The sequence below is a fragment of the Lynx canadensis genome, chromosome E1 (genome assembly GCF_007474595.2).
Source record: "Lynx canadensis isolate LIC74 chromosome E1, mLynCan4.pri.v2, whole genome shotgun sequence".
NCBI lineage: Eukaryota > Metazoa > Chordata > Mammalia > Carnivora > Felidae > Lynx > Lynx canadensis.
This window is the reverse complement of record NC_044316.2, coordinates 2343608-2403374: the sequence shown is the minus strand read 5'-3', so window position 1 is coordinate 2403374 and position 59767 is coordinate 2343608. Positions and strand designations below refer to the sequence as shown.

General features: G+C 56.2%; 8 protein-coding genes and 4 non-coding genes across 13 annotated transcripts; 2 read left to right on the top strand and 10 right to left on the bottom strand.

Moving 5' to 3' along the window:
• Positions 1–4716: 4716 nt before the first annotated feature.
• FXR2 (FMR1 autosomal homolog 2) lies at positions 4717–18709 on the top strand. Its single transcript, XM_030295802.1, has 17 exons — positions 4717–4835; positions 10598–10650; positions 10994–11087; positions 11496–11567; positions 11686–11834; positions 12069–12162; positions 12647–12763; positions 15187–15357; positions 15555–15633; positions 15969–16078; positions 16304–16390; positions 16701–16923; positions 17092–17289; positions 17382–17582; positions 17677–17772; positions 17924–18024; positions 18337–18709. Exons 1-17 carry the CDS (start codon positions 4755–4757, stop codon positions 18430–18432), a joined length of 2022 nt encoding a protein of 673 aa, XP_030151662.1. The 5' UTR covers positions 4717–4754; the 3' UTR covers positions 18433–18709.
• Positions 18710–20333: 1624 nt separating this feature from the next.
• Positions 20334–22040, top strand: SOX15 (SRY-box transcription factor 15). The gene is given in 3 exon segments (XM_030294686.1): positions 20334–20598; positions 20600–21090; positions 21703–22040. Coding segments are annotated over 3 exon segments (702 nt in total). The 5' UTR covers positions 20334–20556; the 3' UTR covers positions 21872–22040.
• MPDU1 (mannose-P-dolichol utilization defect 1) lies at positions 22031–25193 on the bottom strand. The gene is given in 8 exon segments (XM_030294689.1): positions 22031–22766; positions 22864–22974; positions 23065–23183; positions 23308–23393; positions 23718–23751; positions 23754–23849; positions 24036–24101; positions 25053–25193. Coding segments are annotated over 8 exon segments (738 nt in total). The 5' UTR covers positions 25156–25193; the 3' UTR covers positions 22031–22643.
• Positions 25194–26817: 1624 nt separating this feature from the next.
• CD68 (CD68 molecule) lies at positions 26818–29283 on the bottom strand. Of its 2 annotated transcripts, none has more exons than XM_030294682.1 (6): positions 28684–29283; positions 28221–28549; positions 27951–28070; positions 27751–27823; positions 27459–27629; positions 26818–27144 (listed from the first exon to the last, which is right to left on the bottom strand). In XM_030294682.1, the coding sequence occupies exons 1-6, from the start codon at positions 28757–28759 to the stop codon at positions 27014–27016; spliced, it is 900 nt and encodes a 299-aa protein (XP_030150542.1). In that variant the 5' UTR covers positions 28760–29283; the 3' UTR covers positions 26818–27013. The 2 variants fall into 2 exon arrangements, with proteins under 2 accessions (XP_030150542.1, XP_030150541.1); XM_030294681.1 differs by having other exon boundaries at positions 28221–28630; positions 28711–29283.
• Positions 29284–29727: 444 nt separating this feature from the next.
• On the bottom strand, positions 29728–35401 carry EIF4A1 (eukaryotic translation initiation factor 4A1). The gene is given in 20 exon segments (XM_030294688.1): positions 29728–29975; positions 29978–30051; positions 30165–30210; positions 30213–30234; positions 30516–30605; positions 30698–30760; positions 30762–30836; positions 30932–30969; positions 30972–31074; positions 31260–31286; positions 31288–31329; positions 31331–31371; positions 31700–31781; positions 31783–31842; positions 31844–31870; positions 32854–32888; positions 32891–32992; positions 33456–33588; positions 33972–34020; positions 35289–35401. Coding segments are annotated over 20 exon segments (1278 nt in total). The 5' UTR covers positions 35387–35401; the 3' UTR covers positions 29728–29904.
• On the bottom strand, positions 30328–30470 carry LOC115501894. Its single transcript, XR_003964946.1, has one exon. It is a non-coding gene; the product is annotated as a small nucleolar RNA SNORA67 (small nucleolar RNA).
• On the bottom strand, positions 31459–31606 carry LOC115501922. The gene has a single exon (XR_003964972.1). It is a non-coding gene; the product is annotated as a small nucleolar RNA SNORD10 (small nucleolar RNA).
• Positions 32411–32553, bottom strand: LOC115501913. The gene has a single exon (XR_003964964.1). It is a non-coding gene; the product is annotated as a small nucleolar RNA SNORA48 (small nucleolar RNA).
• Positions 33283–33416, bottom strand: LOC115501912. Its single transcript, XR_003964963.1, has one exon. It is a non-coding gene; the product is annotated as a small nucleolar RNA SNORA48 (small nucleolar RNA).
• Positions 35402–36182: 781 nt separating the features above from the next.
• On the bottom strand, positions 36183–43509 carry SENP3 (SUMO specific peptidase 3). The gene is given in 18 exon segments (XM_030294687.1): positions 36183–36727; positions 37171–37221; positions 37336–37419; positions 37601–37738; positions 39311–39388; positions 39787–39834; positions 39965–40107; positions 40485–40527; positions 40529–40560; positions 40563–40601; positions 40697–40936; positions 41739–41910; positions 41912–41932; positions 41934–41993; positions 41995–42186; positions 42188–42330; positions 42333–42467; positions 43295–43509. Coding segments are annotated over 17 exon segments (1719 nt in total). The 5' UTR covers positions 42457–42467; positions 43295–43509; the 3' UTR covers positions 36183–36616.
• A 1020-nt stretch (positions 43510–44529) lies between these two features.
• On the bottom strand, positions 44530–46594 carry TNFSF13 (TNF superfamily member 13). Its single transcript, XM_030294683.1, is given in 9 exon segments — positions 44530–44850; positions 45088–45105; positions 45108–45225; positions 45429–45448; positions 45451–45546; positions 45694–45741; positions 45892–45970; positions 46320–46561; positions 46564–46594. Coding segments are annotated over 9 exon segments (744 nt in total). The 5' UTR covers positions 46580–46594; the 3' UTR covers positions 44530–44743.
• Positions 46595–47983: 1389 nt separating this feature from the next.
• LOC115500360 (tumor necrosis factor ligand superfamily member 12-like) lies at positions 47984–55453 on the bottom strand. Its single transcript, XM_030294685.1, is given in 8 exon segments — positions 47984–48714; positions 48898–49014; positions 49016–49023; positions 53686–53721; positions 53807–53860; positions 54565–54640; positions 55025–55072; positions 55234–55453. Coding segments are annotated over 8 exon segments (750 nt in total). The 5' UTR covers positions 55393–55453; the 3' UTR covers positions 47984–48462.
• Between the last annotated feature and the right edge of the window lie 4314 nt (positions 55454–59767).

Genomic DNA, 59767 nt, shown 5'->3' with positions numbered 1-59767 from the left:
CTGGCTGGCTGGGTTGGAAGAGAATGCAACTCTTGATCTCAAGGTGTCAGGGTCGTGAGTTTGAACCTGACGTTGGGTGTAGAGATTGCTTAAATAAAAACTACAAAAAAAATTTGTTGGGACCTTGCAAGTCTGAAAATGTTTTTGTTCTACTCTTGTACTTGACAGCGTGGCTGGGTATCTAACACTAGGTTGGAAATAATTTGCCCTAAGAATTTTGAAGGCATTTCTCCATGGCCTTCAAGCTTCTGCTGTTGCCTCTTACCAAGAAGCCTGAAAAGTTTCTTATTCTGGAGGCTTTGTATGAAGCCTATTTTTATTCTCCTTCTCTTTTCCCCCAATCACAACTTTTAGGATCTTCAGTTTTTCCTAGCCTTCTGACATCTTATGTGGAAATGTTTTAGTGTGGACCCACTGGGTCTTTGCCATCTCGAAACTCATGTTCTTCAGTTACAGAAAAACATTTTTAAAATTACTATTGTTTTTGGGGCACCTGGGTGGCTCAGTCAGTTGAGCGTCCGACTTTGGCTCAGGTCATGATCTCACGGTTTGTGGGTTCGAGCCCCGCGTCGGGCTCTGTGCTGGCAGCTCGGAGCCTGGAGCCTGGAGCCTGCTTTGGTTTCTGTGTCCCTGCTTTGGTTTCTGTGTCTCCTTCTCTCTCTGCCCCTCCCCCACTTGTGCTCTGTCTCTATCAGAAATAAATAAATGTAAAAAAAAATTGAGGCACCCGGGTACCCCTCTGGGAGATTTTTAAAATTTTATTTCCTAACACTTCTATTGAATTTTCATTTCTGCTTTCATGTTTTTAATTTCTAGGAGATCTTTCTTTGTTTTTTGTTCTTTGCATTTTAAAAACATTCTGTTGCTTCATGGATATATGTTTTCATCTTTCTGAGGATATATTTTTTTTAAAAATGTTTTTCGTCTTGCATAATCTTTCATTTTAGAGACTTTCCTCAAGTGTCAGGCAGTCCTCAGTTGTCTGCTCATATTTAAGATTGGGATGCTAAGGTACAAGTGGAAACTCGTGTGTGTGTGTGTGTGTGTGTGTGTGTGTGTGTGTGGCAGATAAGGAGGTGTGTTGACTGTGGACTTCACTCTAGGGTGATCCGCTAGGCCATTTCCTTGAGGAACCCCTAATGCCAGTATCCTTCGTCTTTTTTCTCATCCGATCAGATTTACCAGAAGACTCTTCCAGACTCCCATTTGGAAGGTAGAAGCTTGGCTATATATATTCTTCTTCTTCTTTTAAATTTTACTTACTTCAGTAATCTCTACACCCGACAAGGAGCTTGAACTCACGACCGTAAGATCAAGAGTCTCGTGCTCCAAAAACTGAGCCAGCTGGGCGGCCCAGTCTGTACATATTCTTAGAGCTGGGTGAAGAAGAAATCTGAGGCAAGTCTCAACATTCAGTATGTAAACTTTCATTTAGTTCCCATTTTCAGTATCTATCCAACATTCATCTAGCAATCTATCCATCATTCTGTCTTCCTCCCAATCCCTACGTACTTAGAAGTCCAAAGACAAGCTGGGCCATTCTTTTGACACATCCTTCGTCATCCAGCTAGAGTAATCTTACTAAAAGGCAGTTTGGCTGAAAGTCCTGTAATGGTTCCTACTTCTCACAGTAGAAAGTCCAAACTTCTAAATATGTCCCTGCAAGCTTTGGCCCAACCCTTCCGGCCACGTGTTTCCCGTCCATGCTGGTTATAACCATGTTAGTTAGACTCTATACAGTCTAACCTCTGTACCTCAGAGGCACTGTACTCTCCCCTCTGGGCCTTGTGAATATGCCATTCCCCGTCGGAAATGCTGTTCTCCTTTTTCCCACTCCTGTCCTTTGCCTGAATGAACAATGACTACAGCCGGTGAACAAACGTTAAACCCGAAAGGACTGTTGGTGTCAGAGGCTCGGAAGTTGGTGACCGTGTCACTTCTAAAACAAAATTCAGCTACTGCTATTGCTTAAGAGCCCAAATTCAAATTCTTCAGTCTGATGGCCTGTACTCTTCTTTTTTAAAAATTTTATTTATTTTTGAGGGGGGGAGGGAGAGAGAGAGAGCGCGCAAGCGAGCACGCACAAGTGGGGGAGGAGTACAGAGAGGGAAACACAGAATCCGAAGCAGGCTCCAGGCTCCGAACCCGGCAGCACAGAGCCCTACCTGGGGCTTGAACTCCTGCACCGCCTAAACCCAACCCGGGGCTCTATCTCGTGAACCGTGAAGTCAAGAGTCAGATGCTTAACTGAGCCACCCAGGCGCCCCAAGGTTTATTTTTGTTTTATAGCTTGAACTACGACTCATATGCCGATGATTCCAACACCCATCTCTCCAGCCGAGACCTCTCCTGGAGCAAGAACATGTGTGTCGATTGACCTGCAGAGCATTGATCCCTTCATTTCGGTTAATATTTGCCAGGCCAGGAACCGTGCTAGGTACTGGGTATACAGTGGTGGGCACAGACAGACACGGAACCCAGTCTCTGGCCTCGCGGACCTCACAGATGGCAGAAGACAGACGCTGGACAAATTATTAATAGTACAACCACGATGAGCACCCCAAAGGAGTATAGGATGCTTAAGAACCAACCTAGTATAGGCACAGTGGAAGACTAAAAGAAATTATATATGTTGAACGAGACGTTTGTTGAAGACAAGAGATGTCCCCCTGAATGGTGGACCCTCAACCTCATCAACGTGTCTTCCAAAACTTTGCCTCCTGAGTTCTTTCTTCCACGTTTGGCATCACCATTCACTCAGTAACCCTGAGTACTTCTTCAGGGACTCCTGACCCCACCCCACTCCACCCTCATCACCAATTCTTGTTGATCCCGCTGCAAACGGAACAGGCTCAGACCAGCTTGTCCCTCTGTTGCTGGCAGCCCTCATCCAAATTAGGTCCTCAGCCTCTCTCTTACCTGCAATCAATAGCTCTTCACGGGGTCCCGCGCCTTAGGACCACCCTTACTCTTTATCCTCCATAGTTGTAGAATGAAAATCTTATCCGATTACACTGCATAAAATCTCTCAGTGGCTCTTCAGTATTGATAAGGGAAAAGCCACTCTCCTTCATCTGATTTACAAGTCCCTCACAGCCTACCTTCCCGTAGCTCCTCAAGCCAAATGCTCCTTGAACCGGTTGTGGTTCCCCAAAGGACATGCTTTCTGCTTCTCTGCATCACTGTAATTCCTGATATCTCAAGAATCCTTTTACTGCACTTTTCCTCTCTCAAACGCCTACTCAGCCCCCACCTCTCCATTCGCTTCCCCTCCTCAGTCTTTTTCCTGAAGACTTTCCTGAAGGTTACTCTGAAGAACAACTTTTCATTGTCTCATTGGGATTCCCTCTCTACCTAGTCCTTATCTCTATCAAAACGTCAGTGGAACCCGATGCACTTACTTGTTAATTTGTTTAAACTTGTCAGTCCCTTCCCCAACGTATTATAAAATCCTTATGGGGGAGGGGGGGGAACTACTACATCTCGTCTTTGTATCCCTGGCACTTATTATTAAGGCTGTTGGAACACAGTGAGGTCGATATAAACACTTGCTAACTGATCAAATGCACAACACGTGATCCTAATTTCTGTGCTACTTTATTTCTGCAACTAAATTCCCTATCTCAGTTCAAGAATCCGGAGTTTTCCCTCTACTACCCTTCCTCCGTAACATTTTTTTCCTATTTTGAACATCCTCAGCATTTGGATACCAAATCTTGTGCTAATCTAAGTTGCCTTTGCTTTTTGGTACTGCCTTGAAATTAATCTTTCATTATATGGATGATCGGAATCTTCTCCAGGCAAGAACGCGACTCTTCAATCTACAGCACAGAGTCACACATGCTCCCAGGAGTCGCTACGTGCTTGTGGACGATTAAGCACAGCGCACGCGCACCAGACCTTTTTTTTTTTTTTTCCTTTGACTCCTCTTTTTATTTTTTCCTTTGGAGCGTGCGCACCGAGAAAGACAAAGGTGGGGAAAGTGACCAAGCAGTCATTCAGGCGCATGCCCATCCCTCACTTGCCCCAGCCCCGGGAAGCTCACAGCGGCGAAGTGGGTGTGGCCTGCCCAGGAGCAGCAGAAATCCAATCCGACTGAGTGGGCTCGGCCCCTCCCTCCGCACGATTGGTTAGTTATCAGTGTTGTGGGGCGGGGAAAGGAAGAGATGTGGGCGGTGGAGTGGGGCGGGGGGGGGGGGGGGGGGGAAGAAAGAGAGCCGTGTGGCTCTGCGCAGGCGCAAGGAGGCGACCAGGAGAGGGCGTGAGAGAGCAAAAGGGAGTGTGGAAGCCCTGATGCGCTGGCGAGCGCGAGCTGGGTCGCCAGCCTTGACGCCTGCGCCGTGGCCCTCGGGGCCCCGCGCGCGGCGGGCGGGTGCCCGGTGCGCCTGCGCAGTAGGCGGCGGCGGCAGGGGGAGGTGGAGGCCGTGGAGCGGCAGCGGCAGCAGCGGGTCCCGGGACTGAGGCAGCAGCGGGGGCGGCGGCAGGCGGAAGCTGAGGTGACGAAGGCAGCGGCGGCGGCGGCCGTTTCCCTCACGGTGGCGGAGACCAAGGCGGCGGCGGCGGACGGGGAGCGGCCCGGCCCCGGCCCCCTGCTCGTTGGCTGTGGCAGGGCCGCCGTGGGGCCGGCCCGGCTCCCGCCCCCCGCGGCTCCCCCTCCGGCTCCTCCCCCGGGGAGACGCCGGGGGCCCGGCCCGGCCCGGACTCAGACCGCCGCTGCAGCCGCCGCCGGGGCAGTCGGAGGCGGCGGCGGCGCCATGGGCGGCCTGGCCTCCGGGGGGGACGTGGAGCCGGGACTGCCCGTCGAGGTGCGCGGCTCCAACGGGGCCTTCTACAAGGTGAGGCGGCGCGCCGGCCGGGGACACCGGTCTTCGGCGCCCTCCCCCCAGCCAGGGAGGGGGGAGAGTGGGGCGGGATCGCGCCTCTGGAGCGAAGTCCTGGCCCTTCGAACCTTAGACCCACGCTCCCACCCGCAGCCCTCCCGGGGAGACCTCTGGAAGTTCACCCCCTTCCTCCTATTTTTGGTCTATTAATTACACCTGCTCTTGACCCCGGTCTCGGAGAGAATGAACATCAGTGTTCATTATTGTGCTTGGATCAGCGTCCGCCCCCCCCCCCCCCCCGCAACGGAGACCCCATTTTCCCCGCTTCTCATCGACTTTTCTTGTTTCCTAGTAGGAGACCTACCTTAGACCTGAATCACATCCCACCCCCCGCCCCCCTCTTCCGCACGGTCCAAGCACATGGAGAATTCTCTTTCTTCTTCCCTATTACCCCCTTGGGAAGGCCGTCCCATATTAGAGCCTTTTATCTTCCTCACAGAGGCCTCTGCCTCCTGGCCCTGGAAGGCTCACCCCACTTTCGTGTTACGTTTCTGCTCCCAACCCAAGGAGAAACGGTCGGAATCCATTTGTGACATTTGCTATCTTTGACCTCGGCAACTCTGGGTTGTGCCGGTCAAGTTCCCTCCTAGCCGTAAGGTGGCATCTTTTCACGAGTCTCTTACCCCACCCCTTTATCCCAAGGCTAGCCGCTCTACGGTTCTACAGGGATGGGGTTCTTTTTGTCATCTCATTTTGACCTCAGATGTCTTTAGATCGTTCTTGTAGGTTCTTCGCATCTCGGCGGGTGCAGGCTTCGTGTTCACCATCTGTAACCTCTGAAGTGGGGAACGTGTGGGGATTTTCCTTAAAGATCTTAAGGGTTTCCACTTCTGGAAGACTTCTTGGCCGACTCTCTCAATTTGGGAATCCGATCCGCCTTCTTTTGGAGAAGGGGGTTGTAAAGGGTCCTTGTTTGGTTCCTTACAACTCCTTTTACTACCACCTTCTTTATTCCGAATCCATTTTCTAGGACTTTTTTTTTTTTTTCTTCTTCCCCTCATTTAGATTAAGCCAGAGGGAGACTCCTCTTGCCGCCCAGGAATTTTTCTTTGTGTGACTGTTGTTATTTTGAGCCTCTTTTGGACTTTTGTGCCTGGAGTCGCCGCAGAGACTTTTCTGATTTCCCCGCCTTCTTTCATTTTGCCCTGAGGAGCAACAGCAGAGATAGCTTCTTGTAACATCACAGGTCTGGAGAAGGGCCCCCTTTCTTTCACTTCTTTTCGTGCCTTCTCTCCGTTCGTAGATCGCTCCACCTTCGTGCCCTTGGAAATGACTTTCTCCAGCTCTTCTCCTGTGAAGGCGTGTAGGTGGAAAGGGTCTCGAATTTGCCCTTGTAGTGGAAGGTTTCTGCCCCAGCTTCAGGTGATCAGTTCAGTGCAGCCTTTGTTACCCACCCTAAATGCCTGTGCATTTCTGCCTGGCCTCCCTCCCCAGATTTCTTTATAGTCAGTGCCTCTGGCTACTCTTATCTGTCTTAACTTATCCTGTCAAGTTCAGTCTTTGGCGTTTTATCCACCACTTCTGTGTTCCAGTGTATTCCCCCAGGAACCACCTTATTCCAAGTCTGAAGGAAACTCCCAGAAGATCTCTTCTGTCATCTTTTTGTGCATACTTTTCTAACATGGGACTTTTTCTTCTAGCCTGCCTCCATAGCATTTCTGTTTTCTTTGGCAAAAGTCTCTAATTCCTTTCCGATTCCGATCGAGTACATTTGTCTCTTGTCTCCTGTTTCTTCAAACTTGCGTTACCTTTGTTGAAAGGCCCTTCCTGCTAAGATTTTAGCCCCGTGTTCCCCACTGTTTTGTCCTTCATCCTGGTCTGTCCCACTCCTAAACTCTGGGTTCCAAGAAAAGTGATGCTTAGTGTTTGAGATTGAGAGACGACGTTTGCTTTTGTTCTAGGAAGCATAGGAGCTAAGCATCGCTGGGAAAGATTGGTATCTAGTTCAGATTAACTGTGTGAGACGAATGGGAAGGGAGACGTTTCCCTCTCCCTCTCCACGTGTAAGCGTCAGACTGAAATCTCTCTCTGAGTTTTTCCTTTTTTCCACTGTGGGCCGTGGCAGTGATGGGCTTGGGAGAATCAGGGAGAGGATATTTTGAAATCAGAGAGTAGAGTTTGCAGTTGAGCTGAAAGCCAGGTGATGTGGGTTTTCTGTTCGGGCCACGTTAGCATTTTGTGCCCCATGGCACAGTTAAAAACAAACAAATCCGTAAATTCAGACTAATCTTTCTTCAACTTTTCAGTGCCATATAGATACTTAGCCATTCTGACCTTGCTACTGATTTAATATTCATGACTCAGCAAACTTTGGTGTGGGTCAAAGAGTGTTTACCATGTTTCTAGAATTATGAATTTGGGAAGGCCCCTTTCTCCTGTCTTAGAATTGGGTCCTGCTGTTGATCCTCCAAGTTAGGACAGAGGTCGGGTCTGGGCCCTCGCTTCTCCTGTAGCTATCCCGCCAAGTCTTCTCTTCCGGCTCTTAAGTGTATTTTATTCTCTGAGCTGTACTCTCAGATGAAATGTCTGTTCACCTTTCAGGGCACAGTTAGCAAGTTCTCAGGCGTTGCCTGGGTACCCAAATTTCCATTCCTTTCTCAAGAAATTTAGCATCCTCAGCCTCAACCTGTGGTTTTTACCCAGGCCCTGCCTGCTTTTCTCCCAGAAGTCCCTCCTCTAAGAGCCCAGGACTAGGATGGAGGTGAGGGCTAATTGCATACTTTGTCATCTGAGGAAACAAGCATCTAGAAACCTGGGTCACTCTTCTGTCTGGTCCTAGGCCCTATAAGCCAAAGCCACGATATGCCATGGCCACCGAATTGAGTCATCTTTGCATCTAGTTGGCCTTGTAGAGATTGACTCACCTGCTCCTGCCCTCACCTGCTTATCTTCTTAATGAGCATGGACTGAGCAGAACTGGGAGCTCACCTTCTTCCACTGGTATCTTTGGAGGAAAACAGACCAGTGATGCAGGTGAGAGTAAGGAGCAGAGACTGGGTTGGAATATGAAGTCGAGGAGCAAGCTTGTTTGGGAGAATATTTGAAGGAAAAAGGCCCTGGAAGTATAAGAGTGTGTGGCATTTGGTTGAACTGCTGAGTAATGTGTAGAGAAACTCCATTTCTGAGCTCTACGTTTCTGCCTTGGGGATGATGGTAGCTGAAAACACAGGGATTGCTACTTCTGCCTGAGGGCCAACCCTGACATATTGGGGGAGAACTGGATTAGGGCTGTAGGCATATCTTTTGCGGGCGAGTATATCTAGGAGTGAGAACCTCTTCCCAAGGGAGAAGACAAGTGGTTCTCTTCTTCTGTCTCTTCCACTGCCTTGTATCTCATCCCTAAATGTTTTGAGAATAGATCTCGCTCTCACACTATTTTTCAAGCTTGGAGATGGACGTTTTGGACAAAGAATTGGATAAAGTCAGCAGAAGAGGCTGGTTGAAATGTCTCTAGAAATCCAGACAGACCCTCATAAAGGGAGAAAAGAAGAGGGAAGCCAGAGATGCAGTGTGAGTGCTGATGGGAGGAGGACCCAAAAGGCAAGAAGGACTTGGGCAAATAACTGAGGGGCAAAACTGTGTCAGAAGACTTGGCATGGAGAATAGTAGGAGTGGGTATTGATGGAGCTGAATGAAGAGTGGAGAAAACCTGTCTGGGGAGGGGAATGACAGAGAAAAGTACAGGTGAGGAAGAGGCCGGGCAGCCCCGGGAGTACTAAGTTCCCTGGACAGTAGGAAGGTGTCATAAGATCTATGCCGAAAGAAGGGAAGGGTGGTCAGCCGGTATCGAGAGTGAAATCTGGATTTCGCTTTTCCCGCTGTAAGGAAACAGCAGTACAGTAAAATGTGATTGACCAGTTGAGGGAGACGAGTCTGCATTTTTGGTATTTTCTCTCCTGAGCTCAGCTTTTGTGCCTAGCCACAAAGCTCGGGAATAGTTCTTGTGCATTAGCCTTTTGAAACCCCTAATTTTTAAGTTTTTATTAAAAAAAATTTTTTGTTAATGTTTTATTTTATTTTTGAGAGACAGAGAGACAGCATGAGTGGGGGAGGAGCAGAGAGAGAGGGAGACACAGAATCCAAAGCAGGCTCCAGGCTCTGAGCTGTCAGCACAGAGCCCGATGCGGGGCTCGAACTTACAGCCTGTGAGATCATGACCTGAGCCGAAGTTGGACGCCTAACCGACTGAGCCACCCGGGTGCCCCTGAAACCCCTAATTTTTAAAAACAGCTTTATTGAGGTATAAACAGTGAAGTACCTGTATTCAAAATATAGTTGTTCAAGTTTTGACATACACATATCTGTCTAAATATCCGTATAGATCTATGTCAGACCGTGACCACAATCAAGATATTTCCTTCACTGCCAAAAGTTCCCTGTCAATCATGGATCTGCTTTCTGTCATTAATAAATTAATTTGCACTTCCTGATTTTTGAACTAAAGTGAAAAGGCAATTCAGTAGCGAAAGGGTAGTCTTTTCAACAAATGGTGTTCAAATAACTGGCTATTCATGGATAAAAAATGGCTTTTGATCATATCTTGCACCATATGCAGAATTCAGCTCAAAGTGGATCACAAACCTAAACGTAAAATAAAAACTATGAAACTTCAGAGGAAGAAATATAAGAAAACTTTGTCACCTTAGATTAGGCAAAGGTTTCTTAGGAAACTAAAAGCTCAATTCTAAAAGAACAGATTGATCAGTTAGACTTTCAGAGTTAGTCCCTCATTTTGAGTATGTGAAAAATCGAGAGAGAAGGTAGAAAAATGGGGGAACACACAGCCTTGGCCTCTTCAGTGAGGACACAGGCAGTAGGAAGTGGACCAGCTAGTCCGTCATCCCTGTTCCTCTCCCATGTCATGATCTCAAGATTGGGGTTTTCTACGAATTTTATCCTTTTCATATTCATAGCAGTGTATCACAGTCTAGGATTCCAGAATCTCACATCACTTAAGTCGCGATTTTTCCTTCTGTAAATTGTGTTCATCGTTTTGAACACCAGTGTTCTGATTATCCACTTAGGACCCAGCCGCGAAGGCACCAAGTTTGCTCAGGTCTCTTGCTGCATCGGGGCGCTAGACCCTTCTCTCTCTTGGCGGATCCTGATGTCCTCTAGGTGTTCCAGGACAGCCTCACACTGTCTCATGGGATATTCTTAGCCCTGCTGAGTGTTGTTGGTATTTTAATTGAACTCTGGCAAGTTGCTCAGCACAACAGGAGACAGACAGATAGGGAGGCCCCTGTGGGAGCCATGCTAGACCATCGGTTTCCAAGCTGTTCTGATGGAGGTGGTTTGTCCCCCTTCTATTTAACTTCTGTCTCATCTTATTTGTGGATTTTGCCACTTTTCTTTCCATGCCAGTACCATGTCCTTTGTCTCTATCCCAACATTTCGTACTTTTTCCCCAGTACAGGTTTTTCCGGCCCTATCTTTAGATTGCTTCTGTCCCCATCTAATACTCTAGGTAACGGCCTCTAAATATCTCTGTTCCCTTGATGGCCACAGTGGTGGTAAATTGTCATTTTCTTTCTCTTTTCTCTCTCTTCCTTCCTTCCTTCCTTCCTTCCTTCCTTCCTTCCTTCCTCCTTTCCTTTCCTTTCCTTTCCTTTCCTTCCTTTCTTTCCTTTCTTTCCTTTCTTTCCTTTCTTTCCTTTCTTTCCTTTCTTTCCTTTCTTTTCTTTCTTTCATCTAATTTGTCCTAAAATCCATTCTAGGGCTTTGTGAAGGATGTCCATGAAGACTCTGTCACCATCTTCTTTGAAAACAAGTAAGACCTTGGGAATAGAGAATGCAGCATACTGGGTCCTAGAAGGAGAGTGGAGAAGAAGGGGTGGCTGAGTCCTATGAGGCCTGTAATAGGTGGGAGAGAGCCAGGGCTTTGGGGGAGGGGCGGTGAACTTCTGTGGATCCCAGGTGAGGGTGGGGGACATTTGACCTAGTATTTAGGTGCTAGCAAGCGACAGAAGACACCAGTATGGAGGAGGACCTGGAATTTAGCCTCTGATCACCAGAGAAGGTGGCAATTGCCCAGAAGAGGCCATAACCCCCTCCTGAAAAAACGGGCAACCACATTGGCCCGAATGGCTTTCATGTCACGGTTTCCCTTGCAGCTGGCAGAGTGAGAGACAGATTCCCTTTGGGGACGTCCGGCTACCGCCTCCAGCTGACTATAATAAAGAGATCACAGAAGGGGATGAGGTTGAGGTAAGGGCCACGGGGCCCACCCTTTCTAGATGTCACTTTTCCCAGGATTCTGCCATCTCCCTTGCCCTGATACTAGTACCCTAGGCTCCTCACTGCTTGGTTCGCTCTCCTTCCCTCTCCATGCTGAGCCGCTACACCCAGCCCGGTGGCCTGTGAAAAAGTGAAATGCACCGGTTCCCTGTCACTGTGTGTCCAACCAGACTCTCAGGGGCTTCCCAGTTTCGAGGAGTCACTTTTCCTCCATCTATGGTAACGGCACGTAAAATCATAGTCTGATTTTTAGTTTGCTCCTTCCTCTAGTTTCCTTTGTCTTGGCGTAGCGCGCCAGTCAGGTGTCTGAATGCTTCTTCAACTCGTGATGTTTGGGGATGGTCCTCAGTAAGTCTTTTATTTTCAACTTTTCTTCAGGTTTATTCTCGAGCCAACGAACAGGAACCTTGCGGCTGGTGGCTGGCCAGGGTGCGGATGATGAAGGGAGATGTGAGTTGACTTGGAGGCCCTTGGAGAGCTGTTGAGGCAAAGACCGTGGTCACAGAAGGGTGGGAGACAGGTGCTCAGGTCATCCCCAACTTCTCCATTCTTTCTCCCTTTCTGCCAGTTCTATGTCATCGAATATGCTGCCTGTGATGCCACTTACAATGAGATTGTCACCCTGGAGCGGCTCCGGCCAGTCAATCCCAATCCTCTTGCAACCAAAGGCAGCTTCTTCAAAGTGACCATGGCCGTGCCTGAGGATCTGAGAGAGGCGTGAGTTATTGGTGTCGGGAGGGGGCCCCCTTGACATTCCTCCTCCGCCCTGATTTCTCCGAGCGCTCTCCATCCTGTCTTCTCCAGAGCCCCTTCTGCTCCCAGTTCCTCTCTTCATCCCTGTTCTCTACTTCAGTCCTTCGTCTTTTCTTGTTTTTGTCATCCCCCCCTCTTCCCTGAGCCTCTGACTGCACTCTGCTCTGTGCCTCTGAGCGCTCTTCTCTTTCTCTGCAGCTGCTCAAATGAAAACGTCCATAAAGAGTTCAAGAAAGCGCTGGGAGCGAACTGCATCTTTCTCAACATCACAAATAGTGAGCTCTTCATTCTGGTGAGTTACTCCACCTGAGTTTCACGTAAGCCCTTTTAGCAATTTTTCCTTCTACCTTTTTAACTCCTTTGCAGAAAGGAAGGGGCTCAGAGGTGCTTATATTTACTTGTCAAAGGAGACTTTATCGTTCCTGACCCCTGAGGGCCCAGGTAGCCCACGTTTCCCTAGTTTCCCTCGTGTAGGATCATCATTTATTTTTCTAACCTGTCTATTGTATTGCCATCTGGGCTGGACCCTCCCTTGCGTATTTGGACTCAAGTAGACTGTACGGTTCTCAGCTCTGCTTGCTCCCTAAAATCACTTCCCCTAGGTCCTCAGATAGTAGGCCCTTGTGAGACGGACAATGATTTTTCTCTTCCTTAGCTTCGTTTCATACCACCTGTCCTTTTCTAGATATTCAGGCATCCAGATATCCCAGCTCTTGGCTCTCCCCCAGTGTGTATTCAGCCTTTCTTTAAATGACTTTTCCATTGGTTTCTTCCAGTCAACCACAGAGGCTCCCGTGAAGCGGGCGTCCCTGTTGGGTGATATGCATTTTCGAAGCCTGCGCACCAAACTGCTACTCATGTCCCGCAACGAAGAAGCTACCAAACACCTAGAGGTGAGTTCTGGCTCCACTTTTTCCTGCTGAATGGTATTGTTGTCCTCCCCCCGTCCCACCTCCATCCTTCACTCATGCTGTTGTGTTTACAGAATAGAAAGACTAAGGTCTTTCTGGGCCATTAAACTTGCGTCTACCGTGTTATCCCAGACTCCTCCAGATGGCAGAGCTCCATCGTGTTATAATAGTACAGTTGTTCTCAAACTTTTTTCTTCACCGTGGGACCTTTTGATCAAGTGAAATTTTACTTGAAAACGCAATGCATAAAACAGATCAATCAGAGCAGCTCTGTCTAAAAGTAGAAGAGGGGGTGTGGCTTGGACTTCCACCAGCCTCCCCCATATCCCTTCTGAGAATCAAAATGCTTTGCAGGATATATGTGAGAACCATTTGTACGCTGGAAGGACCACTGGACTTGGAATCCCAAGTCTTGTTTTGTCAAATATTGACCTTTGGCAGATCATTTGATTTCTGTGGGCTTTATCTCCATCTGTGATAATGAGGTAGTTAGACTAGAATATTCCTACAAGGTCTTTTCCAGTTCTGATATCTTATGGTCAGATTCTCTTTCCTTAGGCAGTATACTGTCCTAAACAAGCAGGGTGGGTGTGTGTTTCCATTTATCAAGAGAACTGAGCTTTTGGGGAGGCTTTTCTCTGAGCTTGAGCAAATTCTGGATCATGCTAATCTTTCACTTTTGCAGGGATGCTACTCAGAGCACTGGCAGTTAAAAATTCACCTTTTCCCCGAGATGATACAAATTCTGTCTGCTCCAGGTCCCAGCGAGCAGATTCTCTGGTGACCGAAAGTAGACTGTTCGACTCTCCTAGGACCTGGTGTATTGATCAGTGTGGCAAAGTGTGCCGGATACTAAGTTAGCCATATGTGCAAGGTCTTAAGAATAGGAGCACGTCAGGGCGCCTGGCTAGCTCAGTCAGTAGAGTATCCGACTCGATCTCAGGATTGTGAGTTCAAGCCCCACGTTGGGCGTGGAGCTTACTCAAAAAAAAAAAAAAAAAAAAAAAATAGGGGGCACCTGGGTGACTCGGTTAAGCGTCCGACCTGGGCTCAGGTCATGATCTCATAGCTTGTGGATTTGGGCCCTGCATGGAGCTCTCTGCTGACAGCTCGGAGCCTGGAGCCTGCTTTGGATTCTGTGTCTCCCTCTCTATCTGTCCCTCCCCTGCTCACACTCTGTCTTGCTCCCTCTCAAAAATAAATAAAAACATTAAAGGTTAAATTAAAAAAATAGGGGTGCTTGGGTGACTCGGTTAAGCGTCCGACCCAGGCTCAGGTCATGACCCCGAGGTTAGTGGGTTTGAGCCCCACATCGGGCTCTTTGCTCAGCACGGAGCCTGCTTCGAATCCTCTGTCTCCCTCCCTCTCTCTGCCTGTCCCTCATGTGTGCATGTGTGCTCTTCTCTCTCAAAAATAAACATTTAAAAAAAAGAATAGGAGCATGTCTTTGTTTTTGAGAGAATTGCTCTTATTTTTTGGCCTTTTTTTTTTTCTAATTGTTTTGAAACATTGCAAAGGAAAAAAATACAAGTGCCCATGTACTCATCAGGCCGTCTAAGAAATAAAACCCTTGGCAAACTTCTCTAGAGGACATTTGTAAATCATTGTAAATCCTCTTCTTACCTCCCTAATTCTTTTATTTTGAACGCCCAATGTAGTCCCTTTTATTCAGCTTTCTCTTTTTGCCTCAGTGTAAGTCGTTGCCGTAGCACAACCTCATCTGTCGTGGAAGTAGGAAGTAGAATGTCCCTTTTCAGAAATCTTTCTTGTTTGGGGCTTCCTACCTAGGACTCCCTCTTCTAGAACCTTCCCTGTCTTCCTGCCCTGGTACCCAGGTGTCTAAGAGCAGGTTGCGAAATGAGGTCGTGTGGTGGTCCACGGCTCCTTTCCTGCTTTTTCAACCCCTGCTTTCTACTCCACTTGTCGGGTTTTATTTTGGGGGTTGGTAATAGTTTGGTTAAGGTAACAGTAGTTCCTTAGCCTTGCATTTACCTTGTGAAAGGTCCTTTCTCACTGACTTTACTTAATCCTCTTGCTAGTTTGGGAATGGGGTAAGTCAGGTGTAATCATTTAGCAGATGACAGAATAGAGACGCAGAGAGCGTGTTTTGTTTAGGATCACATAGCCAGATCATGTTAGAGCCAAATCCAGAACTTTGGCGGCTGCCAGCCAAACTCTGCCCTCATTTACCTCCTCTCCCCGCCAGGCCATTGGCGTCTGCAAGGTAGGAGTGGAATGAAAGATTCCCGAATTCTCTGTGCAGGTCCTGGGGTCAGTGGATCTGGGGTAGTTCTGACTTGTTTCCATACGTTTTTCTCTCATCGAAGTCTTGCCGAGCGTCAGGTGCCTGGGGCGGGTGTGTGGGGTTCCACCACCAGGGATCCGGCAGCGCCTTTTCCTTTCAGACAAGTAAGCAGCTGGCGGCAGCCTTCCAGGAGGAGTTCACGGTGCGAGAGGACCTGATGGGACTGGCGATTGGGACTCACGGTGCCAACATCCAGCAGGCCCGAAAAGTACCTGGGGTGACCGCCATTGAGTTGGGTGAAGAGACCTGCACTTTCCGCATCTATGGGGAGGTCAGCAAAAGCCAGCTGTTGCTTAGGTGGCTTGGGGGTAGAGAGAAGAAAGGGTGAGGTGGTAAGGAAGCCTGAGTCCTGTCCACCTCCTTCTGTGACTTGGTGGCGGCACGCTTTCCCAAAGGCAGAGGGTGGCAGGAAGACGATTGAGATCCAGGGCCCCTGTGTGAGTAACTGCTCTCCGCTGCCCTCTGTAGACTCCTGAGGCGTGCCGACAGGCCCGAAGCTACCTGGAGTTTTCTGAGGACTCCGTGCAAGTGCCCAGGAACCTTGTTGGTGAGTTGAGGGTGTGTGCAGATAAAAGAATACAGGTGGTGGGGCTCGGTGTGAGATTCCCTAAAGGGGTTCTAGGCCTGGCACCTCCCTGCGGACTCCCAGTTTCACAAGGACAGAGCCAGCAGTCTTGTAGGATTGAGGGAAATGGAAGAACAGATTTCTAGGGATCGAAACTTTTGTCCTGTGAAAACTCACCAGAGACTTAGAAGCAGGAGAATACTTAAACCGAATCCACATATAGAAGCTGGAAAACTGTTGATCTGTTTTTACTTTTTTTCTTTTCTGTTAAAAAAAAAAAAAAAAAAAAAGGCCTAATTCCTCCTTTACCCATTCAGGCAAAGTGATTGGGAAGAACGGGAAAGTGATCCAGGAGATTGTGGATAAATCTGGTGTGGTGAGGGTTCGCGTAGAAGGTGACAATGACAAGAAGAACCCCAGGGAGGAGGTACGGGGCGTCTGCATCTGGAGATTGGTTTCCAGGAGTAGGTGGGGTTGTTCGCAGAGCCCCTTCTCCGCGGGCCCGGATCTCTAGGGGTGGAGGATGGGGACTTGTGTCCTCCAGAAGATGCAGAGCCCAGAGTGGTCCCACTGGCTGAGCTTCCGGAGGGGCCAGGGTGGACTTACTACTCGCATCGACCCTCCTAACCCTCCCGTCCTCTCTGCCGCGCAGGGCATGGTTCCCTTCATATTTGTCGGCACCCGGGAGAATATCAGTAATGCCCAGGCTCTGCTGGAATATCATCTCTCCTACCTTCAGGTACCCGAGCCGGAAGCCTGGGACGGGAAAGATCTGGGTGTAGGAAGGAGACGAAGGCTACTGGTGGATAAAGTTAGCAGTTGTGACGCCCAGTTTGTATCTTGAGTAGAACAGAAAGCACTGAATGGAGATCTGGGGCTGTAGGGTTGGACCGCAGAATCTTCCTTGCTTAGCCAGTGTCTTCCGTCTTGCATTCCCGAGAGATTAGGTGTATGGGGACGGTCAGGGCGCAGAAGCCTGAGTGAGGATTGGTCGTCGAGCTCACGTCTGTTCCCCCTTCGGTATCTTTCTCCATCTCCCACCCAACCAGGAGGTGGAGCAGCTTCGCTTGGAGAGGCTGCAGATTGACGAACAGCTTCGCCAGATCGGGCTGGGCTTCCGCCCTCCCGGGAGCGGGCGCGGCAGCGGCGGCAGTGACAAGGCTGGCTATACCACGGATGAGAGCTCCTCCTCTTCCCTCCACACCACCCGAACCTACGGGGGCAGCTATGGGGGCCGCGGCCGCGGCCGGAGGACGGGCGGTCCCGCCTACGGTAAGACGGCTGCGGGAGGTGAACAGCGGTGGGCCTTGGAGAAGCAGGGGTCTGGGCGGAATCTCCAGGGAAGGGCGATGGACACATTGAAGGTGCGGTTGGCTGGGGGACTTGTGAGTGGGAGGGGTGGGGTGAGTGACCCTGATCGAAGCTCGCTGTGTCCTTCAGGCCCCAGCTCAGACCCATCCACAGCTTCTGAGACTGAGTCCGAGAAGAGGGAGGAGCCCAACAGAGCTGGGCCTGGTGACCGGGACCCCCCAACCCGGGGGGAAGAAAGCCGGAGGCGGCCGGTTGGGGGCCGGGGTAGGGGGCCCCCACCTGCCCCCCGGCCCACCACAAGATACAACGCTTCGTCTATTAGCTCAGGTACCAGTATCAGACAGCTGGGTTCGAGAGCGTAGGCCGAAAGGGAAAATGATGGACACATGATGACCAGGTCCTCCTCTTCCTGTAACCAGTGCTGAAAGATCCAGACAGTAACCCCTACAGCCTACTGGACACGTCTGAACCAGAGCCCCCGGTTGATTCAGAGCCCGGGGAACCCCCCCCAGCAAGCGCCAGGCGCCGCCGCTCCCGCCGCCGCCGCACCGACGACGACAGGACTGTCATGGACGGAGGCCTGGAATCGGACGGGCCCAGCATGACGGAGAATGGCCTGGGTAAGGGCTCTGCCTGGGGTCTCAGAGTTCGAGCTGGGCAGGAACGGAGGTGTGGGAGATGGGGTGCACGGCTTGGTTTTTCTCTGTCCCACAGAAGACGAGTCAAGACCCCAGCGTCGGAACCGGAGCCGCCGTCGCCGTAACCGTGGGAACAGGACCGATGGCTCCATCAGTGGAGACCGGCAGCCAGGTCAGCTCACACTGGGTGCCGGCGTCCTTCCTCGGAGCTGAGAGAACGGGCTGCCTCCCACCGTATGAAAACGGGGGGTTGGGGTCTGGTGGGTGTCCGGGAGCTGGACACCTGGTTCCTTCTGAAACTCTTGGTCCTCTGCCTTTCCCAGTGACTGTGGCTGACTACATCTCCCGAGCAGAGTCTCAGAGCCGCCAGCGGCCGCCCCTGGAACGCACTAAACCCTCCGAGGACTCTCTTTCAGGACAGAAGGTAGGCAGGCGAGACATTCAGCCCACTTCCTTTTCTCTGCTGGGCGGGCACAAGGAATTCGCAAAGGAACCTCTTGCTAAATCGCAGAGGAAGCGATGTCCGGAGTCTAGACCGCCGTCTAGAATAGTGGAAAGTTTGAGCAGGACAGAGGGAGGTTTGTTAAGGTGCTTCTGGACTCTTTTAAGAGTTATTAGAGCCCCCGCTCAGGGGACTAGCCGTCGGGGGGCCAGATGCCACAGCACTAGGCTGGTGAGGGATGTCTTACCTGAATTTCTACTGACCATCCTCCCTCCTTTCCCACTTCCTCCCCAGGGCGACTCTGTCAGCAAGCTTCCTAAGGGCCCCTCAGAGAACGGGGAGCTCTCCGCCCCCCTGGAGTTGGGTAGTTTGGTGAATGGGGTTTCATAAAACCTCCAGCCCGCATCCCTCCCTTCTCCATCTCGCTTGCTGCCCAACACCATGGCCTCACAGGCCCGACTGACCTGCGCTGGAGCTGCTCTTATCTAGGGGGGAGGGGGGTGGCACAGCAGCTTGGGTCCCCCCTCAACCTCCAGGAGCTCATGGAGGGGTGTGTAACAGGGTCATACCCCCCTCCCTCTTGTCCACCCTTACCCCCAGGGTGAGGGGAGCCTCTCTCCTTCCCCATCAGACTGGATGTGCCTTTATCCTCCAATGCCCCGATCTCTCTGAACACCCCCATTCTCCGCCTGCTGGTGCGGGGTGCTCCTTGATCCACCCAGATTTGACAGTTCAGGGGGGCTCCCCTGCTATCCCTCCTCCCATCCTGTACCCCCCATTTCTGGGGCCTCATCACTGTGGAAGACGGGGATAGTAAGGGTCTTAAGTGGGTGGGAGGCATGGGGAAGGTTTTGGAGTAGAACCAGGGGTGTGTATGAAGGGGGGTGACAAGGTCCCCCAGGGGAGGGGGGACCAACCTTGTCTGGTGGATGAGAAGGCGTATTTATTTTTTCACTGTACAGTATTTAAAAAGAGAATAAAAAAATCCAAATGGCTCTGTGGTTCTCGCGCCTTCCTTGTGCCAAGTTTGGCACATCGGTTTCTCTAGGCTTGACTTGCCCGGGCCCTCATTTCCGTTTTCTCCACACCTGGCTTCTCTAGGGTTCCAAAGATTGTCTACTTCAGGGAATGCCTGACATTCCTAGGTTCTCCAGGCCCTGGTCGCTTTCAAGTCCGGAGGACCGTGGCCTGTGGCTTCTGGCTGCTCCCCTCCCCCAGGGTTGCTGGTAGGAGAGCTGGGCCACTCCTTTACCCTGAGTCACAGCAGGCTAGGTAGGGCTGCTCCGCGCTCGGGCTCCAGCCCGTTTCTGCTGAGAGCCAAGGCCGGCTGTTTAATCCGATTACCTGAGGCCTGGGGCTTGGGCTGGGCCTGGGGCGGGATGGGGAGCAGGGTTCCCTCACGACAGCCCCTGCGACTTAGGTGGCCAGCTCTCTCGCTCCTGCTGGTTCTCTGCTCTGGGTGCAGGCTTTTTCTCTGGCATCCACGCTGCCGACTGCTCAGTCCTGGGGGTGGGTTGTCTTGGGGTCCCTGGCTCCCTGCCTTCAGACTCCGGCTTGGAGATACAACAGGCAGTGGAGAAACCACGGTTTGGGGGCTGGAGTTGGGAGGATTGAAGTTTTCTCACCTGGAGAAAGGGGCTGAATCATCACTTGAGCACCTGCTGGGATGACTCAGGAAACAAAAATGGCCTGCCTCCCGACTGCCTTTCTTGCCCCAGGGCCAGGTCAGGGGTTTGGAGGAGCAGTAGGCACTAGAAAAGGGTTTGGGGTAGGGGGTGGGGTGTTCCCAACTTCCTCCGGGCTCAATTGTGACCCTGAGGGCTTTTGATTCTCCTGTGCTTGATCCCATTGTGCCAAAAAATTGACTTTAAATTGCCAAAGCTCAAGAAGGGAGGGGAAGCGGATCAGAGCTACCAGGGGCGGAAGGCTCCACATCTGGGTCTTGGGTGGGGAGGGGGCGTGGTGCCCCAGGGGGAGCGTTGGGGGCTGGGAGGCCCGGGACACCTGGGTTTGCCTAAGGGAGGGGGAACGTTGGCGCCCTTAAGGAGGCGCGGTCTGCTGGGAGGGAGTGGGGAGGAGTCTGGTTAAAAGCTGTTCCCGGCCTGGCCCACCCGCCAGCCACAGACGCTGAGGCCAGGTGAGAGGGGCTGCGGCGATCCGGCCGCGGGACTCCAGGGACCGGGAGCGCGACCGCGGGGCAGCGGGCTGGGTCCGGGACCCCGCGGCCGCAAGGGTCGGAGAGGGCATCCCCTCCCCTGCGGGGTACGGGGCAGCGGATTTAGCGCCTGGCTCTCCAGAGGGTGCCTGATTGGTTGGGAGCAGGCGCTCCATTCTAAAGACTCTGAACTTGGGGACGACGTATACTTCTTAAGGCCGTGAGTTTCTCTGGGACGACTCCAGACTAGGGAGACCCTTCCGTCATCCGGACACCGGTCCTGGGCATCAGCGTTTCACTTTGGAGGGGAGGGCGTGTAGGACGCCCTCTAAAGCCTTCCCTGCACCCCACCGGCCCCCATGGCGCTTCCCGGCTCTTCACACGACCAGGCCTGGGGCTTGGGAGCCGCCCGCTCCCGCTGCTCCTACCAACTCGTCCTCGGGCTGCCAGGAGCGGGAAGGCGCCGGCAGCCCGGTGGTGTCCGGGGGCCTTCCCTTGGAGAAGGTGAAGCGACCCATGAACGCGTTCATGGTGTGGAGCTCCGCGCAGCGCCGCCAGATGGCGCAGCAGAACCCAAAGATGCACAACTCGGAGATCTCCAAGCGCCTGGGCGCGCAGTGGAAGCTGCTGGGCGAGGACGAGAAGCGGCCCTTCGTGGAAGAGGCCAAGCGGCTCCGCGCGCGGCACCTGCGCGACTACCCCGACTACAAGTACCGGCCTCGGCGCAAGACCAAGAGCGCGGCCGCCGGGCCGCCCCACTTCGGCCAGGGAGGCGGCGGCGTGGCTGGCGGCGGGCCGGTCTGGGGTCCCGGGTACGCGACCACGCAGGGGAGCAGAGGCTTTGGGTACCAGCCGCCCAACTACTCGACAGCTTACCTGCCTGCCGGTTACGGGTGAGTGCCTGGGACGCGCGGTGAGGGACGGGCAGGGGCCCCGAGTACGCCCCGTGCAGAGGTCGTTCCCAGGAGAGGACGGGGGCACACCCACCCACCCCACCCCCAGTGCCCCGTGAAGCCTGGGCCGGGAGCGCTCTGGTGGCCCAGGTTTCCCTGAAAGATGTTTCCATCCTGGCCGCGGGACATCCCCCCCTCCCCCGGACGTGATCACGTTCTAGTTACCTGAATTTCCCGTTTCCTCCCCGCTTCTGGCCCTCCCGTGACCCGGCTTCCTCTCCCAGCCCGCGGGGCAAGGAGAGGCCGGGCCCAACTCTGCCCCTTCCTGGCCTGCTGCCCCGAAAGAGGAAAACAGGCGCAGCACGCAAGCCGGCTCCGGAGCGTGCCCCGACACGGCCGCTGCACTGCTCTTAAGCCATCCTGGGCTCCGGTTCTGAACCCGCGGTACCCGGTGGGGCCCGGAGAGCCAGGGAGAGGGGTACGTGGGTGACAGCTTCTGCCTCCGTTGGCTAGAGCTGAGGCGCCCCGCCCCCAATTGCGAGTTGGGGGGCCCTGCTGGCCCCTCCCAACCCAGGAACGCGCTCTCTAACCCCAGCGTCTCTCTCTTTGCAGCTCTTCCCACTGCAAACCAGAGGCCTCGTCGCCGTGCTCCCTCCCTCAGAGTAACCCGAGGCTCCAGGGTGAGCTGCTCCCCCACTACAGCCCCTACCTACCCCCGGGCTCCCCCACTGCGTACAACCCTCCCCTGTCAGGGACCCCCATGCCCCTGACCCACCTCTAACTCTCATGAACATGGACCTCCCAGGAACGGCTTCACTCTCCTTTTTCACCCAGAACCTCCCACCCCAGGCTGCAAACCCTTCTTTAGAACCCTGTTGGCCCACAGTTCGGAAGCCTGCGCTGCGGTTCCCTCGCCCTGCCCCCAACATACAACACATGATTTTTTTTAGGACGAACACAGTTTTTATGATTAAACCAGGTCTCTGAGTCTTTATTGCCCCATTTCTGTTCCCCTTCGCCGCAGCAGGAACCAGCAGCCTCCACTCCCTTCCGCCTGGACCTGCCAGAGCAGGAACCTCCTCACCCCACCCTGGGGCCCTGCCTGAGTCATTCTCGTCCCCCTTCCCCACCCCCTACCCAGCACTGGGGTCCTGGAGACCGTCCCAACCAGGTTCAGGGAGGGAGGCGGCCGCAAACCCCTAGTTCCTTCCACTGGCCAGACTCTGACCTCCAGGCCATCAGGGAAGTAGGGAGATGGGGAGGACAGGGCAGACTTTGGCCCCAGAATACCTAAGTAGGAGGAATCTCAGCCAAAATAAATGAACCGGTAGCGCATGCACGGGACAGCGGGCAGTAACTGCCAAACATCAGCCTGGAAATCCCTACCCCTTCTAAGGATCTGCAGTTCACTAAACTCTGGCTCAGAATTTTACAACTGCAGTGGAAGGAATGATTAACAGTCACACCAGCGGACTGGTTCGGATGAGAATGAATGACCCTGAGGGTGGGTGGGTGGATGGAACGTGGAGCGGACTCCCGTAGCCGCCTCATCCCTACTGCTTTTTCTTCTCGATGGGGGCCTTGACGTTCCAGTAATAGATGAGCTGGGAAGCAATGAGGCCGTTGCAGAGGGAAGAGACCACGAAGGTTCCAGCCATGAGGCGGTCTCCGGTCTCCTAGGTGAGAGACAGCCGGGGTCACTTGAGCAATCCTCCCTGGAGAGCCAGGAGACCAGGTTTTAGTGCCCTCTAGAGGGCAGAAGGTGCACCTCACCTGAACGGAGGTGAAGATTCTGGCCAAGGAGCCCCCAAAGAGCAGAAAGACCGTGACAGCGGAGAGCTGGCCTGTGTGCCCGTTCTGGTAGTTAGTGGCTGCCTGGAGCAGCTAGGGGGGGAAATTGAGACTCGGTTCTGTCATCTGAACTCTTACCATGCTCACCCCATGCAATATCGTTCTCTTGCTCCCGGTACTCACCCTCCCCCCTACTACAGCAGGCACGTTGGAGGCCTGGAGCAGGGTGACCACGGACAGGGGCGTCAGTGGTGACAGCAGGACCAGCAGGACCAGTGCATAGCACACTAGGAAAGTGACACCTGGGGGTCGGGGAGATAAGGAGTCCCGATCAACCTCTCCAGTGCTCTGGCTTCCTTCCCCAAGCGCGAGTTCCCGGCAGGGCCCCCAAGAGCCACACTCTGCTCTCGGGTAAATCCCCAGCACCTTTCGCAGTCTGTCCTCTGTAGTGCAGGACCAGGAAGCAGATGGTGACTGTCTGGAGCATCAGGAACAGGGCTTCACCCCAAGAGCTGCGGAGTCAAGAGTTGGGAAGAAGAAAGGCGGGCCTGGAAAGAGGCAGGGAGAGCCTCCATGGCCCGTCCATCTGGGGACACACTTCTGATCGCTCCCTGTCCTCCACGGCCCTACTGGTTTCCAAACAGCCCCCACCCGACTGACTCAGTCCAGATCCCGGGCATTCTTGGGAGGCTCACCTCCCTCTCATCACGGCCACAAACAATGGCCAGATTTCCAGGAGGAAATCTTAAGGCTTCCTGCCCCTCCATCTGCCTCTCCCCAACGCCCCGCTAGAGTTGTCAGCATTCAGCCCGGGGGGTAAAGGGCAGCCCCCTCACCTGAAGGGGAAGTTGTTGGTGATGCTGTAGACATGGTGCCTGTCAACGCCACCAGTTCTAACATCACGGACTGAAGGCTCAACCCTTCGGCACTCTTGGCTCTCAGGATTTTGAACACCTGGGGCAGTTTTACTAAGAGAAAGGATGAGAAGGGCAGGGATGAGGAGACGACATCCCGTGGGAGTGCAACTCAACAGCTACAGAGCGGCCTGGGAAGCGTGTCAACCCCGGTTCTGGTCAAGGGACCCCGCCCCAGTTCACAGCCTCTCAGCCCTCCACCCTCATCCCCACACCTGGAAGAGAAGAGAAGATACATACCCAGCAGAGACCCAGCCACAATGCCCAGACCCAGGCCTTTGCTGAGGAGAATCTTGAGACCAGGGAACTGAGAAGAGAAAAGGGGGGTACATGGAAGGAGGTCCCTGGCACCCAGGCCAGGGGTAATAAAGGATCTTCATGCTCCTATGCTTGTCGCTGCTCCTTTAGACCCTGACCTACCCACACAAGGAAGCCCTGGGCTGTATGGCCCTTCCTGCTTCAAATCCTATCACCTGTCAGGCAGGTGACTTTCCAAAGCAGCTTTACTGTGCAGATACAGCCTAAACTTCTTGGTCTTCTGACTTCCAAGCTCTCCATTGCTTCACTGAAAAGCTGAGCAATGCCCAAGGGTCTCTCCAAGCCTTCATTCTCCTGAGCAACTAGGATCCATTCCAAAGACAGGTCTCCCTGTCCCCTCCTGCCTGAACCTCTGTCCATGGCCAGCATCTTCCGATCCTGGAAGCTCTACCCGCCCAAGGAGCTTGTTAGCCAAGTGGGAGTCATGACTTCGACCAAATCGTGTCCCAGAGCGCGGTGGCGGACCAGGAATGACAAGAACGACCTGGGAAGGCCTCCTAAAGGGTCTGGTGTCTGAGGTGGGCTTTGTGTGCAACTGCCTTGACAGACGGAGTAGAAGGCGGGTTGTTCCAAAAGTAAACCAGAGCAGAAGCGGAGGGTGGAAGGAGCCTTTGAAACAGTGTAACTTGGCCCCCTGAAGAAATAGTGACCTATTAAAGACTGGAACGATTTGTCAGATTTTAACTTGTTTTGTAAAATTTGAGTCCCTCGGTCCGGGACCATCGCTAAAGCGCAAGCCTCACAAAGGAGTGGTTCCGCTCCCTCCCGCCCAATATGGCGAGCTCCCTCTAAGGAGACCGAGGCACTTCCGGCCCGGTCTGGAGTGACTTCCGCCAGCGCTGCGGGGCCGCAATCGCGGCCACCTAACCCGCAGTCACGCCCCGCTTACGGCCGAGGGCGCTCGAGCAGAACTTTGATAGGATGCCGAATTAAACTCACCGTGAAGCAAGTCCCACTGGACGAAAATTTGGTCGTAGCATTTCTCAGGTAAGAGAAGCGGCACCAGCACTCGTTTGAGCGGACCGTCCGCCTCGGCCGCCATGTTGCAAAACTAGCTTCCGCCAGTCTCTCCTGGCCGCCATTGACGTACGATGCGCATGCGCGCTCTGGACACTCCGCCCCCTACCTCCCCGCGACTCAGCTGTACCGCCCCCTGTTCCCCGCTTTTTCTTACTCCTCCCCACTTTCTGCAGCGTGAAATAGGTCTCGTCCAGAGACCACGTTTTGGACGCGCCCTCCCTGTTCGAGTTTTGCGGCGTGCGAAGGCTGTGCGCCTGCGCAGTTCCATCTTTCGCGCCTTTGTTTACGCTTCCGATTCGGAGGCCACATTTAGCCTCCTCTCGGCGCCTCCTGCGCGGCGCCATCTTGTCTTCGCCCGGCAGACCTCGCCTTGTTCGAAGTTGAGAGAGAAGGAGCAGGAGTCTGCGAAAGGGCGTTGGGTGGGGGCGGCGTGGCTCCCCGTCTCCTGTGCTCTCGGCGTCCAGAAGGAACGGCGCGGCGGGAGCAGGACGGTCGGCGCCGAAGCTGCGCGCAGGGCCCGTGTCTCTCTCTACCCCGGTTCGCCCGGGCCTCCGAGGCTGGGTGCTTGGGCAGCTGCCGGGCCGGGACCGCGAAGCAGAAGAGGAGGCGGCGGGGAAGGCGATCCCAGGCCCCGCGAGGCTCGGCACATGCCCGAGGGCTCGGCACATGCCCGAGGGCTCTCTCCACCCGTCGGCCCCGCCGCGTGCTGGGCGTGAACAGCAGCGGGGCCGGCGGGCCAGCAGCCCCTCTTGGGAAAGGGGCCCTCGGACCGCCGGGTGGGAACGATGCCCTCCGCCCCCAGCGCTGGGACCCCAGCCCTCAGCCCGCAGCTCCTGGTGGAGGTGGGCCTGGCCGTCACACCCTGGCGGCCGGGCGCCGCCGCAGCCACCACGCTGTCGAGCGGCCGTTCTTGGCCATACTCAGCAGGGTCACACGGGACGTCGGGGACGCGGTGGTGGGGCTGCTGGGGAGACGCGCCGCGAGCAGGCCGCCCCCAGCGGGGTGGATGTTGGACCTTATACTAGGCTACGAGACCGGAACGGTCGCGTCCTGACCCCCAGCCATTGCCCCTTGACCCTCAGTCGTGGTGCAGGCTGTGGCTGTACGGGAGGCCTTTCTAGATTCTGGAACTGGCTGTCCCGGGGTGCCACCCACTCCCACCAGGGAGACCGCCACTGGGAGGACTTCAGGGTCGGCTTGGTGGGTGGCTCAGGCTGGAGGCATGTTGTTCCTAGGAGCACAGAGGAGAATTGCACGTGCAGGGCAGGGTACCTGCTGCTGCCAGGGCTGATGAAACCCTTTGCAGGTGAGAGAGGAGCACCGGCAAGGCAGAGCATTCCGTTGCTAAGGGGCCTTGGGAAAGGAAATGGCACAGGTGTGGTCTACCTGCTTCAGCTGTATTTGCCGAACAGGATTGGAGGGATGGGGGAACCAGAGCAGCCAGCCAGGGGCCCCAGAGGAGGAGGAAGGGGTGGAGGCAGACCCTCCACCAGCCTCTGCCAGGTTGGCGGCGGTGGCGGCGGGGGGCGAACCCATGAGGACATGTGGTCATACATAGTGTTTTCGTCCCTCACTAGCTGTCTGGCTCCCTGAGACTCAACCGCGGAAGGCGCAGAAAGGCACGGGACTCTTCAAGAAACTCACGGCTTTTCATCCCAGCCAGAAGGACGGGGGAAAGCAAGGACAGAGGTTGGAGCAAGTTTTATTTTTCTGGGGACGGGGGAGGAGAAACTCATCACATTCAATAAATCTCTTTCCTCTCGTCCCCCCCAGGTTGCATTATCTGTACTTTTGTTCTCAAAGACTGAGAGGGAAGGAAGGCCGCTTTGTTTCTGAGTCAGCTGAGTGGTGAGGAGTGAAGGCAGCCCTGGGCCTCGAGCTCAGAGGGTGGTAGGGGGCGGGCGTCTCCGGACGATGCAGAACGTAGCGAGCACCAGGGCGAGGAGGCCCAGGGAGACCAGGCCAATGACGAGGGGCAGCAGGAGGAACTGGTCAGTCGGACAAGGGAAACCTGGCCGAAGGGAGGGCAGGGAGGCGTGGTGGTGGTGCTGGGGACAGGTGGGAAGAGGGTGGAGGGGAGGTGGCGCTTGTAGGGAAGTAGGGGGACCGGGGAGGAGCTCTCCTAGCTGACTCTGAGCAGTAGATAAAAGAGGAGAAGGGGACAGAGTCTTCTGGAGGAAAAACACATGCTCTATAGTTACGAGCAGCCTGAGAGAGGAAGGAAAGTTCGGGGTGGGAGCAGGGAGGCCTGGGGTGGGGCGGGGTGGACAGGGACACGGGGGGGGGGGGCTGGGGGGGGCGGGTAAGGTAAGGAGTAGGTCTTACTTGGCCCAAAGGCCCCTGAGGGGGGCAGCTGGGCAGCCTGGAGCCTCAGGTGTAGCAGGTCAAGGCGCAGTGCTGGGGAGAGAGAGAGGCTTGCGTTCCCGCAGCTGAAGCTCTGGCCCAGGGGGGCTTGGAGAGCGTGAAGGGATGAGTTCTCAACGGAGAACGTCCACTCTGGAAGAGTGAGGAAGGGTCAGCTCTGTGTCCGTATCCCCACCCCTCGGCTCAGCCCCCCACCCCCTCGCAGGAGCGCAGGCAGCCAGCGCAAGGGACGACGGGAGGGGAGGTCACTCACGTGCCGCCTGTGGAAGGGACACGTTGTACTCCAGAGCCATGTAGCTCAGGTAGACAGCGCTCTGCTGTGGCTCCTGGGAAGGGGACCGGGAAGGCTCAGGGTGGCTGGGGAGAGTGGCGTCCGTGTCCGTGGGGTCGGGGGCACAGCGAGGGACAGGGAGGGAAAGGGCGCGTGGAGGGTGAAGGCTGAGGGCGAAGTACCTGCTTGAATCCAAAGCTGAGCTGTCCGTAGGGGAACGAGAGAAGCAGGTGGGTGTGGGCACCCTCACAGTCCCCCTGCGCCTTGGTTTTGTTGGGGTTCAGCACAGAGATGCCCCAGGCCTGCAGAAGTTCAGCAGTTTTTTAAGACAACGCAGCCGTGCCATCCGAGGTCTCCTTCATCCCCACCCCGCGCCCTCCTCCACTCTTCCTTCTGAGCCACGGCCTGTGGCCTCACTGGCTTCCCCTCATGTCCACGGTCCCGAGCTTTACCTTTCCTCCGCCTGGGGGGTACAGAATTCCGATCTGGATCTGGCCTTGGAGCCGGACGCAGGGCTGGGAGCCATTAGTCCATGTGTAGTCCCCTACAGCGCCCTTGGAGCCTGGGCTCGGGCTTGGAGGGGGTGGAGGGGGTCCCGGGTGGGGGGCAGTGGTGGGGGCTCTCGGGCTGGTCGCCGTGCTGTTGTTTGTCGTCGGGTGAACCGTGGCGTTCCCGTGACTGGGGGTGGTGACCGTATGGTGGGTGGCCGTTGTGGGCTCGTGGCTGGTGGCGCCCGTGGTGGTGGTTCTGTGGCTGGTGGTCGCGGGCCTTGCTGTGCTTTCTGTAGCTGTGGGTGTCACCGTGAAGGATGGCAGCAGAGTGGCCGATTTTTTGTGAGGACAGCTATTCACTGTCCCCTGGGCTTTGGGCAGAGGAACAGCCTGGTTAGCGGCCCAGGGGCGCGCTCCCCAGGGCCCCTCCCCTTTGGGCCTGTCTCCTTACCGACTAGAAGCCCCAACAAGGCCCCCGAGAAAACCAGCACCAGCCTCATGGCAGGACAGCCTCACCCAGTCGGTCCAGGTAGGTTGTCAGTCCCAGCTGCTTGCTCAACCCTGTTCCCTCCGCTCTTTTAGAAAAGGAGGAATTAAGTTTATGACTTCCTGCAACTGAGACAGTGCCTGTCCCCAACCTGACTCAGGCACCTCAGCCCCAGCCACCGCTTAGTCATTGAACTGTCATCACCAAATTAGGGGATTGGCCTTGGCTGCACGAATGAGCTACAGGGAGTTAGGGGGCAGCTGTCCCATGGGGACTCACTTGTCTGCTTTAGGAAAGCCCTGAGGGGAGGGGTTCCAAGCTGTTAGGGAACCAGGGGGGGGGAGATGGCCTCTTCCCTCCCTGTTCTCTAGGAGGAAGGGGTGGGGGGGGCGGTTTACTCCCTCTTGCCTCCATCTGTTACTTCCTCTTGGAGACACGTGAGGCACTTGTGATGGTGCCCGCGCCCAACCACGTACAGAGGGTCATGTTACCCAGTCATCGTGACATTTCCCGGTCACATAGTTGGAAGCAGCGACACAAGGGAAATCTAGAAGGGTAGTAGCTGGGGACCCAGCCAGAGATGTACCCAGTAACGGGTGGGAGGGAAGGGGAGGCCAAGAAATGAGAAGCCCAACAGGCAGTTTCCAAGTCATTTTATTCAGAATTTTGTTTGTTGTCTCCTGAATCAATAAATACTATACAAACAATGTAAAAATGGCTACCATTTTCTCTCCCCTGCTCCCCCCACCTGGGGACAAACCCCATGGGCCACCTAGCTCAAGGGTTCTCCAGATTTGGTCCAGCAAATGAGGTTGGGTTGACGCTATAGCCCCTTGAATCCTCTTTAGAGGCGGGCAGCTGGGTGGGGAGAGCCTCTGGGGTCTGGAGGCTGAGTGGGTTACGGACATGGATTAGTGTTTTTGGGAGAAGAGACGGCGCCTGGGGCAGGAATCTGCCCCAAAGAAAAGGGTGTCTAAAATGTTCACGGTTCCTCCTTTTGCCTCAAAAAGTGACATTTATTCAAAGAAAAAAAAAAAAAAAAAGAAAAAAAAATGACAAGATGTCCATCCCTTTGGCTCCCTTCCCTCCCCCCTCCTGCTCCTCTTCAGCCCCCCAAGGATCTGAAGCCTGGGTAGGGCCAGGGCGCCAGGACAGCCCTCAGATGAGGTCAGCAACATTGAGGGGCATCTCCTCAATGGAGGTGTTGTAGAAGGTCTCGATGTCTCGAGTGTCCTCTTGTCTTCTTCTGTCACCATGTTGATAGCCACACCCTTACGGCCAAATCGTCCACCGCGACCAATTCTGGTGGAAAACGGCGCCTCGGTAGGTAGGATGAAGGGAAGGGGGGCCGGGGGGGGGGGGGGCCACAGCACAGGGAGGGGGGGGGCCACGTTCCGGAACCACACTTACCTGTGGATTAGTTTTCCCTGTTGGTGGGAAGGTCGTAGTTGATGACTAAGGAACCTGCTGGACATCAATGCCTCTGGCCTGGGGCAAAGGAGAGGACGGGTCAGCGTGTGAATGAGGGGTGAGCAAGGGAAAAGAGAGGAGCGCAGTATCGGTGCAGGAGGGACTGGAGCGCGGTGTAGGCAGCCGAAGGCAGGCAAAGGAAACAAACCTCCCCTCCCCCAACGGCCTGAGGCTTGCCAGGTTCTGTTCCAAGCTGCTTACTTTCCTTGAAGAGGGGCACGAGCAGGCCCCTTGGAGAGGGAATCACCTTGGATTTCCCTTCTTCCTTCCCAGTCTTCTCCCGAGTCCGCTCTACTCACCAGCAGGTCAGTGGTGATCAATACTCTGCTAGAGCCAGAGCGGAACTCCCTCATGATAACGTCTCGCTCCTTTTGGTCCATGTCTCCGTGCTGGAACAGGAAAAGGAAGGGTGCGTCCTGAGGACCGGTGGTGAGCAGGGCGCAGACGCACGCGCTGCCGGTAGCCAGGTGGAGCGAATCACCATCGCGGACACGGTGAAGTCTCGGGCGTGCATCTTCTCGGTGAGCCAATCGACCTTCCTTCGGGGTGTTGATGAAGATGACTGCCTGCGTGATGGTCAGGGTCTCGTACAAGTCGCACAGTGTGTCCAGCTTCCACTCCTGGAGGGGGGCGGGGCGTGGCAGGGGCGGGAGATCAGTCAGGGGCTGTACCAACGACGCACCTACCAGGGCCCGCCCCCTGCCCCGGGGCCCACCTCTCGTTCCACATTGATGTAGAACTGGCGGATACCCCCAGGGTCAACTCCTCCTTCTTGACCAGAATTCGAATGGGGTCCCTCATGAACTTCTTGGTCACCTCGAGCACATCGGAAGGCATCGTAGCAGACAGCCAGACCACCTAAGGGAAGACAGAAGCCTCGGGGTAGGGGCTCCCTCCACGATGCCTGCCCCCCTCAAACAGAAGCCCGGTGTAAGAGGCCCCGAAAGCGAGACACCCGGAATCCTGTGGTTTCTCTGGCACTTGCCATCGCTGTCCTATCCCCCCCCCCCAACCACACCAGGCTCCTCTAACGGCTTGCTCACCTGGGTGTTACTGTTGAGCTTCTGGAAATATGTCATAGATCTGGTCCTTGAACCCGCGGCTTAACATTTCGTTCAGCTTCATCCAGCACAAACATCTTGATGTATTTGGGAGCTACGACAGGAAAAACCACATGGTAACAAAACTAGAGAACTATGAGTCAGGCTTCAACCTCCAGAGAACAGAACGGACGAGAGGTCTGCTCTCAGAATACAGAGGCTGATCCTTTGCCTGAGGACCCCCGTGCCAGGCCAGGCGACCAGGCCTGGGAAGTAGAACACTCCCCGGGCTGAGAAGACAGGGGAGCCAAGCCAGGCTCCGACTGACACGCATGGGTTCATCACAGAGCAACTCTTCCACTGGCGAAAACAGACGGCCTAGGGGACGAGGTTGTAGTCAGGTGAGGACAGGGAAGACGGGGAAGCAGAAAGCTGACACTCACATAGGTATCTCCGGTTAAGCATGTCGAACACACGTCCCGGGGTCCCCACAATGATATGGGGTGCTTCCATCTGAAGCTTCTGCCACCTCGGCACGTACATTGGTCCCTCCGATGCAGGCATGGCAGGAGGCACCCATGTAATCTGCCCAACGCCATGACCACCTTCTGTATCTGAACCCAGAAGAAACAGAAGGACCCGTAGATTAGCTACACACCGTGCCAGACCCCACCGGAAAGGCTTCTCGTGTCATTCTCCAGATCACACATGCGCCGTTAAACTCACTTCCCGGACAAGAAACAAGCAGACGACTTCATTTAAGACCACGCTGCCAAGAAGGGGCAGGCCCAGGATCTGAAACTTGGTCTGGTCCCGAAGAATACAAGGATTCACAGTAACAGCCCTTTCTAAAAGCCAAGAGCGACCCATTCATTAGATCTCAAAGCGACCAGTTTATGTGAACAGAATGACCTCTACCTGCGTCCTTCTGCCACTGAACCGATCGATGCTAGATGCCATGTTCGGTGTTGAAAAAGTGTGTTCTGCCCATTAATGCCCTAAGGAATCCTTCTCGAACTTCTTTACTTACTTCACCTGTTATCTACAAGTTAGCAGAGAATCATAACTTCCCCACCGAGGGTTTAAAAATACTAGGAATGAACGTTTCTCGTTCTCTCTCCTCCGAGACCCAAGAAAAGTCTATCATTAGGATTTCATGTGCCCCAGGCATGAAACAGCTTCTGGCACCAACCCAGGCATCAAGCTAGGATGAACAAGGGACTGCGTCTGCTCTGCCCCAGGCTGATATAAGAGCAGCACCATCACCGAGGGGTTCTCTTTGCCCATAACCAGGGGGTTTGTTCACACAACAGCCACCAAACTTGCTCAGCCAGCCGGGCTCCACCTAGCTGCCTTTTTCCTGGACTCAGGAAATGGGCGGAGGAGGAAACGATGCTTATTGTTCGGCTAGGAACGGGCATGTAATTAACCACCAGCCAGCCTTCAGAGATCCAGCAGGCCTTGGCTCATTTTCTTTAGAATCTCTCTTCCCAACGCTTCAGATCTTGAGGTGGTGGCCCTTAGGGAGCACACCTCGGGACTTTTTGATTATGCTCCTTCCCAGAGCCCCCTCCAGGGGAGGGAACCACACGCTCACCTGCTGAGCCAGCTCTCTAGTGGGCGCCAGGACAGGGCCTGTGTGGCCTTGAGATCCAATTTCAATCTGTGCAGAATCGATATGGCAAAAGTGGCTGTTTTCCCAGTCCCAGACTGGGCTTGAGCGATCACATCATAACCTAAAAGAGTAGAAGAAAGTTGACGTGAGAGTACGTACACGTTGCTACTCGAGCGACAGACGTTTCAAGGCTCTGCTCAATCAACAAGGAATTGATAAGAGCTAAGTGCCAAGCACTTAGTGCCTCCCAGACTTTACCGCGCCACAGCCTAGTGCCCAAATGGGAACATCTGGAAACCAAGTTACATTACTCATTCATTTAGAACTGCCCAGAATTGACCTTTGACCTAAAATACCAATAGCAGTGAAGAACTGGCTAAAATACCACCTTACTGAAATCCAACCAGCCATCCATGTGTCCAGGGCATGAACCAGGCACCGGCACAAACCAAAGCCAAGCTGGGATAAACAAGGAATTGCTTTGCCCCAGACTGATATGAGGCTGGCACCACTGACCAGGTGCCACTCCACCCAGATCAGGGACCATGCAGAACTCATTCTGGGGCAGAGGGATCTTATCTTACCCTTGATACAAGGAAGAATGGCTCGCTGCTGGATGGCAGAAGGCTTCTCGAAACCATAGGCATAGATGCCCCGGAGAAGAGACTCGGAGAGGTTCATGTCGTCAAAGCTGTCGACGATCTCGTTCCAGTTACTCTGTGGGGCACAAAACAATTCAAATGGTAGAAGAGGCGACGCGGTGTCCCAGAAGCGGAGCAAACAGGACCAAAGCTCCAGAGCCCACAGCCTCTCCTCCCACCTGGGAAGCTGGTTGGCTCTACGCGGTCTGGGAAGTCACTCTAAGGGGCCGGTCCGCTTGTAAGAGGAGAGGCTGGACAGTATAGGAGAGAGGAGACTCAACACACAGGACTGTTTCACACACACTCAGGGACCTACCAATTTGGAACAGATCACTGGAAAGGACTTAGGATGGGTAGGAGAAGTCATCTACTTGAGAGTTAGGCAAGCAGCTCTCCAGAAACCAGGAGACACTGCCTTTCCCAGGGACTAAAGACAGTGGCTCAGGAGTGCAATCTCACCTCGATGACGCCTTCGGGCTCCATCCCATCGGGGCCATTGTCTCTGGATCTGTTGGTTTAAAGTAGAAGTAGGCCGACTGAGACGCCAGAAATCCCGACGGCCAGGCTCTTCCTACCAGCAACCGGCCTCGCACGATGCCATCAGCCCACGCTCCCCGACCCGACCCCATCCTGGTCCCCAGGAGACACAGTGCTCAATTTACAACCGAGTCAGGCCTCTGGTCCCGCCACCGAGGGGACGACCCAACCCCCGAAGGCCCGGAGGCTGGAAGGAACGGCGTCGGCGCTTCCGGGGGACCGGAGGTGGTCCCCGCGGCCGGGCCCACGTGTCCGGGGCCGGGCCGCTCCGAGTCCGAGCGCGTGCACCTCCCACCGCGGCCCCGGCGCGCCGGAAGTCCCGCCCCGCACCTCCCCGATGCGAGGGTAAGACATCCCCTTCCCCCCACGTCACTCCGCCCGCGCCCTCCCCCACCCCCTCCAGCCCGTCTCCCCCCCTCGCGGTGCCCGGATGTGGGAGGCCGCGGGCGGTGGCGGCCTCGCGCACAATGAGCCCCAGCCGAGCTAGCGAAGGGGGAGATTGCACAACACTGAGAAGCGAAGCGGGCTGGGGGAGGGGAGCCCCTCGGGCCGCCATGTGCTCGCTCCCTCGACCACCCAGCGGCGTCTCCCCCCGCCCCCCGCCACGGCACAATCCACATCCCGCCGCCCCCGTCGCGAAATGGCGTCGCCCTCCCATACCTCAGGCCGCTCACCCCCGAAGAAAGTGGACCTGCCCATCCGCAGTTTTGCCAATTGCCCGCTCGTGCGGCAAAATGGACCCGCCCGCCCGGCGCCGGGTGGGCTCCCGGGCCTCACGCGGCCGCTCCTCGGGGTCAGGCTCGTCCTGGCCGTCAAGAAAACCAGCACACTGAACGGCCGGCTTCTTCCGCCCCGACCCATCGCTCCGCGCGACGACGCGCCCGGCTCGCAGGACCCGGGCGTCCCCGCTCCGGCGAGTGGTCCCGTCGGAACCCTCCGGAATCCCGAGCGCGCGCGAGCCCTCCCTCAGGCAGAGAGGCGCCCGGACCCGCCGGCTCGGGCCACACGCGGCGGCGGCCGCCTCCGCCTCCCACGCCCCCGCGGCCTCGCCTGGCGCTCGGCGCCGGCCTCCCGGCGGGCCGCGCCTACTCGCTTCCCCAGGACCGGGCCTCCCGCGTGGCTGCCCCGCAACCCCGGGTGGGGGAGGGGTGCCCAGGGCGGTGGGCCTCAGCTCCCCCCCTGCCTCGGGAGGGAGCGGCTGGGTAAGTAGCCTCGACCTCTTGCAAAAGGGTTTCTTACCGGAATCCTGACTCGCAGACATGATCCTTAGAAACTAGGGCGGAGTGCCCGCCTATCGACAACTTATAGAGCGCCCGACCCCGCCCCAGCCATCGCATTGGCTTGGCCACCTCGGCCCCGCCTGCCGGCGTTCAGCGACTCGGCGTGACGTCAGCTCGCAGGAGCTCCGGCACGCGGCCACCATTGGATCGCCTGGACATCTGTCAAGGGGAAGACCCGCCCCGCGGCCCCATTGGCTCTGGGGCCCGCCTTTCTCGCCGGTACGGAAGTGACATATGGGAGTCGGGCCTCGAGGCCTGGCAGCCATCTTGGGGCCCAGCGCCCCTACACGTGCGGAGGCGAGAGCGCCTTGGTCATGTGGCCCAGCGCGCCCTATCACGCGAGAGGGGCGAGGTTTCAGCCTCCAGGGACTTCCGGGCTCCAGAGACCGCCGCTTCCCTTCGCCTCTGCTCTGAGTCTGCCCAAGACCTACATTCTGTTCCGTTCTCTCCTGGAGCAAAGGTAGATCGGACACCGTCCCGCCCCGTTCCGGGGGTGCCGGGGATGATGGGATCAGGCGATACGCCCCCGCGACAGGGCCCCCCCCCCCCCCCCCCCGGCCACAGGGGACAGGGATGGAACAGCCGACTTCCTGGCTTCCCCAGCATTTGGGGTCGCTGTCATGAACTTTGGCTGGCTCTCTTAAGTGTCCTGTTGCCCAGCTCCAGCACCTCTCAAGCTCCCTTACGGGACTCTTTAGGGATGATGAAGACAGGGTGCTGGCCAGCGAGCCAGGGGTGGAAGGCTGAGGTCTCCATGCCCACGAAAAGGGGAGCTAACAGGGGCTGCTGAATCAAAGCCTGAGAGCGAGCATATCCACAAGTTTGATGCCCCTTAAGGACGACCACCACTGTGTATCTCCAAAGGATCCTTTATTGACCAGAGCAGGACCGTGGCATTTATATATTATATAAAAAAAAGTTTGAAGATCTGGCAGGCCGGAATCCCTTTGCCCGCCCTCCACCCCAGCACAGATTTTCCTGCCCCCGCCCCTGCACACAGAAGGGGGATGGATGGCTGCCCCACCCAGGCCGCAAGGCCACGCTCCCCCAGGGCACAGAGAAAAAGAGGCTTTTTCATGGCCACCCCCTGAACATCAGAAATCAACAAGTATTCTCTCAAAAGGAAAAAAAAAAATACAGAAATCAATTAAAACATTTAAATAAAAACCAAAAGGGAACTGGGTGGGGAGAGGCAAGAGAGGAAAGGAATGGGAGTTTCTTGGGAAGGAAGGGTCCCCCATGTCCCACGCCCATTCATAAACGGGCTTGAGGCCTGGGATCCGAGGCTCACACAGTGAGTTTGCAGTGACACAGCTCCTTGTAGATCTGCCGACGAAGTTTGGGCATGTCCTGCTGGGTGAAGCTGAACGGCTGGGCCAGCGCCAGGTGCTTGCAGTACTGGGTGTTAACAAAGCAGTCCGTGAGCATCCCCCCCCCCCCAAGTCAGGACCTGTGCTACCCCCTTCGCGTGAGTGAGATCCACCTCCCTCCCTGGAACTTTCAGAGAACATCCACATTTCACAAAGGGAGCCAAGGTGCCCCAGCCTGGGGCTCAAAGTCTAAAATCACTGCTCTTGGTACCTGAAATACCCGGTGTTAAAATACTCCGCATTGGCGGTTAGGAGGCCACTCTTCTTAGGGCCAGAAACCAAGGAGCAAGAGACCCAGTCCCGATGTGGGACGGGGAAGCCAGGAGAGCCGACGAAATCCATGTTTGCGCTTTCTGACACCTAAGGTTACTCTCTGCTCCACAAGGGGCTGTGAGCAACGGGGCGGGGGCGGGTTGCAGAACAGCCTCCCTCCTCTTGCCCAGCCCTTTAACCCAACTGCCATCTGCTTACCTGTAACACAAAGGCACCGCAGTCACTGTCATTATTCTGCCTGGCCACATTCTAGAAAAGGAGAAGGCAGGCCCTTCGTTTGGAGGCTCCTAGGGGTGTGGCCTCAACTTCTGCCTCCTGCCTTACCTCTATCACCACCCCGTACTCCTCCCTCTAGAAACTTACCATTTTGAAGTAACCTTTCCAGCCCTGGTGGAAATCCAGCCGGTCTTTCTTCACGGCCTCTGCCTGTAGGTACTTGGCAATATGCTGTGCAGACGGAGAAAAGGAGGGAGCGATGCCCGGTGTCTCCCACAGGAGCCCGGGTATGGGGGTCACAGGCACCAAGCCCAGGTTTGCTCCTCAGAGGCCCCAGGCCCACCCTTCCGCCGCGAGTGCCGCCACTGGATTTCCTCCCCACTCGTCCCGCCTCCCTCCTTCCCGCTCAGACCTTAGGGCAGCGGCGGTTCAGGGTGCGCTGCGAGTCAAAGTAGGTGATGGTGCGTCGCCTCACGTCAACCGAGATGAGGGACCAATGCACCTCCAGGTGGATGGGGATCAACAGTAGCTCCTTATTGAAGATGTCCACCTAAGGGGGGCAGAGCCAGGGGTCTGGTCAGAGGGCACGAGAGTCCTGCCTACCGTCATGAGGGGTCTAGAGACGAGTGGAGGCGCTGGCAGGAACCGCATGGGAGGGCACAAGGCCCAGCCCTCCACCGGAAGGGGTGGTGTCAGAGCACACACCTGAGAGCCCAGGATGGCCCGGGTACTTTCCACACATTAAAGGTACCAGCGCTCAGGAGCAAAGAACCGAGGCTCAGCACTCTGGAGCCAGACTGCGGGGGTTTAGAGCTAGCTCCTGCCTTTCCTAGCTCGCGGCCATGGGCAAGCCACTCTATACGCCTCAGTTCTCTTCACTGTAAAAGGCTGGAAGCGACAGCCGCTACCTCCTCTGTTTGTTCTGAGAATTAAGTCACACCGAGGACAACGCTGGGTCCCCGGCAAGTGGTTGGTCAGTTACCACAACAATCCTCCGAGGAAGTTCTCTCCCTCGATCTGCCGGAGGAAACGGCAGCTTAGAAGACTAGGCAACTTGCTGAAGGTCACGGAAGGGGCAGAGGTGGGACTCAGATGCGGTATGCAGAGGCCAAGTTCTTTCACTGTAGGTCCCCCCACCTCCATCGGGAGTAGCAGGCCTGCCAGGTCAGGGAGGTGTGAGCTCCTGAGCCTGGGGACGGAAACTAATGCTGCAGCCCACGGTCCTACCTCACTGTAGAAATTTCCCGGCCTTGGAATTGCAGGGCAGGGAAACTAACGAGAACGATCTTTTCCTCCTCGCCAAACGTGCTCTCTCCCGTCTTCCCCAGTAACGTCTGCTACGAACCCAGGCATCACCCTGATTCCGAGCTTTTCTTCGTTCCCTCGTCCAACCCGCCAGAAAGAACTTCGGTTCTACCTGCAAAACCCATCCTAGAGAGCACTCCTGCTTCTCCCTCAGCATCCTGGTCGAGCGTCTGTCTCGCCTTCTTTGCTCGCCTCCTAGTTAGTCCGCTGCTCCCATTCTTGCCCCACTTCCAATCTCCGTCAAAACAGGAGGCCCTTCCCAGCCTGCTTAAGGCTCGTCAACGGCGCCTCAGCGCACACGGTGACAGCGGCCTCCACGCCCCACGCGATCAGCCCTGGCCGAGCTTCTGATCATATTCCCCCCGCTCACCCTGCCCCAACCACACCAGACACTCCTGTGGGCCTTCTGGGCCCCCCCAGTCTCACCTCGTGTCCCATGTACTCGCCGTCCCCTTCGCCTAAACCACTCTTGCCCCCGAGCCACACGTGACCGGGCCCTCGTCATTCCAGGCTCAGAGAAGAGTGGCCTTCCCGGAGCCACCCACATTCCACGCTACTACATCTCCCTTTTAATTTGTTCACGGCGCCTAACACTAGCTGAAATTTAACTTACTTATTCACACTCCACGAAGGCGAGAGAGAAGTCTTCCTTACTTAACACCGAGTCCTTGCTGCCCACGACAGTACCGAACACACAGAAGACCCATGTTACTTGAAAGACTGAGTGAGCAGCCTCGGGGAAGGGACTCCTAGAAAGCGGAACTCTAATCCTTTACAGGCAAGGCGTTACCCACATACACGTGAACTGGCAACTCACGTTTTTGGTCCACCTTTTCACCCCATCATAACCCTTGGTACGGAGTTTATCGTAGAAGAAACTGTTGAAGAAATGCACCTGTGCCAATGACACAAAAGAGCTGGATGGAGTTAAAAGAGCTTCAGGCCTCCCTGCCAAGTCTCCTCCGCCCAGTCCGCTCCATGTCACTGGGGCTCCGAGGGCCAGTTTCAACAACCTCCACTGCAATCCACTGGGGGCAGAAACCCAATTCTCTTCCTGCTGCCCCTCCCAACTGGTGGGGTGAGCCACAGGGAGAACCACTGCCGACTGGGGGGAAAGGAACAGAGAAGTTCAGGACCTAGGTTACAGGTTTGAATTTAACAGACCGCCTTTTACCACCTCTCCCCCAAACAAAGATCCTCCCTCCGTGAAAAGGGAAGAGATCAAAGGGAGCGAAAAAGCTGCTGGGATCTGCAGAAGTTCTCCTGGGGACTGAAGTACCCTGTCAGGCCTACCTTTTCAGGGACCGTGTCCATGACCAGGTCTCCATACATGTTCATCACCTGGGGAGAAGATGGGCGGCAACTTGCCATGGAGGGTGCAGCATGGGCACAGGGCTCCCCCGAGCAGAGGGCCCCAGACACCCTGCTCCCCAAATCCCCTTCGGGGCCCGTTTCTCCCTCCTCCCCTCACCTGGTCATTGAGCCAGTTCTGTCCGTACAGAGTCCCCAGGTCGTCCATCGTCAGCACGTGCCGCTTATAAGCCACTCGGAAGCCCCTCACCATGGCGTTGCTGGCATGCGCTGGTTACGACTGGATGAGCTGCAGCACCAGCCCTTCCTGAGTAGGCCAAGGGTGGAGTCCCACAAGAGACGAGGGGGCTAGGGCATACAGAAGGACCTTCTACTGCCCAGAATCAGGATCTGTCTCAACTAGTCCCCATCGGGGCTCGCGTAGCCTTCCGAGGGCCTGCTGAAGGGCCGCTCCTTGGAAGGAGGCACGTGAGCACGGGCGGGGCATGTTTCAGGGGCCCGGGGAAGGACCGCCCCCATCTGCTTACAGGGGCTTCGCGCTTCACCTGCAGACTCCTCCCCCTCGGTCCCTGCTCCCCTCCTCCTCCCTGAGTCGGTCCCTCTGGGCAGCATTCTCTCCGACCCCTGACCCCTAGGGCCCCTCAGGCCCCGGCCCTCTTCTGAGGACCCCCCTGTCCTGCCTCACCTGGAAGGTGTAGAGAACTCCTGCTGAAAGATGTCCTCCCAGTTTCTCCACCACCTCATCAGTGCTGAGAGAATGAGGCTGCCGTAAGTCTGAAGGAATTCATCCAAGATGCCTGAGCGGAGAGGAAGAGGAGCTTGTGAGGCCTCCACACTCCAACTTAGGAGCTGGCTGAGAGAAGAGAAGGCCTGGCCGTCTGGGCTCCCTTACTCTGCACGCAGGTCACATGCTCCTCTCGCAGGGGGCTGTGCTGGCCGGCCTTCTCCCCGGGCCGCTCCGCCTCTTCTGCGGTGCCCAGGTCTGAGCCCTGGAAGAGTTCCTGGGCCACGTGGTCCCCGATGCTGCACACATTGCTGCTGAGGATGCTGGCGTCAGGGGGTGCCAGGCCTCGCTCCCCTTCTGGCCCAGGCGGTCCCCCAAAGCCATTGGGAAGAGTACAGGAGAGGAGGCCTACAGCGCAGGGGAAACAGGATGGGGATGAGAAATTGGCTAAGATCAAGGAACAATGGTGAGATCAAACGATACAAATTCTAAGACCACGGGGAGGAACCGAAACGGAATCTCCCGATAGGAACTCTAGGGGATGGAACACCGTAAGGCGTGAGAGAAGCATGTCTACAGGTTACAGAGGAACTGAAGAGAAGAGGTGCTCGTCATAGGACAGAAGCAAGAAGAAACGACTAAGACCCGGAGAGAGGCACACGTCCGAGACATTTACCACCACCATATATACCTGGCACCGAGTACGGCACCCGGTGCCACCGAAGGCTCGATAAATACTCCAGGGACTGATAAAGACACAGCCCGACATGGTCTGCCTGCGTCCCCGAAAGAAACATTCCGAGTGCGAATGTCACACACGGCTATACAGGTGGTAACTGCAGAGAAATCCATCCCGGCACTAGAGTGGCACCCTTCGCAGATGCACAGGCAAGGGCCCCTTTATTCGGAAAGGCCAAATGAAAAGGGAGCTTGCGTGGATAATAAGACTAACTTTTCTAAACCTCATCTCCCGTTCTCGTCTGTACACAGGACGCCTACTCAGCTCGGGGACTCTGTCACCCGGCCTTGACCGTCTCCCCAGACTTAGATCTTGCTCAAGTGGGGCTTAAGACATTTCACAGCTATTCTGGACCCCCTCGCTCTGCCGTCCCACCTTCCTTAGGCCCGGCTCTCACCACAGCAAGAGGCTCCCAATCCTCCTGGATCTGAACCCTGCCCCCACCCTTCCCACACCCCATTCCCACCTTACCGGAGTCAGGGTCCAGAGGAGACTTTGGAGTCCACCTTAATCCATCTTCCTCCACTGGGGGCCCAGAGGACATTGGTGGAGACCCTCTCACTCCGTCCTCAGCCATGAGAGCACCTAGCAGACCGAGCCGGGGCGGAGGTGGCCCCCGAGGGGAGTCAAAACGACAGCAGGTGGGATGGCAGCTGTGGTGTCGCAACCCCCTTCCTGGGGTGAAAGATGGTTCTTGGGGTGTGCGAGGCTCCGCCGCCGGCCCCGGGTGGCGCCCCCAAAGCTTCCAGTGGAATGTCAACGAGGTGCTTTTTGAGTACAGCAGCATCCGGAAGGCTCGCATGGCTCTGCGGCGGCGCTGGGAGCAGGTTTTCCGATGAGTAGGGCGAGGAGGGCGAGGCCGCTGGGAGGTTCCCAGCTGACCCCATCTGGGGGGCAGCCTCCAAGCTGCCCCTTCCTCCTTCCTCATCTTCATCCTCATCGTCCTCTTCTTCCTCCTCCTCTTCACTAGCTGACGCATCAAAAGAGGGCCGAGGGACAGGGAGGCGTCTGGCTGGCACTGTGGTCCCTGACCCAGGATCTGGCCCAAACCCTCCACCTGATTAAGTCGGGGTTTAGGGGGTGGGGGCCAGCGAAGACGCTCCCGCCTGGGACTTGAGTAAGCCGGGGCCACGCCAGGTCCAGGAGGCTCAGGCCCCCAAGACCCGGTCCCTTGTATAGTCTCTTTCATCTTCCGGTAGCCTGTAAAACAATGGTTAGAGTGTCAGAATGCAAACACCCCGCACCCCAGATCCTGCCTCTCTTCCTCAGCATGCCTCCTCCGGAATCAGATACAAATAACCTAAGAAAAGATGAAAAAGCGCAAAACCGCTACGAATGTCCGATCTTTTCGGTTAACAAGATCCACAGGGGCCCTTCGGAGTCCATGCCCCCATCTCTCCCCCGACCACAGAGGAGCAAGGGGGAATGGCTAAGCAGCAGGATCTTATTTCTCGGACCCCCAGGTTAAAGCCACTGTTGTCAGTACTTAATGCCACCAGGAGTATCCTAATTGAGAGCCCAGTAAGGGCAATGGCTCAGCAGGAGACTCCTGACAGGATACACAGATACCTGAGGACACAGCTTCCACGGGGAAACCGGGGTCTAGAGCGGGGAGAGAGTGCTCTACCACCTCGGAATGAATGGGGTGGGGTGGGGAGGGCACGGGCATGCTCAGGTCGTCTCAGGAGGGAATGGGGATCCCAGGGCTACGGTTCAGGTAGTAAAATCTAACGAAAACGGAAGAATGTTAAGGGAAACTGAAAGAGAACCCAACCGGTGCTCAGGCAGCCGGATCAAGCCGCTGGGACAGAACTGAGCCGCGTGAGCCAGGTTGGCCCAGCCCCCTCTCCTGCTCCGCTCCCGGGGGCCAGAATGCGTCCCACACCGGTTTGGTCCTGGACAGTTCGGCGCCCGAGGGCCTGAAGAAGCCCCTTCGAGGGCCTCCTGGGCCCCGGTTTGGTGGGAATGAGATCCAGGAATGGGAGAGGCCGCGGCAGGGCTGGGGGAAGGGTAGGGGGCGTCCTCACCGGGAGCGGGGAAGCCGGGCGGACGGGCCCGAGGGCGGGCGTCTCCGGCCTCAAGCTTCCCGGCTCATCTCTCCGGCGACGGCGGCGGCCCCGCCACTCCTGCTGTCTTCAGGCGCAGCCCTCTCAATTCAGGATTCCAACGCTTCTGGGCCGCGCGCCGCGCCGCCGAGCCGCCCCGCCGCGGCCGCCGCTTGCTCTGCTCCAGCCTCCACCTCCACCACCTCCCCCTCCTCCTCCTCCTTCTCCTCCTTCCCCTCCCGCGAGCCCCAGGCCCACCGGCGCTGGCGGCGCACGATTAGTACGTCACAGCCGGCGAACAGCGCCGGCGCGGCCAGCGCGCGCCTAGTCCCGCCTACCCCCGAACGTAGACGCCACGGGACCGTCCCGCCCCCGAGCCCCGTGCAGGGCTGCGCCTGCGCACGCTCGCTGCTCCCGGCCGCACGCGACTAGCCCGTCGCGCTCCCTTTTGCGCCTGCGCGTCCCCCACCGCTGCGTGTCCCGCTGCGTAGCGCTTCTCGGCGCTGGCGGGGCCCGAACCCCGGGGCCTTGGTACCTCGGTCCCCGGCGGCGCGCCGGAGGACAGCCGGGAGGGCCGGGAGATCCCGGTACAGGGACGGGGCTGAGGCAAGGCAGCGGGGGAAGTGGAAGTCGTTTACTCTCCTATTTAAGTTTAAGCGGGTCTTGAGCAGAAAGAAAGCTCGAGCAGTGAAGGAGGACCAGCATTCGGGCCAAGATTTACCCGAGGCTGCCCGGCGACCCGTCCCAGCCCCGAGAGGCTTGGAGGGCCCGTCACGCTAGGGGAGCGGAGGGCAGGAAAGGCGGAACTTGGCACCCGTAGGGTGGTGTGTCTGCAAAGGGACTGTCGTCGTCGTCGTCGTCGTCGGGCCCCCCCCCCCCCCCCCCCCCACAGATGGGCGCACAATAAACACACCCCTGGAGATAGTGATGGGAGCCGAGCCGGGGCCCCGTTGGTGGAGAGGGAGGTGAGGGCGGGGCTTCTTGTGGAGGGAGGAGGCAGCGGGTACCTGGAGAGAGGTGTGGCGTGGGGAACCAGGAGTTTCCCGAGTGGAGGGAGGCTTCGTGGACTTCTGCCAACAGGCAGGCTGCTTCTCTCAAGCTGCCGCTAGATGGTGGTGCTGTTCTGGAAGCATTCCAGTGGGACTTCAAGTAGTTTCCCACCAAGGCCTGGCACTGCCCCCCTTTTCTCCCCCCACCCCCCAAGAATGTGGGCTGGATGGGGGACGAGAGCAAGAGATTTACACTTCTTTAATATCCGTGAAGTCGAAGTCCAAGGTGATAGGGGTGGAAAGGGAAAAGGGAGGCACGGAGATTCGTGAGTCGTCAAACCAGGGTTCCAGTCAACCCTAGAAGAGGCCTCTGTTCCTGTTAGCTCTTGGCTGCCTCCAGTATGTCCCCACCCCAGTCTTCGAGCTTGAGACCACCTCAAAATCACAGTTTCACAAAGCCCAGGAAGGTTCCAGATGGCGAGAGGCTAAGCTTCGCCCTTCCCCGGGGGATTGTGACATCAGAATATCCCTTGGGTAGGTGGAAGACACCTGAGAGGAGAGAAGAGATGCTCAGGAGGTCACGGTCACGCAGACTGACATCTCCCCTCCCTTCTCCAAGCTCAACCTCTTTGCGCTTTCTGTCCTTCATTCCAGAGCCACCTCTCCACCCAGGCTTCCAACCCCTGCCGGAGCTTCCTCGTCACCACCCACCCCCCCCCCCCGGGGTCAGAGAGACCCTGCTCTTCTCACGACCCCCACCCCCTCCACCGCCCACAGGGCTCCCACCTGCACTGTAGCAACTATGTAGGCCCAGTCCGGATTGGAAGGCATACTTCGTATACAACGGAATAGCGTCTCCTGCCTTCCCCGGCCCTCCCGGGACACCACCTGACCCATGGTGAAAGTCACATCGTGGAACAGGACCTGGCAGGGAACGGAGGAGAAACGAGATGGCTCAGTGCTGGGAGGCCTCGGGAGCCTGGACAAGAGAGCCAAGGAAGGAAGGAGGGTCTTCTAAGTTTGGTATGAACAGAAGGGTCAGGAATTCTCAGTAGCAGGACTTACGGGCCCTGGGAGAAACAGACCTCCGGCCCCCCACATGAGGCGTAGGGTATGTTTGGGATTACCTGGCTATACAGCAGATAACTCCAGTGTCCCAGACTCGAACAACGTATCCTTGAGCCTCCAGGCTTCTCCCACGCTTAAGAGCTGGTTGCCAGATCACCTCTGTCACATCAGAGTCCTTCTGGGGGTGAGGGGTGGGGCAGTCAGGATCTCCCTGCATTCGCAGACACTCTTCGCCCCCAGGAGTCTCTTGGGCCCAGGTGCCAGCCCCCCAGTTCCCCAATCCGGCCCCTCCCCGAAAGCCGTTATCGAAGGAAAACTGCTCACCCTTCGAGGTGATGTTGAGGGGACAAGGTGCAGAACGGAGTGCCTTCTCTGAGGAGAGAGGGGGAATCTGAGCAGTGCCCACCTGCCCAGCCGCCCTGTGCTCAGCCCCTCACCCTCAACCCTGGCTGCAGATAACCGTCCCCAGATCCCCATGCGGCTGGATCACCTCCCACCCCGGCTGCACCCCGGAGGCCTCACTCTTCTGTTTATGGGTGAGCACTGCTCTCTTTCTCCGGGACCTCTCCCCATTCTCCCAGGCTTCCAGGGCGTCAGGGCTCTGCTCACGGAAAGAGGGTCGGGGTTAGGCTGAGATGCAAGGGTCCCGGGCAGCCTCTCTTCCCAGCCCGCCCCCTCCCTCCGCCCCAGGAGTGCCTCACATCTCTCATGCAACTTTTCCCCAGCAACCTGAGTCTCGGTGCTGGCTCTCCTCCAGGATCTGTTAGGTACGAGAAGCATTAATCTTACAATTTCCTTTCCCGGAATGGGCTGCTCCCTTGACCTCCAAACCTGGGACCCTCTCTTGCACCTACTCAAAACTTTACAGACCGAGAGGCTAGAGCCAACAGGTCCGGAGATGGCCCCGCCATCCATCCCTTTCTCCCCCACGCCCTTCTCCCCTCACTCACCTGCTCCCGGAGGCTCGGCCACGGATGCCCTTCTTCCTCCTTGCAGGGCCCTCCAGTCCTCTGCAGCCGAGTCACCTCTCTCCTTAGATTTTGCAGCTCTGTCTGCTGGGTCAGCAGGGCCATGGCACACGCCACAGCCCCTAGAGCCGCCCCCCAACTCAACCAGAGGGCGACTGAGAGCGCCGGCTCTCGGGCCGGGCCCCCCCCCATGTCTCCCGGTGGCCCTCTGGGGGCTGGCAAGGAGGAGACGAGGCTGGCATGAGCTGGGGACCCTGCAGAGAGCAGTGGCCTCAGGAGTGGGGGTGGTGAGGAGGTGGTGGGGAGGGTGGGGGTGCAGAAGGGAAGAAGAGAGTGTTACGCAAGGGAGAAATAAAAGGAAATTGAGAATAAAAAGGAAGGAGGAGGAAAACCGGCTATGGGGCACTGCTGGAGCTCCTGGCACCCCACTGCGGGGCCGGTGGCGTCTTGAGACACGCTCCCCCGCCCCCCGCCCCCCGCCCCCCCACAAACCCTTCTCCAGCCTCAGGAGAATTTGGTGACAATCTGTCTAGGAAGGACGGGACTGCAGTGACACCCCAGGAAGCAGCCCGAGCACGGGAACCCTGGGAGGGCCCCAGGAGATGGGGGAGGGAAGGTCGGCTTGCCCCGGGGCACAGTGCCAAGAGCAGGGATGGAGGGACAAGCTGGGCAGCTTGGGGTCAAGGGTGAGGGTGGGAGACCCTCTGGCTGAGCCACGGGAGAGGTCTCTGGGCAAGTTGGCTGGGAATGACTGAACGTGCGAAAGGAGGGGGAGGGGGCGGATGGGGAGGAGAACCAGGGTCGCGGGAAGCCAGAAACTGGCCAAGTTTCTGGGGGTATGGCCAGGCCGGGTGTGTTGGAATAAGGCCTGCGCTACTCCCTGTGGCTGAACTTGGCAAGCAGGACTTCCTGTTTCCCGAGAAAAGCTCTTACATAAGGCTCTGGTCAAAGAGGAGAAAGAGACCAGCCCCAAGCACCCTACCGCTGGAAGGTTCCTCCCCTGGACCCAGGCGCCCCCACTCCCCCGGCCGCGTCCTGCTTCCTGACCCCGAGCTCCCCTGCGAGCCTGCTCCCACCCCACGTCCAGGCCAGGGCTTGGGCCCGCACCTGCTGAATGTCCAGAGGCTTCCGCTCCTCCCGGCCAGGGATCACCCTCGGAGGAAGCCCGCCTCCTAGGTAAATGAGGCGGCTTCTGCTGGACCTTGGGCAGAGGATTGATTTTTTTTCCTGGCGGTTTGCCTTTTGACTCTCTGTTCATGCCTCAGGGGTCAGAAGCATGTGGGATCCCCATTCCCGAGCCTGTTACATTGCCCTGGAGTCCCAGCCGTCCCGCACCCCACCCTTCGATGCCCGGCCCCCCTTGCCATGGCCCTCGGCTACCCCGAGAACTGTTCCCTAAGTCCCAATAGAGAGACCGTGGGGGCGCCTGGGGGGCTCAGCCAGTTAAGCTTCCGACTTCGGCTCAGGTCACGATCTCACGGTTCATGGGTTCGGGCCCCGCGTGCGGCTCCGTGCTGACAGCTCGGAGCCTGGAGCCTGCTTCACATTCTGTGTCTCTCTCTCTGCCCCTCCCCTACTCGTGCATTGTCTCTCTCTCTCCCTCTCTCTCAAAAACGTTAAAAAAAAAAAAAAAAAAAAGAGAGAGAGACCGTGGCTTATTCTCTTTAATATTCACTTATCAACATTTTGTCACAATAATAATAAAAATAATATCTGTTTTAAAAATCCACAGGGAATTATCGGGAAGGATCTCGTCTTGCTCTTAGCCCTCACGTTTGGGAACTCCTGGCCCCGTCTCAGTCTCCCTGGCGTCCAGCCCCTCTTAGTGCCTGAACAGGCGGTGGGGACCCACCCTCACCCAGAGTAGAGTAGACACAGTGTCCGGGGGCAGGGTGGGGGAGGTTGTGGCCAGGGCGGGGAGTCAGGAGATAAATGGGGGGGGGGGGCGTCGAAAGACCAGGGGTTCAGGAGCTAGTGAGGTGCAGGGGGGAGTGGGTGTCAGAGGAGAAGGGGGTTATCTATGTGGCGTGGCAACACGTGAACAGCCCAAGCAGCCTAGCAGAGGGGGGGCAGGTCTGGGGCGAGGAGCAGCGGAGGGTGGGGCCCGGGGCGCCACCGGGGCCCCTCAGTGAACCTGGAAGAGTCCGAAGTAGGTGAGGAAGGGGGCGGCCTTGAGATGGGCCCAGGGGAGGGTGCGGATCCGCAGGGAGGACCCTGGCCGGAGGGGCAACAGCCCAGACACGTGCAGAGGCGGAACCTGGGACCCCGGGGAGCTGGCGGCCGTGGCGGAGAATTCTTCCAGGCAGCGCAGGGCCAGCGCGTCGTCCACCAGCAAATCGAGCTTCAGGTAGACGGCCTTCCCCTCGTCAAAGTGCACCTACGGGGAGGCGGGGAGGCGACGCGGGTCTCCGTGTCCCCTGTCCTCGGTGACCCAGGGATCCACCCCCCCAACCCCAGCCCAAAGCCCGAGCTCCCCGCCCACGTGGAGCTGCCCCCGCCCCGTGCCCCGGACCCTTGTCCCCCGGTTCCCGCTTCCCCCCCAGAGCCAGGTGGGGCTTACCTGACTGTACAGGTAGTAGAGCCCAGCCCGAGTGACTGTAAATTCCCCGCTCTGGCGGTCATAGCGCAGTGGGTTGGAGCTGTTGATTTTGGCCTCCTCCCAGCCACTCACCGTCCCCGTCCACACCTGAATGTGGGTGTTCAGAGATCGGGGAGAGTCCCTTTCCAGGACTTCCTCACACTCCCCAAAGACCCATCGGGTCCAGAAGACTCGGGGGCCCGCTGGGCCCAGAAGACAGACACGTGGCCCCGGGCCCCGGGTGGAGTCACGGCCCACGGAGCCTGTAGTGTAATAGGAATTTCCGTGCAGAAATGCAACGTACGTGTGACCAGAGGGTCGGGAGCAACCCGTCAGCAGCCACTTCTGGTGAGAAGAGCCAGATGGAAGGAGAGGTGGGGGGGGGTTGATATTTTGTGTCTCTAGTTTTTTAAATATTTTTTAAATATTTATTTTGGGGGGGGGGAGTGAGCATGAGTGGGGGGAAAGCAGGGGAGAGAGGGAGAGAGGGAGAGAGAGAGAGAGAGAGAGAGAGAGAGAGAGAGAGAGAGAGAATCCCAAGCAGGCTCCATGTTCAGCACAGTCTGTCGAGGGACTTGATCCCATGAACCCTGAGATCATGACCTGAGCTGAATGCAAGAGTCAGATGCTTGACCAACTGAGCCACCCGGAAGCCCCTGTGTCTCTACTGTTTGTCTGTTTTACTTTGAGACCATATACGGTACTTGAATCGTATACTACTGGGATTATTAAAATTGAAAATAACAAGGGGCGCCTGGGTGGCTCAGACGGTGGCTTCAGCTCAGGTCACGATCTCGCGGTCCGTGAGTTCAAGCCCCGCGTCGGGCTCTGTGCTGTCAGCACAGAGCCTGGAGCCCGTTTCAGATTCTGTGTCTCCCTCTCTCTCTGCCCCTCCCCTGCTTGTGTTCTCTCTCTCTCTCAAAAATAAACATTAAAAAAAAAGTGGTACCCAAGTGATGAATGGGTAAGGAAAATTGTGGTATATCCATACAATGAGAAATTATTCAACCACAAAAAGAAATGCTGTGGGGGCGCCTGGCTGGCTCAGCCAATTGAACGTCCAGCTTTTGATTTTGCCTCAGGTCATGGGATTGAGCCCTTTGTCGGGCTCCTCTGGGATCGTGGAGCCTGCTTGGGATTCTCTCTCTTGCCCTCTCTCTCTGCCCCTCCACCCCAAAATAAGTAAACTTTTAAAAATAGAGTTTAAATGGGCGAATTGTATGGACCCTGAAGCACAGCTCCATAAAGATGTACCGGAAAAACAAAACAAACAAACAGACGAACAAACACCACTCTAGAGCCGGACCAGTTACAAATTGCAAAGAAGGTAAATACTAAAATGACAGAGCACAACTCAAGTGGCCTCCCAGGTCCTCCCAGTCCACCTCTCCAATGTCACCCCTCTCTCGCTGCACCAGCTCACAGGACTCCCGCCTCCTTCCTGTTCCCGACGCACACCTGGCACCTTCCCTCGGCCAGATCCCGACTCCGCTGGGAACCCTTCCCCGGCCACCCTGGCGTGGCCAGTCCGGCCTGTCTTTCACCTGCTGGCCACGGCCCCCCCGCCTTCGGAGCAGCCGCCGTCGCAGGAAGTCATCCGGTTTAGTTACACAGGAGGAAGTGTGGGGTCCCACCCGGCCTTACTGTCTACTGTGCCGTGGCCCCCGGGGCTGGGCCTGCTCGGAGTGGGCGCCCAGGGGACACTGGTGGGAGGAAGGAGGGGGGTGGCCAACGTGGCCCCCCGGCTGTGGCTTCGTGTGGCTCTGGCGGCTGCTGTCCCGGGCCTCGCTGGCGGCCTTCCCCCTCTGCCGGCCCCGGGGCGCTGTCCTTGCTACTTTCGCAAGGACGCGGTAACGCTTGGCGGGCGTTCTCCTGCCCACCTATGAGATACCCGTCACCCTGCAGACTCCCACGTGGGCCTCCAGCCCCGCTCTTTCCTGCGTCCTCCCCACTCCGCTCACTGTGCCGTCACCATCGGACCGTAATATCATCCGGACCCAAACTGAGCGCGGCGCCTCCACTCCGGCCTCACTTTCTGTCTCTGTTCCCGCATCTGGCTCCGGGTTCTTGCCCCCACGGGGTACCCAGGCCCCTCTCTGCCCCCCCCAGTGTGGTCTCCTCCACTCTCACCGGGATTCTTCCCAGCCTCCTTCCTCCTTGGGCCCCCCCCTCCCGCCGGTCTCCCCGGTCCCCGGCTCCAGTATATTCCCTACACACAGCCACGGGGAGTGAGGTTTCAAAAACGCAGATGTGAGCCTGCCTCTACTTGCTTTGACCTTGGAATGACTTCCAGAACGCCTGTGTGGCCCGGCTCCATATTCTCTTCCAACCTCGAGTCTCATGCTGTTCCAGCAGCGATTCCCTCCGACCACGCTAGGCTTCTCCTGGTCGCCCAGCCTCATCATCCTCTTGCCAGACTCGGGGCTTTGGCACAAGCGGCTCCTTCCACCTGGCACGCCCTTGACCCCTGGTCCATCTTACATTCGCGCTTCAGGGTCCACGCCTTTTTGAGACAGGAATCCCGACTCCACTGTAAAGTTGGGTGTCTTCCTCTTTGCCACCGCCTACCTCTGGCTACTTTCATTCTTGTTCCTGTCCCAGCCTACCGTAACTTGCAAATCCCTATGCCTGTCTCCTCTCCTAGACAGTGACTTTTTCTCGCGAACAGGTCTGGGTATCATCGCCCGTGGGCGCCCGGCCCGGTCCTTACCAACAGCAGGTGCTCAGTGCGTGTGTGTTCCGTCAGGGGACGAATGAATGTCTGGGTAGCTGCTAAAATAAATGGCCCATCTGGAGGGGAGGAAGAGGAGGGGGAGAGAAGGAGGGAGGGCGCGCCCCACTATGGGACCAGCCTGGGCGAAGGCTGGTTGTGGCCAGGGGGCACGGGGTCCCTGGGACCACGATGTCCGCCAATGTCCCCACCACAAACCTCAAATGGACATTCTTTATAGCCTGGCAGCCTTCCTGCTCCTCCCCACGAAGCTCGCTCTTGTAGTCCTCAAGATAAGTGTTTTGTACCACCTCTGCTCACCCCCCGCCCACCCTCCTCACTCTCCCGAGGACCTAGAAGTCATCACGCAAGGGCTCCCTCACGTCCCCCCACCAGCACTAAAAACTGACCTGTCGTCACATTCTCCAGGGGATGACGTGTTCCTCTCTCGGTTCTGGAACCCACCCCCGGCCCCCTTCCTGGACGCTGCCCTGCAGGCTCCCCCCACCCCCGCACCAGGCACGTCTGGGACACAAGCCTGCGCTGGCTGGGTTCAAACCCGGGCTCCACCCCTGGGTATCCTCGAGGCCTCACACAGGTTAAGTGGCCTCTATCTACCGGGCCGCCTGGGTGGCTCAGTCGGTTAAGCGCCCACCTCTCGGTTTTGGCTTAGGTCATGATCTCGCAGTTCGTGAGCTCGAGCCCCGCATCGGGCTCCGTGCTGACGGCTTCCTTTTAGGGCTACTGCAGAGACTGGATGAGTGTTCCATTCAGTAGCCGTTGGCTAAGACCCCTGTAGGGTCGCTCATCACCAGAAGGACTGCACCCTTCCTCCATACACAGCTCCCTCCAGCTACTGGCCTGTTGCTCCGCTCGTCACAGAGAAACTTCTAGAAAGGGTTGTCACCGTCTCCAATTCCTAGTTCCCATTTTCTCTTAACCCAATCCACACTGGCGTCCACCCTAACGGGGCCACTGAAACCGCCCACGTCCAGGTCACCAGCTGACTTTTAAGGTTTCCAAACCCAGCGGTCATCTCATGTGACCACTCAGCTGCATGGGGCACAGATGGCCACACCCTCCTGGGTGAGACCGAGTCTTCTCCCAGATCACAGGACACTCCCCTCCCCGGTTTCTTCCCTTCTGTCCGGCTGCTTTTCTCAGCGTCCACTGGGCTGTCTTTGGCCTCCCCTCTGGATGTCCCGAGAGCCTCAGGAACTCACTCTGGGGGTGCTTCTTCCTCGCGGTGTTTCATCCAATCCTACAGCTCTCAATACCACGTCTGTGGCTGTGACGCCTGACTATTCGCGTCCTGACCTAGCCTGAGCCGGCCCACGATGTCCGGCCAGCTATTTGTGGAAGCCGCTGGCTGATTATTAAACACTTAACGATTAATTTACGTATCTCCCAACCCATTTCTCCCCTGGTTAACGCCGCCTCAATAAATGGCATCATTAGGGGCGCCTGGGTGGCTCAGTCGGTTAAGCGTCCGACTTCAGCTCAGGTCGTGATCTCGCGGTTCCTGGGTTCGAGCCCCGCGTCGGGCCCTGCGCTGACAGCTCGGAGCCTGGAGCCTGCTTCGGATTCTGTGTCTCCCTCTCTTTCTGCCTCTCCCCTGCTCATGCTCTGTCTCTCTCTCTCTCTCAATAATAAATAAACGTTAAAAAAAAAATAAATGGCATCACGATTCCCAAAGATGCCCAAGTTCAAAACCGAGAAGTCATTTGTGATTCCTTCCTTCCCCTTCCCCCGCACAGCCGACTCATAAGCAAGCCGCTAGCTTCAAGCCACATACCGAATCTATCTACTTCACTTAGAGGCCTTGGCAACGCAGGTGGGATGGAGTAGTTGGGGGGGGGGGAGAGTCTGGGAGGGGAAGGGGCCAGAGACTGGGTTTGAGGTTCTGAGGTCATAGTGCTGAGTTGGGAGGTCGGGTAAAGGTGGAAAAGAAGAGCCTAGTAGAAACATTTTGAGAAAAATGATCAGAGTGGTGAAGATTCATAGAATACGGGACGGGGGTGGCGGGGGGAGAGCAGGGGCAGGTGGGAATGGGGTCTCACCGGCCTGCGCTCCGTCCTGTCCCGGTCGTGGGTGAACTGTAAGACACAGGAAAGGGTGGGTGAGACCTGGCCTGCCCCTCCACCGCCCGCCCTCCCTGGGCATAGCTCCCCCATCACCCACCTTCATAGTGAGCTGCGATCGCTCTGCGAGCCCTTGCTTTCCGGCCTTTGGGTGCTGAGAATGAAGGAAAGACAGATGGGCAAAATAGTGCCCAGAAGCCACTCTCCAGCCCCTTCTCCCTCTCAGAAGCCCAGCATCCCTTCTGGTCCAGGCTCCTGTCCTCAGAACCTCAGGCCTTATCTCCCTCCACAAGTAGAATGACTATATCATTTCTCATCCAAACTGGGTTGTTTCTGAGAGCAAAAGTCTTGCTATTAATAATCGCACTGACAAAACACTTGTCAGCTGGGACAGTCCTGTGCAAACCTGGGCCTGTAGTCCTACGATCATCCCATTCAGAAGTTTCTTAGCTTATTTGGGCCCGGGCCCCTGACTCCCCAACGCCCCTCTGTGTCTCCATCAGGACCCCAGGGGCTCTCCTAACCCCAGACCATCCCTCCTTCCTATTTGGCGTAGGGTTTGAAATGAGAAGCAGGTCCAAGTGATGGAACAGGCTTCAGAGAGAGGGCCAGAATTCTAGGTTTGAGCGTGCCTCAACTGGTTAGCTGCATGAACCTGTGAACTGTGAACCGCCCCCCCACCCCGCCCCAACACTGTCTGTGCCTCAGTTTCTCCATCCCGCCTGTCAGTGAGGTTCGTGGTTTCGGCTCTGCCCGCTTTGTGGGGCTATTAGGGCAAACAAACGCAATCATGAGTGCAGAAGCCACGGCAGACCCGTCACTGTTCCTATTCCGGAAGGTGGGATAAGGGGTGCTCACCGCTTCTGCGAGGCCGCGCCAGCCGCTTCAGGAAAGGCCCGGCATCTCGGCTTTCCTCTATCTGGAGATTCAGTTCCTAAGGGAATTAAGGGCAGGGCTAAACCAGGGTCTTGCCTGGGGACCAGCAGAGACGTAAACTGAGACCGACAGGGGGCCCCGTCAGGAGAGGCACCAGCCAGCAGCAGGCACAGAAGCCTTGGGGGGGGGGTCCAAGGGGAGGCAAGGTCCCCCCCCCGTCTCATACCCCCCCTTCACCCGCGGCCAATAAACACTCCGTACTCGGGTGACCCAGACCCCTTGCACGCAGCCGTCACCCTCTCTCCCCCTCGCTTACCCGTGCACGGCGGTGCACACCCCCGCGCACACGCGCGGCCGGCGCCGCCAGGGCACACCCCGCACCCTCCGCTCGCACACGCTCCCCACGCCCAGACGCGCGCGCCCGCCGCCCACGGCCACTCACCGGCGGGTCCGGGTCCTCCTCTGCCACCAGCTCCCCCTGGGAAGGCTCCTGCTGGGAAGGAGGCAGCGTCACCCAGCCCTCCTCCACCTGACATCTCACCCTCCACCCATCTTCCTGGCCCCGAGCCCTCGGCCCACCCGGCCGCGCCCGCCGCTCCGCAGACGCGGCTCCGGGCCGGCCCCGGGAGGGCTGCGCCGCAGGGGCCTCACCTGGGCGGGCGGCGGGGGCCGGCGCCCCAGGCTGACCGCGGCCAGCAGGAGGCCGAGGCAGGCGAGCGCCAGGCCCAGGCCCAGCGCGAGCGGGGCCAGCAGGGCGGTGCCCGGCTCCCCCAGGAGCCCCCTCCGCCTCTGGCTCCGACGGCCGGCCATGGGGGCGGGGGGCTGTGCCTGCCGCGCCGCCCCCCCTCCCGGGGACCGCGGGGGCGAGGGAGGGGGAGCGGGGCCGGAGCGGGCGCGGAGAGGGAGGGGCGACCGGACGCGCCCGGGGAGGGGAGCGCTCAGGAAGCCGGACGCTGCTCGTGCGCCGGGGCGCTGGGCGGCCGGGCGCGTGCACCGCGCAGACCCGGGAGGAGGCCCGCGCCGTCGGCCCCGTGCGCCCGCGGGGCCGGGGTTGGCGGGAGGGGCCCCGGCCCGGGGGTGGGAGCGGGGGCACGGCGGGGGCGCGGCGCGCGGGGGCCTCCACCCGGCCCGGGGGCGGCGGCGGCGGCGGCGGCGTTGGCGGCGGCGGGACCCCCGCGCCTCCGACGGGTCTGGTTGATTTCAGGCTCCTGCCCGAGGTCACCGCGTAGTGTGGTTGGGGCCAGAGCAGTTGGACTTTATCGGCGGCACGCAGGCCGGTACTTCCGTGCAAGTGATGAGAGAGCCTAAGGCCCATTGAGGGCCAAGCGCAAGCCAGCACGATCCCCCCCCTCCCCGCCCTCCCCTGCCCCCACCCCCGAGATGGGATGTGTGTGCTATTCCTCAGGCACTCCCGGCCGCCCGAGAACAAAGGAAAGAAAAACGAATGGTTAACTGATAGAGATCACAGTCGTGCAGGACCTGAGTCTCCCATCAGCCTGTAAATATTTTAGTAAAATACAAGAAAAAGGCAATCTTATCGATAGCCTCATCTCCAGACACCTGTAGACTCAGTTTCCTGGAGCCCCAGCGTCACCCTCCCCTCCCTAGTGATGTGGGGAACACAGGCGAGAAGGAAATAGGTACGGGGCGCCTGGGTGGCTCCGTGGATTAAGCCTCCGACTTGGGGTCAGGTCATGAACTCACTGTGAGTTCAAGCCTTGCTTGGAACTCTGTGCTGACAGCTCCGAGCCTTGGAGCCTGCTTCAGATTCTGTCTGCGTCTCTCTGTCCCTCCCCTCCCCTGCTCTCTCTCTCTCTCTCTGTCTCAAGTGTAAAATAAAACATTAAAAATTAAAAAAAAAAAAAAACGGAAATGGCAGGTGACATTAAATGTCCTGATAATCGGCAGCCCATTGAGGCAAATCCAGAGAACATTTCTCCAGGAAGCCCCTACCGTCCTCCTGTCGATGCCTCACTGGAGGGGAAAACACCCTTAGCCTGACCATGGCTGGGCCTTGGGTATCTTAGGAGTCCTCTTTGGCGTATCAAAGTCCTTCTGGAAACCTCCCTTTGGTCTTCACCTCCCCAACGCCTTAGTATATAAGCAGCCTTCACAACCCCCGGGGCAGCTCTTTCTACCCAGGGGTCCTGTCCCCGTGCTTTAATAAAATCATTTTGTTTTGCACCAATGATGTCTCAAGAATTCTTTCTTGGCTGTCAGCTCAGCTCTGAACCCCCTTCCCTCTTCAAAACCCCATCACGAGGAACTGGAAAAGAACCTGAGGACATGGTTAACGCGGGTCCTGTTTTCACTACTCTGGGCAGATCAGTGGTGGTCAGTTAAAAAACGTGAGCATCTGGCGGTGGGTTGCGTCATCCTCCGCCCCGTTAGTGTTCCCCAAATGCATGTGTCTGGAAACACACGGGCTGCTTCTGGTAATCACAGGGCCTAAATGAGCTCAAGGAGAGTTACAAGAGCCCTATAAATGAATTTGGTAAAAGCCGGACCCTCAAGAATGCATTTAACACATGGGGCGCCTGGGTGGCTCCTCGGATTCTTGGTTTCAGCTCCTGTCATGATCTCACGGTTTCCTGCGTTCGAGCCCCTAGCCGGGCTCCTCGGTGAGCGTGCAAAGCCTGCTTGGGATTCTCTCTCTTCCTCTCTCTTTCCTGCCCTCACTAGGACTGTCTCTCTCCCTCGCTCTCAAAATAAATAAAAAAAAAAACAAACTAAAAAGAATGCATTTCACCTGTTAACATTCACTTCAGCACATTTGCAGTGAAAAAGGATTAGCAAACAATTCTGTTGCAAGAGGAATAATTAAATAGGGTAAAGCAGTGATTCTAAGGGAAGTGTATGGAGAACCTTCTGCCTTGAGGCTCTGTGTCATCCTGCCCTTTTGTTCTGGAACCTGCTGACCTGCCTTCCTCCTTCAGGGTCTCATCACTTTTATTCCCCATACTTGGGACACTCAGACCACCCCAGCTCAAAGTCATTTTGGAGGGTTTTCCAGATCATCTTTTCTAAACAGGATCCAAACTTCCCTCATTCTCTGCTCTGGTACCCCTTATCGGTTTCTCAGCTCTCACAATTTATAATGATAGATTTGGCTACTATCTCCCCATCTACATTGTAAAGTATAAAACTATGTATTTTCTGGTTCCTGCTTCTAGAAGATGCGTCTATTTCTAGAAGGTAAATTCTATGAGGACTTTATTCACTATGTTCCCAGCACCTTGTCAAATGCTGGTTCCCCAAACGTCACTAGAACAAACTGTTGAGAAGACAAGTTAGACTTTATTGCTTGCCCCTCAAAGGTCTGACGCCTCATAGGGAAATGGGCAAGCCCATGACATTTACTGAGACCTTGAAGTCTGGTTTCAAGCAGGTGTTCCCATGCAGGGGCAGGAACAGGGGTTGTTGATTAAGGTAGGTAAGGGTTAGGGTGGAATCATGGAGAATTTACACAACAAGGTGAGAGGCTCAAATAGTCTTAAAGTGTAAAGGGTCAGTTGATATTTCTATTGATAATCAGCTGATTTGTTTTAGCCTTTTTTTTTTTTAAGGTAATCTCTACACCCAAAACGGGGCTCAAACTCATGTCCTTGAGGTCAGGAGTTACATGCTCTACCCGACGAGCCAGCCAGGTGCCCCTGATTGTTTTTTGTTGTTGTTTTTAATGTTTTTTATTATTTTTTTTAAATTTATTTTTGAGAGAGAGAGAGAGAGACAGAGCACGAGCAGGGGAGGGGCAGAGAGAGAGAGCCAGAGCGGAAGTTAGATGCTTAACCGACTGAGCCCCCCAGGCGTCCCTTAAAGAGATTGAAGAAGACAAAACATTCATAACATAAGAAGTAGATACTACATGAAAAAGGAACAATCAGAAAGCAATATTTCCCAGTGGCTAAAAATATGGTTGCAAAATAAAATAAAATAATTTTAAGTAGGTTTCATGCCAGTGCAGAGCCCAATGCAGGGCTTGAACTCACAACCCTGAAATCAAGACCTGAGCTGAGACCAAGAGTTGGACTCAACCGACTGAGCCACCAGGTGCCTCTTTTTAATTGTTTACAATTTTTATTTTTTTTTAGTAATCTCTACACTCAACCTGGGGCTCAATCCCACACCCCAAGATCAAGAGTTGCACACTCTTCCAACTAAGCGAGCCAGGCGGCACCATAAAAATGAAATGTTTCACAGAAAGATTGAAAACAGAGACCTGGCTGGCTCAGTTAGTGGAGCACGTGACTCTTGATCTCGTGGTTGTAAGGGTTTTTTTTGTTTTGTTTTTTGTTTTGTTTTTGCTGTTGTAAGTTTGAGCCCCACATTGGGTGTAGAGATAACTTAAAATTAAAATCTTAAAAAAAAAAACAAAACCAGAGTTGAGGAAAACAACTGTATAGAGCAAAAAAGATGAAAAGTGGGAAATCAGGGAGAGAAGAAAACACAGAGGACCAATCCAGGAGGACTATACGGTTATTAGGAATCCTAGAAAATGAATTTGAATAAAAAGGAGGGAAGAAAAATATCTTAGGAAACGATCAGAGATAATTTCCAGAACTGAAAGGCTTGTCTTCATTCTGGACGGGTCTGTTGTGTGCTCAAGCTAATGAATGAAAAATTATCCATGTGTAGATACTTCCTCGTGAAATTTCACAACATCGGGAATAAAGGGAAGATGTTAAAAGTTTCTTTTTTTTTTAATGTTTATTTTTGAGACAGAGAGAGACAGAGCATGAACGGGGGAGGGTCAGAGAGAGAGGGAGACACAGAATCGGAAACAGGCTCCAGGCTCTGAGCTGTCAGCCCACAGCCTGACGCAGGGCTCGAACTCACGGACCGCGAGATCGTGACCTGAGCCGAAGTCGGACGCTCAACCGACTGAGCCACCCAGCCTCCCCAGATGTTAAAAGTTTCTAAAGAGAAGAAACAAATCGTCTCCAAAGGAACAGGAGCCAAGAGAGAGGGAGAGAGTGCTTGAGAGCATGAGAAGGGGCAGAGAGAGAGAGAATCCCTAGCAGGCTCCACACCATCAGCACAGAGCCCGACGGGGGCTCGATCCCACGAACTATGAGATCATGACCGAAATCAAGACAGATGCTTAATGACTGAACCACCTGGGTGCCCTGAGAAATTCCTGCAGTTTTGGAATGAGGGCCTTGAGTACCTCCAGGTTGACCTCGAA

What these genes read in the sequence shown, in the direction of transcription:
- FXR2 (XM_030295802.1), top strand. Translation starts at nt 4,755, where the DNA reads ATGGGCGGCCTGGCCTCCGGGGGGGACGTGGAGCCGGGACTGCCCGTC. An exon ending in CCTGAGGATCTGAGAGAGGC is followed by an intron (nt 11,835 to 12,068) that starts GTGAGTTATTGG and finishes CTTTCTCTGCAG; the next exon opens with CTGCTCAAATGAAAACGTCC. An exon ending in ATCATCTCTCCTACCTTCAG is followed by an intron (nt 16,391 to 16,700) that starts GTACCCGAGCCG and finishes CCACCCAACCAG; the next exon opens with GAGGTGGAGCAGCTTCGCTT.
- CD68 (XM_030294681.1), bottom strand. Translation starts at nt 28,759, where the DNA reads ATGAGGCTGGTGCTGGTTTTCTCGGGGGCCTTGTTGGGGCTTCTAGTC. An exon ending in TCAGCTTTGGATTCAAGCAG is followed by an intron (nt 27,824 to 27,950) that starts GTACTTCGCCCT and finishes TCCCCTTCCCAG; the next exon opens with GAGCCACAGCAGAGCGCTGT. An exon ending in CTCAGGGGCCTTTGGGCCAA is followed by an intron (nt 27,145 to 27,458) that starts GTAAGACCTACT and finishes CCCTTCGGCCAG; the next exon opens with GTTTCCCTTGTCCGACTGAC.